This window comes from Zeus faber (assembly GCF_960531495.2).
Source record: "Zeus faber genome assembly, chromosome: 6".
Lineage (NCBI taxonomy): Eukaryota > Metazoa > Chordata > Actinopteri > Zeiformes > Zeidae > Zeus > Zeus faber.
Genome location: NC_137201.1, coordinates 14,128,284 through 14,200,372, shown reverse-complemented (window position 1 = coordinate 14,200,372; position 72,089 = coordinate 14,128,284). Strand labels below are relative to the sequence as shown.

The 72,089-nt window shown below is 45.2% G+C and overlaps 3 protein-coding genes across 3 annotated transcripts in view; 1 reads left to right on the top strand and 2 right to left on the bottom strand.

Moving 5' to 3' along the window:
• Positions 1-6,123, bottom strand: part of mrpl23 (mitochondrial ribosomal protein L23) — a gene marked incomplete at its 3' end in the record, with an annotated part of 67,170 nt that extends 61,047 nt beyond the window's left edge. Inside the window, exons 1-2 of the mRNA XM_080002798.1 lie at positions 6,042-6,123; positions 4,131-4,253 (exon numbers count right to left, since the gene is read on the bottom strand). Coding sequence (XP_079858924.1) covers positions 4,131-4,253; positions 6,042-6,061 — 143 coding nt within the window. The 5' untranslated portion in view covers positions 6,062-6,123. The remainder of the gene's footprint in view (positions 1-4,130; positions 4,254-6,041) is intronic.
• Positions 6,124-14,228: 8,105 nt separating this feature from the next.
• LOC307231788 (SITS-binding protein) lies at positions 14,229-36,679 on the top strand (the record flags this gene model as incomplete). The annotated part of the gene is made up of 10 exons (XM_080002627.1): positions 14,229-14,702; positions 17,498-17,669; positions 28,827-29,034; positions 29,163-29,313; positions 31,638-31,835; positions 31,977-32,245; positions 32,751-32,887; positions 33,407-33,528; positions 35,741-35,920; positions 36,506-36,679. 10 exons carry the CDS (start codon positions 14,229-14,231, stop codon positions 36,677-36,679), a joined length of 2,085 nt encoding a protein of 694 aa, XP_079858753.1.
• A 6,272-nt stretch (positions 36,680-42,951) lies between these two features.
• cpt1ab (carnitine palmitoyltransferase 1Ab (liver)) lies at positions 42,952-71,242 on the bottom strand. Its single transcript, XM_080001759.1, has 19 exons — positions 71,135-71,242; positions 67,404-67,568; positions 66,258-66,400; positions 63,732-63,903; positions 63,529-63,630; positions 61,188-61,325; positions 60,986-61,063; positions 55,172-55,279; positions 52,758-52,842; positions 50,773-50,968; positions 49,644-49,832; positions 49,395-49,500; positions 49,109-49,222; positions 48,390-48,554; positions 48,161-48,292; positions 46,320-46,472; positions 44,809-44,922; positions 43,468-43,560; positions 42,952-43,325 (listed from the first exon to the last, which is right to left on the bottom strand). The coding sequence occupies exons 2-19, from the start codon at positions 67,542-67,544 to the stop codon at positions 43,239-43,241; spliced, it is 2,316 nt and encodes a 771-aa protein (XP_079857885.1). The 5' UTR covers positions 67,545-67,568; positions 71,135-71,242; the 3' UTR covers positions 42,952-43,238.
• Positions 71,243-72,089: the final 847 nt, after the last annotated feature.

Here is a 72,089-nt window from a genome sequence, read left to right as displayed (position 1 = left end):
ATTATTTTGAGGGGGGGGTCGCAGGATGGTTGTAAAAAAATAAAAATACATTTTTTTGGTAAATATCTTTTGACAATGATATTTCCATTAAATATTCCATACCAATGATGCGAATTTAGCAGATGTGAGTGAGTGAGTGAGTGAGTGAGGGACGGTTTCCTTGCTGCTTGGAGTCAACTACAGGTGGGCTCGAGTCAAACTGACGATAAGTGTTTGTAGTAGAGAAATCTGTACATTTATTTATACACCATTATTACAAAAAAATATCCATTGCATGTTTTTCCTATTTAATAGTCGAAACCACAAACAACTGATAACAGAAAGAATTATCAGAAAACACTTTATTACGGAAACAGCTCAATAAATACACATATACAGTATACATTTTGAAAATCGACTTCAATCCTTCTCCGGTTAATGGGATGAAGCCACCGCTGCCGCCCCCGCCTTCTCCTTCGGACCCACGGAGAAGAACCAGCGCCGCATTCCGCCTGTTAATAGCGACAATGTGTTGATATGGACTACTCATTCCAGCAATAAAATACGTTGTATTCAAGGCAGAAGCTGCTGTGTGAAATATAAACAATGAATGACAAACTCACAAACTAATCCAACTACATTAATAAACAAACAGGCTTCAAATGCCAATGAAAGGAAAAGCAAAGGTTTGAAAACAAAACCAGAGATTCACTTACCCATTCAAGGTTTTAGCTTCAGCGATAGACAGTCAGGAGAGTGCTGGTTTCCGTAGCGCGTATACCCAATGAAGACGGACCCAGTGTGACTAACTGTTACAAGATCTGTGAATGAACTGAGAATGTGAGCCTGCTCGGACTAAAAGGAATTTGCACTGTGCTGAAAGACGTTTTGCCGGCCCAGCTACCTTGATAATATGAGAATTTATTTGGCCCTACTTTTTTGCCTTTTGCCATTATTCAGCTTGTAAAGCAGTCGTGTCACCTCCTTCAGAATGAAGGTGGAGGTACACTTAAAAAGAAGAATAACTTTTTGAACAAAAATACATGTTCAGAACAAGATAAGAACAAATTGTCGTGGTGATCTGATTTCTTGCTGAATGAATAGAGATAGATAGATAGATAGATAGATAGATAGATAGATAGATAGATAGATAGATAGATAGATAGATAGATAGATAGATAGATAGATAGATAGATAGATAGATAGATAGATAGATAGATAGATAGATATGATGATCCTCACAAATAAAGACTGGTAAACAAGGCTGAATCTGAGTCAGAGTGTGTGTTTTTTCTCCTCCTCCAGCGCTGGACCGTGCACCGAGCGCACTGTGCACACCGCACTTCCTGTGGTGGTTGTACTGTTCATATTTTAGATCCATTGTTTTGGTCAGTTTCTACTTGTGTGACACAAATATTTTAAACCGAGGGACGTTCTGCCTTGGATCAGAACAGTGGATTGTGTTAATGGATGGAGAGAGAGAGAGAGAGAGAGAGAGAGAGAGAAAGAGAGAGAGAGAGAGAGAGAGAGAGAGAGAGAGAGAGAGAGAGAGAGAGAGAGAGCGAGAGCGATCCCTGGTCCACTCTGCGTCCAGTTTTAGAACAAAGTTACACAAAAAAATAAAAAATAAATCTAAAATAAACATTTATTTTAGATTTTTTTTTTTTATTGAGGAGGAGCAGGGCACCCAGACGGCAGTCGAGGTCAATAGAATCCCGGTCAGTGTTGGAGGAAATATGGGTACTGTCGACAAATGACATTGTGTTTGATGTCACTATTTTTTTATTTTATTTTTTTCATCTTTATGTAAAGCAAAACCACTCCCACCTCCTCTCGCTGTTGAGTTTGTGCTTCTTTCACCGCAAAGTGAAACAGCAAATAGGCTAAATACGCAGCGTCCTCCGTGCCATGTGTGCCTGTGTACCCAGCAGTGCCAGCAGGGCAGAGGGTGCTGAAGTGAAGCAGGTCACGGCAGAGTGTTTTAAGGGTGAGGGGGTCGCAACCTGGATTTTTGTGTGTGTGTGTGTGTGTGTGTGTGTGTGTGTGTGTGTGTGTGTGTGGGGGGGGGGGGGGGGGGTGTCACGGTACAAACATTTTGAGAACCGCTATTCTAAAATATCCAAATAAAAGTGGAGGTCCTCTTTCAAGCTTGTTGTTATTTGATGGGACATATTTATTGGAGAACCTACTTAACCCGAGGTCTGGGTTCAACTACCCAGAAGAGAAGGTTTCTGCCCTGTTAAGGTTTCCTTAAACAAGGCATTGACCCCACTGTACCTAACATATGTGTGTGTGTGTGTGTGTGTGTGTGTGTGTGTGTGTGTGTGTGTGTGTGTGTGTGTGTGTGTGTGTGTGTGGGTGTGTGTGTGTGTGTGAGTGTGGGTCAACCTAAGAAATTCACAAAACCCTTTTTAAAGAAAACATGACATGTTGGATAGCGAGGGCCATCCACATTAGGCTATATTATATCTTAGAATATCTTGTTCTGATTATGAGATCATAATTTACACATGGCGCTGTAGCACATACATACACATTTTTCTGACCAATAGTCAATCAAAATGAAATAGTTATTAAGTGTGCAACGGATCACAAAACTTACGGTCTGGATCGTATCACGGTTTTGAGTCAAAGATCGGATCAGCAAAATAATAAAAAATAAATAAAATGGTGACGAATATAATTACTGCTTATACTTACTTATACTGCTTTCCAGTTTTTCTGTAAAACACTTAAAGCAAGGAACTTTTGCCCATGGTCTTAAATGAAAACAACATTCAAGAAGTCCAATGTTTAAATAAAATATTAAAATATATAAAACATTCAATACTCAATAGTTATATTAAAGTGCAACAGGGGGCACTCGTGATACAATCTTCCTTTAAACATGGTAGTGAATGAAAAAATACGATTATATCCGCCCCCCGTAACTAAATTAAATTCCAGTAACAGAAACCAGTGTCATGTTCAATTTCTCACGTTTATAACAAACAAAATTTCATGAAAATCGGTTCAGAATTAAGCGAGGTACAGTCGTTGTTGAAGAGAAGTCTGTATCTCTCAATACACGATTTGATTTAAACATATGTATTTTTTTCAGCACTAACCCTATCGAGTCTTGATTTGTAAAGAAGACACTTGTTTTTCAATAAGTAACTGAGTCCAGTCACATTATTATCACATCATTATAAATAGTCATTTTTTGTGGTGGAATAAATATAAACAAAATATTTCATACAAGCTCATAGATAAAATAAATGCTTGGGGGCCGTATGAGACAAACTTTTCAACACTACTGCAAGTGCGTCTCTTCTCCTCATCCCACTGCGTCCATGCCCACTCTGTACGACCTTCTCTAATCAGACCTTTTTCCATAATTCTACTCATCATATCACAGCATCATGTTCCGTTTAACATTATTATCTTATCTTTGATATCACAATCCAAATCATACCCATAACGTTAACTACTCTTATAGAGCGCGTACCGGTGCCTATGGGCACTTCTCACAAGCTGCCGGTCTCTGTTCTGCCCTCTTAAGTGGACAAACCAACTGGACATATTGTAAAATATCATAATTTATTAAATCGGAGCACCCCTTTTCTTTAAATTATTAGAATGCGCTCTCTGGCTCCTGTGGCTCGGGCTTTGGTTGCCCCTCCCCAAAAGCTCTGCTGCAGCGATACAGTACAGAGTTTATTTTCAGATAACGTTAAATTAGAGATGACATTCACGTCGGACAATATTACCCACAAAATTACGGGGAGAATCTCGAACCCAATTGTGATTTCGAGGTTCGAAATCGAACGCTCATTCAGATCGATTCATGGAATCGTGACACTCCTATGAACCAATCGTTGCGCTTCAGAGAAAAACACAGCACGCTTTCTTGTCCAGATTCTTTTCACAACAACTCTGCGTCGAGATTTATGAATTATTACTTTAAAAAGTAACAGCGCCAGTAAAGCTATACTTCACCATGATGGTTAAATTGAACCATTAACCAAAAATCGTACATATGTACTATGAACAGATGGCCGCAAGTCAGCGTTGAGGTGACCCTATACACACTATACTGTATATCTGTACAAATAAACACTTGTATATATGTAATTACAACAGAAAAAGAGAGAAGGCATTCCAAGACTTACGCCATGGGAATACGAAACTGGACGGTGTCTGGCGGCTGCTCTCGCCCAGGTCGGACCAACGTCAAAGCCCAGTCGGGTCTGAACAGCCTGAGCTGTGGGTTTCCATGTTGGTAGATGGGATACCTGAGAGGGAAACAAGGGGAAGGCAGCGCCGTTGATTTCATCTTCATACAGCGCTCAAAGAAATGTATAACACCGAAAGCATGTCATCCTGGAAAGGCAAGGAGAAACACTATCCAGGTGCTGGTTTGTATTTCTATTTTTATTAGATATTGGGGTTGTTGCAAGGCACCCAAGCGGCACAATAAAGGGTTTGGGGATGGGGCAGGGTTTTTCCTGCATAACTAAAATGACATGTAAATTAGAATTGGAATAATTTGAATTGCTCCAAAACAGACTTGTTGCTTGAAATGAAAATTGAAATTGCATCAGCTAAATTAAACTTCCATATTATTCTTCCAAGAGTTGGAAACGAATACGCAACTTAGAATTTAGCTTTTAATTTCCCAATTCGAATTAACATTTGAATAAAGTGACTATGCCTATATACTGTGATTTTTATTGCTAACGTTAGCTAATGTCCTTGAAAGTCGATTTACCTCACCACAAATCCTTAGTTTAGGTTAGGGTTAGGAGTCAGTGAATAATAGGGAAGAGTTAACGTCAGTTTTAGGTGAATATTTGCAGATTTCCCAACAACAACAACAACAACAACAACAACAACAACAACAACAACAATTGACCTGTATTAAGAAGAAGAATCACTTTATTGATCCTCCGTGGGGAAATGGACCCTCTGCATTTTACCTATCCTAATTATTTAGGCACAGTGGGCGCCTGAGTTACCAGTGCTCTATTTAAGTCCAGCAGTTAAAGGCCCAATCAGTGCTTAACCGTAAATATGTGTGGACCACAAAACGGTATGTGTATCCACGCACAAATGATGTGTGACAATGTTTGAGTGTGTCCACAGAGAGACAGAGCAACGTGGAGAACCTATTGAGAGGTACCTACACATTTGTCAGTGTACTTTGATAAAGATAATAACGATGATAAAATAATGAAAAGCAAAAGCCTGGTGCGGGCTTCATATCAAGGACCCCTCGGTCCGCAACGAGAGAAGACCTTCATTGTTAGATATGATTTCGTCCAATCTTCCAGATCCCAATAATAATAATAACACTGTAATAAGTGAGTGCTAAGCCATCTGTGATTAGCCGTGACCGTCTGCGTATACATATTAGTCATGAAATACAGAAACATCCAACTTTATTCATATTTATAGCCAGTATATAAAAAAAAATACCCACTAATTACACCCATCGTTTCTGCCACTTGGCGATGTCAAATCCTTTTTGAAATTCGGTGTGTGTGTGTGTGTATATATATATATATATATGTATAAACACTTATTAATTGTTAAGCATTATTTTACGCTACTCGTATGTCTATAGTACAATGCACCAACCCTTATACAGAAAAAAAAATAAAATAAAATTGCACTGTACATGACAACGTACAAGGCCCAATAAACAGATTCGGATTCCGTCTGTACTATAGTAAGAAAACAGTTAAGCTACGACCAAAACAGTCATTATTGTACACTCCCTTAAAATGTACCTATGGGCCCCCCGGGGAGGGGGGGGGGGGGGGGGTACCCGGACCTCAGCTTGAGACCCACCAGGGCTCCAGGTTATAGGGCGACAGGCCCTGAGACGGGGTCGGGAGGACACCTTCCTCCACCCAAGGCAGCGTCGGAGAAACAATAACAAACACGAGACGCGCGTTCGTATATGAACCTCGCGCGGAATTCGAGCGGGTTTCCAAGACAGTCTCCGCCGCACGACGCGGCCGGAGGGGAACCGGGGAAACGGACGAGGGCGCGACGCGTGACGGGGGGCGCCCACTCACATCAGCCTCCGCGCCGCCATGGCTCCAGCTGGACCGCAGCGCCGACCCGCTCTCAAGGACTCGCCGTCGCGACACGCGCCTGGAAACGCTTCCGGGTTCAAACCCTCCGCGCCTGCGCACTTCGGGCGAAGGCGCGGCGCCCCGGAAGTCACGCCGCCTTCCCGCGGACGGCGCGACTCGTTCGTTCTGCCCCTGTGGGCCCCTGCTCCCAGCACCAGTTTCGTTAAGCAAAGCATGGCTTGGTTTTGGAAAACAAAAAAAATAATCATGGGTGCCCGCGATGAATGTGTGTTGGTTTGGAAAATCTTGTACATTTTGATAGCGAGAAAACGTATGATGACATCACATAAATGACTCCAGAGTGGTTTAGATCACGGCTAGGTGTGTCTCCAAATATAAAAAGCCATACTCAGGGACCTTCTCAAGTGCACGCTGGCTACCGCCATGTTTCCGGCACGTTACCTCAGCAGACCCTGGCCACAACGATCCATCCCGAATTCCCGACTCGGAATTCCGACTTAAATGACCGTTCTTGGGAACTTTGCCTCCTACAACGTCGGATTTTGCCGACTTCCGACGTCGTTGGAACGCGGCACAAAGCAATGCGCCCTACCGACCGAATCTGCATATCTGCCATTATCAGACGATGAACTCCCAAACGCCCCCATGTTTTTTTAGCAGAGAGTGCGGAGTTCCTTTACCTTCGATCGATCTAGCATTGCGTTCTTAATTTACCTTACGTATACACCTCCCACTTCTCTCTTTACTCAGTTGTCTACGCACACGAAAAATGCGTGCCGTTGTCTATGCTTTCATTCTTTTCGTTTGTTGTGCCGCTTTTCTTGGACGCGGGGTCCGTGTTTTTGCAGGCGATACTACCGGTGACCAGCAGATAGAGCCCTTGACTTGCCCTTCCTCCAGCCTCCCCCTTGTGCCCCAGCACCTGACCTCACGGTCACTATAACGTGCCCCCTCAATGGTGGATCGGGCTGATTGAGGGGCCCCCGAATGGAACATGAGTCCCTTGCTCAGCTGGTTCAGATCTGGCAGGGCCGGAATAGTTTACAGCCCACGCTGACAGCCCACACCATGCCAGGAAGGGAAGTTTCCATCGGTTAAGATACCATGGTGTGTGTTTGTGTGCGTGCGTGTGTGTCCGTGTCCGTGCGTACGTGTGTGTGCCTGTATGTGTGTGTGTGTGTGTGTGTGTGTGTGTGTGTGTGTGTGCGTAGGTGAGTGTGTGTGCATTTCTGAAAATATATGTGTGTGAGTGTGTTGTGCGTGTTAAAGAGTACTTTAATGATATTGCAGTGACAATATCAACCGTTTGTGCATTGTGTGAACATATTAGGACAGTTGATCTTTAGAGCGCTTGCAATATATCAAACATGCCCCCCCCCCCCCCCCCCCCCGCTATAGTCTCTGCAGACCCTGATGTTTGATCACATTGTTCTCTGTTACTATTTGCATGGTGGAATCAAGAGAGCACTAGGTGAAAGGGTGCTACTAAAGTTTATATCAAACCCTAAGTACAGAGTATGATATTTGACCATTCACCACCATGGTGTAATTTATTTTGCCCTATTACAGTGGGTCGCAGTCCACATACATGGACAACATGTGATAATGCTTATACCCTTTTTTATTACTTTTTTTTTTTTTTTTTTAACTAAAATAAGTAACTGGTGGCACATCCTGATAACCGACAGAATTTGGTTTTCCAATACAAGCTTGAGCGTTTTTTATTTGCATGCAGAAATAGATTTGAGGTTTCGAGAAGTAGGCGTGTTGCTTGCACACACAGGTGCATACACACTGCGTCTTCACGTGTGGGCATATTTCTGGTTCAGGAGTAAATAAATAAAAATATTGAATATCAATGGTTATTTGTCAGAATATGTGCAATACACTTAGTACTCTGATTCCTATTTATGGTGTTTTTTTCTATATAATTTATATTGTTTATGGTGCTTACCCTGATATGCTCTCTATTTTTCTGCTGTCACTTAGTGCCTCCGTAACAATGTAAATTCCCCATTGTGGGACTAATAAAGGTTTATCTTATCTTATCTTATCTTATCTTATCTTATTTTACTCAGTAAAAAAATGGTATGAAAATGATACGTCGACCAAAAGAACAACGTGTGTGTGTGTGTGTGAGTGTGTGCTCGGTATCTGTTGGTGTGCGAGCGACGTCGTCTTAATTTCCCTATTCCAATCACGTCCCGTTCCTCTGCCGTGTGCGTCCTGAGACTCCACAGTAGCAGCAGTGGCTCCCATGATTACCTTGGCCGGAGCGCAAGTGTTTGGTGAAGACTCAATGGTGGCTGACAAAGCCAGGTCTGGGGCTGGAAGAGGCGGGGAGGGGGGTGGGGGCGCAACATGAACCAGCTCAACCCTCGGCCAAAGGTTCGGTCTCACACTGTTGTCCAACTCTGCCATTTATAGACGCGGTGAAGGCCGCTTCGTTATTCTTCGCAGTTGGTGATCTTTGACGGAAAATTAAAAGTGTATTAATACGCGCTATTACTTTCCTGTTTGTCACACCGGTTATATTGGGGAAAAACAAACCTGATGAGCGAGCGTAAGTGCCCTTCATTGACTGAGAGAGATTTCGACCGCTCCCGTTTCTTCATTTGGCCCCATTTACATATCATCGAGTTACATTTAAAGTCTTTGCTTTGGTTTCATGCTTTCCCCGAACAGAGACGCGCGCACACACGCGCGCACACACACACACACACACACATGCACATGCTCGCACATACACACACGCTTGCATGCAAGTATGTGCACTCCAATGTTAAATGTTGTAAGAGCCTCAGTGCCCACCACAGGTGCACAGAGGTCAATTAATGGGACGGAAAATTTCTATATCTTAATAAATTCTGGGCTCCGCCTCATTAACAAAACCCTCACTGTTCTGAGCTCAATGTCTAGAGGTTTTACCTACACCAGTGTGTGTGTGTGTGTGTGCGTGCACGCGCGTGTGCGTATGTGTGTGTGTGTGTGTGTGTGTGTGTGTGCGTGCGTGCGTGTGTGTGTGTGTGAGAGAGAGAGGGAGATGGAATGAGAGGTCAGGCCTAGGGTAGTGGAAAGCGTGTGTTGGTGTGACAATACCGAATGAAAGAAAGTAAGGGGAAAGGAAAGAGGGAGAGATGGAGGGAGAGAGAGAGCGAGAGCGAGAGAGAGAGGGAGAGAGAAGGCGGAGGGGGCTCTAATGGGAGAGGGTTGGATAGATGGAAACACTTCAGTCTACAGCGGGATTGTCCCGCCAAGATTGGGCTTCTGGGGCCGCATGGAAACTCCCCCCCCCCCCCCCCCCATACCCCTCACCCCCCCCCCAACCCCACCCCACCCCACCCCCACCCCGACTTGCAGGCAGCCGGCGAGGGGCTGTCGGTATTGAATGTCCACGAGACGGAGAGAAAGGGGAAATGGTAAATTGAAGATCCAGACGGAAAGACGGAAAAGTTTGTCAGCTGAAGTGAATAGTTTTGCCCCTGAAGGGAGCCCAGTCTTTCAGGCCACTTCATCCTTCCACTGGAGAGAGGGGGCCCACCATTTGCTTTTGCGCCGTTCCCCCCCAGTGTTGTTGTTGGGATGGGTCGTGGGGTTCCACAGAACAGTAAATGCACTGTGCATGTCCACGCACGGAGTCGAGGAGTCCCAAAAAACGAAGAGGGGAGATTGTCGATAGAAAAGGGAGGAACCGGCCGGGGCCGTTCCAGGGTCAGGACGGCCGCTCGTCAGCGGACAGCCCCAGAGGTGGAGGAGATCGGGGGGGGGGGGGGTGGGGGTAGTGGGGCGGGGCGGTGTTATGCCCTCTACACCGCACGGCGCCCGAGATGAGGCTCCGTGGCTCCGTGTTGGCTTTCAAGGTTCACAGGGACAAGATCCAAATCTTTGTCTTTAAATTGTAGCGAGCGAGTCATGAATGGAAGGGAACTGGTGCTCCCTCTGTGCTGCTGGTTGTTATATTCCATTGTACTCCATTGTAGCCCATCTGTTGTGAGTATTCGTGGGAGATTCATAGCGATAAACAGTCCTGTTCCTTTTATACTTGTAACAGGGTGATACTTAAATGTACCAGCCAATGTCTGAGGGGATTTATATTTACATTTTGGGGGGCCAATTTTTATCATATTAATCATATTTATTTTTCTTTTTTGGATTATTTATTTTATTATTTTATGATAATCATTTTGTTGTTATTTTATTTTAATTATTTTATAATGTTTTTTTTTTTTTGTTTATTTTTGTTTTTTGTTTTTAACAATTTCATTGTTTTCCGATTATATATCATTTATTCTTATTTTCCTTGCCTTCCTTTTAAAAGTATTCCCTTTTTTAATGAGTCCCTTCTTATGTCGGGCTGAACCCTTGGCCCCCGTGCACCAGCCCTGGGTTCAGGTCAGATTCCTCTGTTTTCCACAGTCCGGGGGGGGGTACCGGGCTGCCGTCCTATTTATAGCACGGAGGGGGGATGAAAGCGAGCGGGTGGGGGATCTGGATGGCATGTCAAGTTCTGACCCCCCCCCCCCCCCACCCTCCGGATGTTCTGTGGATGTCATTAGACCGACCCCTGACCCCAGGAGCCGGACAGATAAGGCCGGTTGTCAACATTAATCTTCAGGGTTTTACTCTCACATGAGTAGATTATGTTTATTTATTTATTTGTTAATTGTTAATTTTTTTAGTGACCTCCTTATCTCAACTTAACCTGGAGCATTATCATTTATTTTTTAATATAATATATGTACCAATTGAGATATAACTGTTTTATACCAGTCTCTGCATTGCGGGCAAGCGCGGGGCACCCGGGCGTTAGACGGGGGGATGCTTTGCGGGGGAAGCCAGCTCACACTCACACCAAGTGATAGAAAATGGATGGAAATATACTTTTAACACAATTCATACACTAAATATATACTTTCAGTCGGGAAAAAATATACCATAAATACTTTTCAGTTGGAACCCATGCCCCAACCCCCACACACTGTACTGTACATATTGATTTCCAGAGATCTCTAAAGTGTCGGGGTTGCAGTGAGGGTTTGATCGGCTGCAGTGTTCCTACAGGCTGATCTAGTGACTCCCTCGCTGCCAGAGTTATGTGGTGCACCATGGAGTCCTGACGTGCACAAACAGGGGCCCGGGGACTGATCTTCAGGGTATGTCGGACAACACTGGCTGAATATCTTGTGCATGTCACAGACGCTAACCTGCACTCAGGCCAACATTGTTCAAGTCCCACTGAAACGCACCTCCTATATTTACTGTCATAGTTGGGATTGAACTTACTAAAAAACTACTCTGGTGAAAGTGAAAGTAACTCATTGGAATACTACTTGAATAAAAGTCGTAACGTAGCTGATATTAAAGGTACTTAGGTATCAAAAGTAATTACATGGTATTAAACACCCGGATGGATGGAGACGGATGGAGACCAATACCGGGTCCCGGGGTGTTGGCCTCCAGACGAACAGGTGCAGGTGCAGGGGCAGGTGTAGGTGCAGGTGCAGGTGCAGGTGCAGGTGCAGGTGCAGGTGTAGGTGCAGGTGCAGGTGCAGGTGCATGTGCATGTGCAGGTGCAGGCGGGACAGCATCACCGCTGGAGGAGGCTGTGGTCGTCGCTCTCCAACACTTTGCTCTGGTTGTGGCTCTCTGGGACACACCCTTGCTAGTTCAGTAACAATTCTTTAAAAAACTAAACTGAACACGGCGGTGTTGCCAGGTCTCCATGGCAAACCCAGCCCCCCGCCCCCCAACCCGTGGACAAAAAAAACAACCTGCTTCGACACTTAAAAAGTGGCCCAATTCTGCGGGAAAACCGCAGACCTGGCAACTCTGGACACAGGCTTGAGAGTGACCCTTCGCTGACATTAACGTTGTGATAACTGGCCTCACTAACACCATTGGCCCCCAGTTTTCCTCCGATTTCATTTTGCAGCGGGTAGCAAAGTTGTTCAGGGGAAATGCATTGGAGTAAAAGCAAACTTTTTGGGGGCTCAATGCAGCCGAGTAAAAATAAAAGTCGACAGTACAGACGCTCCCGAAAAAATACGTAAGTACAGTCACAAAATATTTTTACTTCGTTACATTACACCACTGCCTATAGTGACTTGACAATCCCAGACACAATGGCTGTTGGAAGATCAAACCCTTTGCAAATGCCACCTTGCAGCGGTCGCACAGCCACCCTCACCCCTTGAAGCGGCTCATAAACAACATTCCTGCGCCCAGACGTTTCTCCTCCTGACCCCCACCGACCACGCAGCAACTTAAGCCTTATACACATGGGTTTTTATCACGGAATCTGCCTTTCATTTATTAGTTGCATTATTATTTTTTTTTGTTTGCACGCTCAAAGTGATCATCTGTGAGATTATTTTGTTTAAAACAAATATCCTGTATTTATCCAAGGCACTGTCTGAGAAATCGGCCATTGATGCATGCGCTCCTCTTTATGCCGGTACCGATTGTTTGACCGTGGCGGGGTCCGCCAGTATTCGCAACAAAGAACTGCGGTTGGAAATGAGGGGGGGGGGGGGGGGGGGGGGGGGGGGGGGGATAGCCCCACCGCCTCAAGTGACCAAGAAAAAAGAAAAAAAAAAAATAAATCAGTCGTTCAAAACGACAGGACTGGACTCTTGTGGATTTTTACTTCAGTTTTCTTTCACACCCTTTTACGCACAGGTCTGAGCAAAAGATATTTCTGGAAACGCGTGAGGATCTCGCCTCTAAAGTGACTTCAATACGTTCAAGACCTTTGGGTAATGTAGACAAAACCCTTTTTCGCGCACAGGAGTCATGCGTAACCAAGGCATCTACGCATCATCACAGGAATTACCCAGCACCTCTCTGCTTCACCACCACGTGGGTTGCTTATTATTGAATTGCAAATAATACTTCAAAGCCCACGAGACTATGCTACCCAAGGGAAAAAAAGGAATCTGGAATTATACTTAAAATATTTAGTGTGTGTGTTAAAGTTGTGTCAAAATGAAATCACTTCAATTGTAAGTAGTGCGTTAGAAGTTGTACTTAAGATGTGGTTTAAATATATCTAAAATATATAAATCGATTGTATTCATTGTAGGTGTAAATTTTAAGTGCACATACACTACACTTGCAACATATACGTGACTGGTTTACGAACGTTGTACTTTAAAATACATAAAATGAACACATTTCAACACAACATTCATATATGGACTTTACAGCACGGAAAATGTGCAAATGTGTAAACACACTTAATGTACTAAAAAAAGACTTTCAGAATGGAAAAAATCAACTTTTGTTTTCACTGTCATTTCCCACCCCCCCCCCCCCCCCCCCCTTTTGTGAACGCAATACGCCTCCGTGGGGTAAACCCACCACAATTAAAAGATGACAGCGCGCCTGCACGCCGTGCGCGCCGAGCGTGCGTCACTCCCACTCCGCGCTCCTCGGCCCGGGAAGCGGCTCCCACAGCGCGCACCCACTGCCTCAAAGTCCAACCGAACCACGCTCATCTCTCCCTCTCTCTCTCCCTCTCTCTCTCTCCCTCTCTCCCCCTCTCTCTCACTCTCTCTCTCTCCCTCTCTCCACATTTTCTTGAAGGAGTCTGGCTTGCTACGTCAGTCAGACACACGGACAGAAAGTGCACGGCAAGCAAAGTCTGCCTTCTCAGGATCTATTCGTGGGCACTTCTGCCAAACCGGCTCCGGGCTGCCATGCAATCTGACAAAAGCAACACTTTGGAGACACTAGCATGTGGTGAGTTCACCATCATCATCATCATCATCAACATCCATTGATGCTTGGGATTTTTTTTTTTTTTTTTTTTGGACACTTTTCTTCACATGACAGGTCTGTGTTGTAAAACAACTGGTCCAGTTGGACTATAAAATATTCTACCCAATCTACCCCTGTTTATTATTCCTTTCACATGGAAAAACTGTATATTTTTCCATACGGAAAGTATATTTTCAGTATGGAAACACAGCTTTAGTACACTGATTGTGCATAGACAAAAGGTATACTAAATATACTTAGTATACCTTCAGATAACACACTAAAATATACTTTTTTTTCCCCACTTGGGTAGCCGTACTCCAAACACCATGACATGATGAAGCATCCTGGATTTTTAGACCACAGAGATTTTTTCAGACTTTTTCGTATTTGATTCACAACACAACCATGCCTCACGGTCGGAATAGGAACCCCAGCCCCATCCCAGAGGTAACATGGGACACGGGGATGAAGGAGATGAACGAGACTTGGAAAGGAGCGGTGGCCTGCCTTGGGGTGGCTGTCTTCTTCGTCATGACTATCGGGATCATTTACTGGCAAGTGGTGGACCAGCCCAACAAGAACTGGATCCTAAGGGGGGCTTTCAGCGGACTGGTTTGGGAGAGGAGGACACACTCCCTGGTCCTGCAGACACTGACCGAGGACAAGACCTATGTGGAGATAGACGTGGGGAACGTGGGGGGGAACCAAGATGTTGAGGTTCCCTTTGTGAGGAACATGTGCTGGCTGAACAAGACAGAGTTCTGCTACACCTGGGACTCGGTGGCCGAGGTGAAGATCTCACTGGAGGTGGACGAGGAGACGGCGACCGAGTGCTACAGCATGAGCTGGACACCGGTGCACTGCCATGTGGAGCTGAAGGTAGGGTGTACTGTTATGTGGAGCTGAAGGTAGGGTGTACTGTCATGTGAAGCTGAAGGTAGGGTGTACTGTCATGTGATTCTGAAGGTAGAGTGTACTGTCATGTGAAGCTGAAGGTAGGGTGCACTGCCATGTGATTCTGAAGGTAGGGTGTACTGTTATGTGAAGCCGAAGGTAGGGTGTACTGTCATGTGATTCTGAAGGTAGAGTGTACTGTCATGTGAAGCTGAAGGTAGGGTGTACTGTCATGTGATTCTGAAGGTAGGGTGTACTGTTATGTGGAGCTGAAGGTAGGGTGTACTGTCATGTGATTCTGAAGGTAGGGTGTACTGTTATGTGGAGCTGAAGGTAGGGTGTACTGTCATGTGAAGCTGAAGGTAGGGTGTACTGTCATGTGATTCTGAAGGTAGAGTGTACTGTCATGTGAAGCTGAAGGTAGGGTGTACTGTCATGTGAAGCTGAAGGTAGGGTGTACTGTCATGTGATTCTGAAGGTAGGGTGTACTGTTATGTGGAGCTGAAGGTAGGGTGTACTGTCATGTGAAGCTGAAGGTAGGGTGTACTGTCATGTGATTCTGAAGGTAGAGTGTACTGTCATGTGAAGCTGAAGGTAGGGTGTACTGTTATGTGGAGCTGAAGGTAGGGTGTACTGTCATGTGAAGCTGAAGGTAGGGTGTACTGTCATGTGATTCTGAAGGTAGAGTGTACTGTCATGTGAAGCTGAAGGTAGGGTGCACTGCCATGTGGAGCTGAAGGTAGGGTGTACTGTTATGTGGAGCTGAAGGTAGGGTGTACTGTCATGTGATTCTGAAGGTAGAGTGTACTGTCATGTGAAGCTGAAGGTAGGGTGTACTGTCATGTGATTCTGAAGGTAGGGTGTACTGTTATGTGGAGCTGAAGGTAGGGTGTACTGTCATGTGAAGCTGAAGGTAGGGTGTACTGTCATGTGATTCTGAAGGTAGAGTGTACTGTCATGTGGGGCTGAAGGTAGGGTGTACTGTTATGTGGAGCTGAAGGTAGGGTGTACCGTCATGTGATTCTGAAGGTAGGGTGTACTGTCATGTGATTCTGAAGGTAGAGTGTACTGTCATGTGGGGCTGAAGGTAGGGTGTACTGTCATGTGATTCTGAAGGTAGGGTGTACTGTCATGTGATTCTGAAGGTAGAGTGTACTGTCATGTGGGGCTGAAGGTAGGGTGTACTGTCATGTGATTCTGAAGGTAGGGTGTACTGTCATGTGAAGCTGAAGGTAGGGTGCACTGTCATGTGATTCTGAAGGTAGGGTGCACTGTCATGTGATTCTGAAGGTAGGGTGCACTGTCATGTGGAGCTGAAGGTAGGGTGCGCTGTCATGTGGAGCTGAAGGTAGGGTGTACTGTCATGTGATTCTGAAGGTAGGGTGTACTGTCATGTGATTCTGAAGGTAGGGTGCACTGTCATGTGATTCTGAAGGTAGGGTGCACTGTCATGTGGAGCTGAAGGTAGGGTGTACTGTCATGTGGAGCTGAAGGTAGGGTGCACTGTCATGTGGAGCTGAAGGTAGGGTGCACTGTCATGTGGAGCTGAAGGTAGGGTGTACTGTCATGTGATTCTGAAGGTAGGGTGCACTGTCATGTGGGGCTGAAGGGAGGTTGTACTGTCATGTGATTCTGAAGGTAGGGTGTACTGTCATGTGAAGCTAAGGTAGGGTGTACTGTCATGTGAAGCTAAGGTAGGGTGTACTGTCATGTGGAGCTGAAGGTAGGGTGTACTGTCATGTGATTCTGAAGGTAGGGTGCACTGTCATGTGATTCTGAAGGTAGGGTGTATTGTCATGTGGAGCTGATGGTAGGGTGAAGATAGGGTGCACTGTCATGTGGAGCTGATGGTCGGGTGAAGGTAGGGTGTACTGCCGTGTGGAGCTGAAGGTAGGGTACACTATCCTATGGAGCTGTAGGTAGGGTACACTGTCCTATGGAGCTGTAGGTAGGGTACACTGTCCTATGGAGCTGAAGGTAGGGTGCACTGCCATGTGGAGCTGAAGGTACAGGTTGTAATCAATAACTAGACCTATTTTCAATAAACTTTGTAGAAATGTTGCAAAATATAACCGCTATGGCACATTTCAAAGGAGGTGTTTGTTTGGAGGTTTCGTTGATTATTGTTGGTAGTGTTGCAATTTTTCTGACAAATAGTAGTTCTTTAGAGTGTGAATTTAAACCAATTCTAAATCACTAATGCACTTTGTTTCGATAATTTTGCCGCTGAATTGCCGTTCACCAATGTGCACATACTTACACACGTTCAAAACCTGCTTGCTCACCTGTTTCAAACTGTGTTTTGAACGTCCACAGTATTGTATTGTATGATCCCACTTTAATCATCAGCGGTGTTTGTTTAACTGTTGGGGTGTTTAGAAAGGTTAATCCGTCCCCATTGGAACATTCCTCCGTAAACTTCCCCTCACGTGGCGCGCCTTGTCCAAGGAAATCTGTCTTTACCCAAAGTTGCATTTCTAAATCCTTAAATCCAGCTGCCAGCGCTGCTCAGGTGACCGCCTGGCACCTGCTCCAAAACCCCAGCCCTCTGCAAACTCCCGTGGACAGCTTGTCTGGAGACCACAGGGATGTGGTACTTTAGCATTCAAGTGTATATCAACCCTTTGATGAATGCATTACTTATAGAATTAGGTGTTAAAAAATAGAGAGATAGCAATTCAAATGGTTTTCCTTGCTCTCCGGACTGTGCGTCTCTCTCAAGTTCCCTGGCCTCTCTTCTCCTTTATTTCATTCGTCTGTGTGCTTGTGTGTGTTGTCAGGACTGCTTTTCAATGAGCAACATGTCATGGTACGGCGGCGCCAGCGTGCGGGGCCAGAGCTGGCCCATCAACGATGAGGACGCCGCCATGCAGCCCTTCAGAGTCAGCGATCCGCGGCTCAACCCGTCCGGCTTCGGCTCGGCTCTGGAGCGCTACTTCCTGGGCTCGTCCGGTGAGTCTTCACCCCCAGTTGCAGAGCCCGAATGTTGAAAGAAACAATATGAAACGATCCGTTCATCGCGTTACCCGGTGTCGATATGTATTCTTCACTGGGTCGAATGGAGAGTGCAGCTTTTTATGGATCATCACAATGGCAAAAACTTGAAATCATCATCAAAAAAAAAAAAAAAAAAACGTCCCCTAGTGGCGTACGCTGAGCACTGCACCTGGAAGGACATACTCTACGACGCGCGGAGTGACTCCCCGGGGCAGGAGGGAAGTCCCGTGGGCGTTTTTTTTTTTTTTGTTGTTTGTTTTGCATCGGCTCCTCCGCCCCGTGCGCGTGTTTGTTTGCATTTGTGGGGAGAAAAGCCTCTACCAAGCAGTGCCGCCACGGGCCGCGCTGCAGCCCCCCACAAATAGACGCAACCCGACACGGCCCGCGGTCTCCCGCCGCATTAATTGGCAGATTAGACTACAAAGGGAGGCAAACCACCTTTAGCAACTTAAATTAACTCTTTGGGATAGCGGGGTAATTGCCTTTTTGTTTCTATTAGGAGGCCGGGTTAGAAGCGGCCGGCGCTGCGGTGAGTCTAAAAACTCACCAGGTTATTTTTGGGGCAGTTGGATTTTATCCTGGAGGGGGGGGGGGGTGAATGACAACTGGCGGATGTAAATGGTTAATGTGACGGGTAGAGTATGTGTGGACCGTGTGTGTGAGCGTGTTTGTTTATCCCTGCCTCCCTGTATGGCCGTGGACATTGTTTTAACCCTTTAGTTGAGGTTGTACGTCGTCTCTGTCGCCCGTCAATGTGTGAAGGAATCACACCTTCAATGTGCAATGACACGTGAGTGTGTGTGTGAGTGTGTGTGTGAGTGTGTGTGTGCGTGCGTGCATGCGTGCGTGAGTCGAGCAGCTTAAAGGTTAAAGCGGTAGCCCGCGCCGCGGGCAGCTGTGGAGTGTGAACCAAAGCGGAGGGCACGGCGTCGGCTAAAAGAACGTCATTATAACAATGACAAACACCGTTTTGTGATTTCACTTTCTGTCACTTGTTGACCTCTGTTGCACACACGCACACACACACACACACACACACACACACACACACACACACACACGGGCTGGTGTCTTATGTAACACGGTGGCAGGGCTTTACCGGAGGAGTCGCATGACTTAAATCCCTTTTCCACGTTGTGAGAGGGCAGCAGTAATTATCAGGACCCCGGAACCCTTTGCTTCTCCGTCTAGCTGGGCGGGGAAGGGAGAGGGCAGAAAAAACACACACACACACACACACACACACACACACACACACACACACACAGCGCGCAAAAAAACCCCAAAAAAACAATGAGATGTGATCCCCAATGAGAACAACTGTTTGAATGTTGCCAAGTAACCACTCACTCACACGCACGGACATGCACACAGACACGTACACACACACACACACACAAGCACACGTACACACACACACGCACTGTGCTTAAGCCAAACACAGCAAGCTGATGCCTAACAATGAAAACCATCCCCAGAGCCCGTCGCATCTTGACGGACAAATCCCACCTGCCATGTTGGCGTTCAGGGATGCTTCCTGGTCGGTTCTGGGATCAGTGGGTTTGGGTTTGATTCACGCCGTTCACCTGACTCTGCCGCTGGCTGGCAGTGGGCGCGTGCAACACCGAAATGAAACGGCTGTTACGTTCACACTGCGCAGGTGGAACAGTTTGTATTTTGCTAATTAAAAAGGAGATTAAGAGTTGTGCTGGACAGTGTGAAGTCATTAAAGGAACTCATCCATTTCTCTCTGCACCGTAGAGTGCAATTGCTGGAAGCAAGATAATAATTAGATTTTTACCGCAATCCACCGGCAGCTAAATATAACGTTGATATAGTAACATTATATAGTAGCTCCACTTGCTACTCGTGCTATCATTGCATAATCTGTCCCTGTTAACATGTTTTTATACTGTATGTGTACATATATATTATTCATCAGATGTGTCTGAACATTATTATTGTTAGGATTTTTGGTATTTTCCTTGGCACTTTTCGGGGCTAAGTAGTGTCTGGAGCAGGACGACTGCTGCAGCTACGGACACGGTTGTGGCGTCGTTAGAACCGGGGACGTGGCCGACATCTCGCGGTTCGAGTTTCATCCAAATCGATCCACATTCTGAGAAGGAATTAGGGAAAACCCGACCGAATTTGTCCGGAAGGAGCCGAGCGTTCGTGCGTCACCGACGCGGCAGCGTTCGAAAACTTCCGGCCGGGCGGTGGAGCGAGATGAGTTTGTGGAGTAAGACGCTTTGTGATGTCATCCTCCAATTTGCTATAAATGTGCAGGTTGTGGTTACGAACGCTACGTAGGGTGGACTCCATCGCTCTGTAGTGGACAGTGGTTGTAACAGAGTCAGAAGACATATTCTGTGTGTGATGAAATGTCTCTGAGGGACGTGCAGTGTTTAATCCATTTGAATGGAACAGTGTTGTTGGGAACTTCCACACGGAGGCAGGACTCTGTGGACTTCAGGTAGTAGACAGCCACCTTCTGATTTTTAGGATAAAGTCAAAACACAGATAGACACAGATAAAGTCAAAACACAGTGTATCCTCTCTATTAGTAATTCTGCATGTCGCCAGGACTCGGCAAACTGGAGTCACCACGTCATTACCTGAGTCGATGCTGCGTTCGATGGAAACTCGGGATATTGAATTACTTTTAGACGTAATGCTGATGTAAAGAGGAGCGACAGCACCAACTGATGCTACGTTCCACGGGAACTCGAAAATTTGTAATTGGTGTCTAAAATTGACCCTGTGCATTGCTGCCTGCAGCTATAGTTATTATTATTATTATTATTATTATTATTATTATTATTATTATTACGGACTCAGCCCAAAGGGCAGGAACCCTATTGCTTTTGCTCTGATTAATATTTTTTAGCCATTTTTGGCGCTCAGAAACCGTCGAACATGCGGACACGAGTGAATGAGATTAGTATTTGGGGCTGGTCACACGTGCTGTGGTCCAAGTTTGATCCACATCGCACCATATCTATTGGAGGAGTTCGTAAAAACACGTTTTTCCGGCGCCAACGTACCGGAAGTAGCCGAGCGAAGGGATTTTGTGGAGCAGGGAGCTTTGTGACATCATCATCCAATTTGGTATATATGTGCAGGGCTCTGGCTCTGGGGGGGGCTTTTGCAGGGTTTTTTCCGCTGCGCTCTAGACTCCATTTGTGTGTGTGTTGTTTGCTCCGGCCAGGATCTGCACCCACCTCCGTGCAGGATCTGCACCGATCTGCACGGAGGAAAGGAAAGTCTGGCCTGGTCACACACCCGTTAACGTGCAAATTCCCTGTGTTGTGTTCGGTGTCCGCGTTGCAAAAGAGAGATTCCCACCACCGCGCAGCAGTGAGATGACGAGTTGCGACCTAAACTCTTAAAGGGACGGCTTTTCTCAGTATAGATTATTTAAACACAAATTTATGATTTCATATATTTCTATTTTGTTTAAATTTCGAACAAAATAAGCAGTGAAGCTGTGAAATGTTGGCAAGAGTTTGAAGTGAGCATATTATTTGTGGTTAATGGGAGTTTCCAGTTTACGTTGTGTATCGTTTGTTTCCGTTTGCCTTGTTTTCACATGCATTGCTGCCTGCAGCTATATATATAATAATAATAATAATAATAATAATAATAATAATAATAATAATAGTAATAATTAAAGTATATCATATTATTTCATGTATATTTTTATATATGTATATATTAGATTATATATTTATTATATATATTTATTATTATACATTTTATTTTATTTTTTATCTCTTTTTGAGTTGCACTGCTCTGTAAACTGCTGTTGATGTAACACCTGAATTTCCCCCTGGGGATTAATAGTCTTATCATATCTCACCCTATCACTTACATGTTGGTTTAAAAACAATTCCTCTCACACGGTTAAAAATTCAGATGCTTGATGGTTCATCAATCGTGTGGTGAGCTACAAACTATAGAGAAGGAGAGAAAAATAGGGAAATAGTGAGAAGTAGAGAGAGAGAGAGAGAGAGAGCGATAGCGAGTGGCGGAACAGGAAGCTAAACATGGAGCAGAGCCGCCCTGCAAGAGTACAGTAGAGTGACATTTGAGATTGTTGCCAACTGGTGGAGCTCACACCTGTCTTCAGGCACACAAAAACAACCCACGGACGGCCACAGACAGATTTGATATCACTGCAATTACCACCCACATGGAAACTAATAATAATAATAATAATAATAATAATAGTAATAATAATAACAACAACAATAATAATAATAATAATAATAACAATAATAATCAAAAATAGTTGCATGAGTTGTATAATTTTAGAAAACGTAAATTGTAGATCATTGCGCGTTGACCCAAAATCACTAAAATAAAATCAAAATCTTTGCAAAATATTACTTATGTGTATTTTTACTCAGTAGCACATGCATGTCAATGGTTAATGTTATGGTTTTGTCCATGTTGAGTACAGCAATTGATATTTATGTATATTTACCTGAATAATAGGGTAAATATATGTAGTATAAATGTCACCAAAATGTCCCCCCGGGGGTTATTACGTGTTATGTTATTTATCTTAAGTCCAGCCACTGATTAAAAAAAAGAAAAAGAAAAGAAGGGCTCTAAAGAGTTATAAAAAAACGTTTTTTTTAATAAACTATTAAAAATAAAAATAAACGATTCTCATCTCCAATCTTTTACTCTCAAATTATATTAATATCTCTAATCCCACATATGATTTGTAGCTCTCTGAGCTAGTTCTGTCAGACAACTTGACGGTGCCACATGCTTTTCCACGCCCTTATGGGCGGGGCTATTTAAGCAGCCAATCCCTCCTGCCCTACCAGCTGTACTCTTCCATCCAATGGGGGATTCGAGCTCATCACTCCTATATTTCTATTCCTATATCTCACCTCGGCAGGAGTGATGAGCAGTAGAACCCAGACACCCAAACAATGCAAAATTAATAAAAATCATTTTAAAGTAGATCTATAGCTGCTTTCACACATGCACTGCAACCCTGAAATTATCTAGGCATTACCCGAATGAGCTGTATGTGTGAACGCAAATGTCCCAATAATTTGGACCGGACAATACCAGGACTTTACCCAGGCAGCACCCTCGTAAAAAGTCTGTGTAATGTCCGATTGAGCGATATGTGTGAAACAGTGCAGGTGATTGTCCGGATCATTCACAGTGAGTGAGTGGGCATGTCGCGTGTTGATGACGTCTCTATCATGCACCGGTTTTTTACCTTTGTGCGGATGTTCGTGCACGGAGCATAGCTACTTTGTACTCCTTTCTGCTTTCCTTTATATTAATTTACACATAATACGTCCAAATACATGCAGTGTGAACGCCAAAACAAAGCCCAACTACTGATAAGTCTGTAGCCTCGTCCGCCATCTTGGGTGTGCTCAGAGCTTAATTTGTGCGGGATCCTGTCGGAACATGTTCCGGGACCTCCTAGATTAGGACCGGCTACTATTTGATTGGATCCACCACCTCCACACAAGCTGCGGAGCTGCAGCTCGAGCTGCGAGCTCCGCGTTCCCCGTTTCTCCGAACAAAATAGAAAAATAGAAAATTGAAATAGTGTTTTTTTAGATGATTAATTTTAAGGTCTGTACCCGACTCACAATTAAGTCAGTCAAATCGGATTTGCACCTGTCTCCCTCTCGGACGGTGCAGACGATGCGTGAGCCAGTGATGGAGTTCTGCGCGGCAGAACAGTGTTTTTTATTTTAGATGGAGGTTATTTCATTTTACTAGAAACAGAAAGAAGAAACAGTCTTTATTTGTCATGCAACACACCACACTACAACACATGCTTGCACACACACACACACACACACATGCTTTTGATGGTGGCCGGTGAAATGGTTCCTCTGCATTTGACCCATCCTGGCTTGTCCTTCCTCCGGGGGCACAGCTAGGAGCAGTGGGCAGCATACGTGGACGCGCCCGGGGACCTGGTGATGAGTGTCGGTCGCTGGTCAGACGATGATGGGTGCATGTTTCTGGTGGGGGTCCTTACTGACGTGAGGTGGAGGAAACCCCAGGAGAACATGCAAACTCCACACAGAAAGGCTCCTGTTTGGGAGATAACCCGCCAGAGCACGGTGCCAACAGCGCCCCAGGCTATTTCATCTCTTTATGAAACAAAACATGTGTGTATGGAACAGTATGGAATGAAACCGTGCGTAATGGAGACACTTTCTCTGTGACTCTCTCCTCGATCACCCCCTCTCCATGCGTAATGCGCAGAAAATAATCGGAAGGAGTCTTGCCCTGTTCATCTGTGCCCCGTCCCCACAATGTTTTTAGTTGTTTTATTTGGAGGAAGTTTTATTTTCTGCTCTCAGGCGATCGGGGCACACGGAGAGCAGTGTTCGGTTGACACATATAAATGTATTTATGACTCCTCTTATTTGTAATTCCTCATTGAAATGCTATCCCTGTGCACTATCCCTGTTTAATCCTGTTCGCGTGACTCATGGCAGCTTAAGCCCTCCCCCCCATTTGCGCGTTCCGTGCTTACGTTCCGTGACTTTTTTTCTCGCCCCGACCCGCCGGATCGACAACCTCTCTGTGTTCCGGCACCTCCTGATTTACAAATTAAGCACTGGGTGCGCTGTGGAACTCCGCAGCGTCATTGCGTCAGGTCCTGCGTCCTTCAACGCTCTACCCAGGCTCCGCCCCTCGTCTAAACCAAACTGAGTATTTCCAGGTAGTGTACACGCGTCCGACACGGACAATCTCCGTTTTATGGCTGCATGTGTGAAAGGGAAACTCTGGACAATGTCCAGATAGTCATGTCCGGACATTGTCCGGAGTACATGTGCGAAAGGGCAACTCCGGACAATGACCGGATAGTCATGTCAGGACATTGTCTGGAGTACATGTGTGAAAGCAGCTTAGGAGTAGTCTGTCAGAAATTTTATGAATTATCTTGTAACAAAAGCAAGAGGTCTTAGTTGTTGCACATACTTTATGAATCCTCATAAAAACGCACATACTCATTCCATCTCATTTTCTCTGCATAGTCGTAATCATTAACTGCAGTGTTTCTCTCTCTCTCTTTTATATCTTCCCGTTTATACTTTTCTTCTCATCACTTTCCATTCCAAGCGGCCAAAGTAGAAAAACCGCCTCTCCTCCTCCTCTGCTGCTCATTTGATGTTGGTTCTGGTCGCTCGCTGTACCTGCCAAGCACAACAGGCAGATAAGGATGAGAGGTATTCAGCTGTCAGGGCTTCCATTCTCTGATATTTTCTCTCTCACAAAAAAATGTTTTACATCAGAGAACGTTTTGTTTAAGGGTGATTTCATTATCCAGCGCAGAGCGTGACGTCCTCCTATCTCCTCTATTGACGGTCAGACAGACATCACTTTACACTTATGGTGCTGTGATGTAGAGCATAGTATCAAGCGCTGCTTGGATATCCACACTTAATAAGTATTTCTGATTGACGGGTCTGATGAGAGGAATAAAGCTAAAGTGCGCTGAAAAGTTCCTCCGCTATTTTTAGTATTTTTTCAATATGACGGATTGGAAATTTACTACGATGGCATGATCCCAGTGTATGTGGCCATCAATTTCTTGAGGTTGGGCACGAAAACCAAGTTTCCATTGTTAAGAAAATTCATGCCTGAGCAAACCTGCATGTGCACGCGTGAACACATTTACACACACACACACACACACACACACACACACACACATACACATACACATACACACAAGCACACATTCAGTATTTGCCGGCACATTTTTATAACCGGGGTCAAAGCATTAAATGTGTGCAGGTGTCATAAATAACATTCTGAATATGACGGGTAGAGAGTGTGGCCCATCTGGTTCACAGCAGCAGGGAGGCAAACTGCAGTGGGTTCTCGGCCACTCTGACCAATCAACAGGGGTGTAGCAACCGAAATAGAGACTATTTGACCCCTTGGAGGGAGCGTGGGGTCACGGCTGCCACCAGTTCTGACAGACAGAAGTCCAGAGCATTTACGGTCCAATAAGTCCAGCTTTGTTTTGCTTGGATTTATATGATACCCCATTAAAAGTGTGTGTGAGTGTGTGCGTGCGTGCGTGCGTGCGTGCGTGCGTGCGTGCGTGCGTGCGTGCGTGCGTGCGTGCGTGCGTGCGGCAGCCCAAGGTGGATTTGTGTGAAAGACGCATAGATGCCAATGTGTGTCCCATATCATTCATGGCTGCCATGTGAACGGTTTTTCACCTCGACAGATTTGCCGCTTTGATGGTTTGCAGATACGGTCTGTCAGCCTTTTTCATTTTTTCATGAGCTTTTAAGAGCTGGTGGAAATATTTCAGTGAAGCTTGGAGTATTTGGGGAATTGTTCTAAAAATAAGGGCCCCTTTGTTTCCCCTTGTATTCCCTAAATACCCCCACCTATGCCCACAACTCAAGACCTGAAAGTCTCTTCACATATGATAAAGCCCCTTTCCCACGTGGAATCCGTAACATTGCTGGATAAAAAGTATCCGACAAAGGCAGTAGGTATTCATTCTCACATCCCGCCTCCTTTATGGAAAAGTTCCGTTTGGAGTCTGTTCCCACATAGATGACTGTTACGGATACATTACGTAATGCACGAGAGGAGTCTAATATCACACGAGACGAGGCAACAGAATCGGTTCTCAGACGAGCGCTTCGCTTCCCCGTCTCCCTGCCCCACAAACTATTCCCTCCGCTGACGGAGCCGGGACAGAGCCCTCGTCCCCGGACGCAATAACCCTAAACCCAATGTTACTACATCAGTGTGATCATTTTCAACTTTCAACCTCCACCCGTTCCACCTCTCCCTGTCCGCTCGCTCCCTCCGCCTCTGCGCTCTGGTGCAGCCGGTGGGCAAGCCAAGCGCTTGTGCCGATGTCCCCGCACCGCACCCCTAACACCTCTGTGGTCTGAGTGGCATATTTTAGAAGAAAAATAGTTAAAAATTTAAGAATAAAAACAACTGTCTCCGTAGAGACTGGACGTGTTTCAGTTTCTCATCTTTGCAGCCGAACTTTACGATTTTTACATATTTGTAAAAACTCACTATTTGTGCTTTATTTGGATTTGGCTCCACCTCTACTTTACGAAAATGTTACTGCTTCCATTCCCACATACTTCCATTCACAGCCATTCCAGCAATTTGCCCGAAATTATACTACTTTGAGAGTGGCCAAATTTACGGTATGACTTTTACAGAACATCGACACCAGCTCCCATTCGCACATGAGGCCAATACGGAACATTGCCAGTAGATTTACAGTGCAAGTGGGAAAGGGGCTTAAGTAACCGTTAATGATTCCTCCATCCTGCGTGGATCTACATGCAGCTAAGTCGCGCCTCTGAGTCAAAAATGTCAATATGAAAATGTACAAGCTGTAAGGTGTATTATGTATCATTAACTCGATTTTCATTCAAAAGCCCCCCCCCCCAATGAAATAGTACTTGTGGCCCACTGTATCTGCACATCACGACTCTGGTATCTACAGTGGGGTACAGTATCTATGGTATCTAGGCTACCGTGATCCTCTTCACATACCTACCCTCCCTTCTTTCCATAAAAAACATTTCCACGCTTTTCTAGTTATAGTTCACTGTACACGCATTGCATTGTAAAGAGTGGTCCTACAGTACCTACTGTGTACATTACCCCTCATTCACTTATTTCTGTTCCTGCCATTCATGGTAAGAGGGGTCCTTTCATTGCTGCTTATATATTTTGTAATAAAATGTGAGGTGGTGACTTTATACCTTGGGAATGGCGACTGTCATTAGTATCTCTTTGACATTATCCATTGCAAGCACATGGTGGTGGAAGGCTCCCCGCTTGGTTTTACACCGGGTCCTCATAAGGGTTCTCTGAATCTATTCATCTGACCACCAATTGGGGCATCGCCATTGCTACTGCTTTTGTCCTAATCTTTGGCTCCGTAAGAAGAGTAAGTCCACTGAAATAAAATGAGAGATTGAAGCGGTTCGAAGCTCTCAGCCCAGACCCTCAACCTGTCTGCCTGCCATACCTTGTACCAGATCCCTGTTTGACATTTCTTCTCCTTCTTTGGCCAATTTGAACGGATTATACCAAAGGCCAATGCCAGGCCTGCAACTGGGTCAAACACTCATTTTGTTAGGGGCTCAGACAGCCTGCTTTAGCCTGGCATGAAATGGCACCAACCCCGGCAAAGCAAAGCGTTAGAGAAAGGTAGTCGACATTGAGCAGGGAGGTTGGGGAAGGTGGGAGTCGTTAGGGGTGAGAAGTGATGAGGGTGGAGGGAGGGGGGTAACATGAGCGGCAGGAGGCATTCCTCGCAGGGCAGCTACATCTGTGAACACAATTATCTGCTTCACATAATCTCATCATTTCACATGGTCTCAGGGAGGAAGGCCATGCATAAATAAATGCAGGAGCTACCAAAGAATGGGTGTAGTAGTGTGAGTCCCTTTCTCGATGGTATTAGGATTAAGAAAGTGTTGAAGTTAAAAGGTATTGGACTCTCCACACCTCCAAGTGCTGTCTAGTCTTTTCCCAGAAAACAGAGTACAGGAGACAATTTGATTTGATCTGAAACGGGTTAAAAATGAGGTCTCCGATGCGGGACTAAAATGAGTCGTCACAATATGTCACATCAGTATCTCACGGGTACTAGGTATACATACCCTCAGCTACCCACAGTAAACCCATCCAACCACGTACTTCTATATGTCATTCTAGGGATGCTTTTCTCACTTCTGAGTCAAGCAATATCATCTGACGCAGCCTACACTCTACCTCGCCAAGCACTCAATCTCTCACAGCCATCCCCAGTCTCAATAACACTCTCACACTATGTCATATCAGTGGAATCTGCAACGGACGATCTCGTACGAGGGATGGTGACCCCCATGGTTTCTTTCTTTTTTTTTTTTTTTTTTTCTCAATTGGGGCCTCCGTTATAAACCATTCTAAGACCCAGAATAACAGTCAATTTTAAGGTTGTTTGAGATTTGGTCAGCTAATTTGTTTTTCCTTTTTGACTGCTGTGTTTGACTTAAGGGTTTATAATTTCAGTGCGAACACATGAGTGCCCCCTTCTCACTCATATTTCTTTCGCCGTAGGTGTTGCGGTGCTGGTATCCCCAGATATTCCACTGCAGCTCAGCTTGGAGAGCAGACAGCAGTTCTGTCTGCAGTCACTACCCAGTATGGAGCGTATTCCCCTGCAGTACACTGTGTGTGTGGCCAGCAATGTCAAATCTGCCCATCAGGAAGCAACGCGACAGCTCTCCCAGCACAGCAGGGAACTGCCCAGCATGAAAACGCTCTGGTTAGTTTTGCTGTTTGGTGAGATAAGATGTACCCACCAAGAAATAAATGTGTAAAGCATGATAGTTGGTGTTGAGGAAACCCAAGAGCAGCCGGTCCTATCTCATCCTTGCCTTGGGTGTGTTCTAGGCTGCCTTTCTGGAACTTTCTGGCCAATGAGGACTCGGGGCCGAAGGTAGAGAGGGAGCTGAGGACCTTCTCCAACCGCCTTAGGAGACACCAATTGGGGGAGGGGGTCATCAGCCTCAGTGAACATTCCACCACCCTCCTCTCTGACATGGTAGGTGCCACATACTCAATTGTCTTTTGTCCATTTCTGACTCTTCCCCAAAGCCCAAACCTCAATGACAGCCTCATTAAGCACAGCGGCACATTGTACGTGCTTCTTTTACCCTTTTTGCCGCAAGTTTTTTCAACTTTCTTTGGTTGTCATTATCATCTCGGCATGAACCTTCTGGCTGGTAAAACTCTGCCCCTGTCACCATCCGGGCTGTAAAGCTGGTGATGGTTCATTGGTCAGGAGCTTAGCACTGGTCAGGGACAGAGATGAAAGGGTCCGCTTAAGTGGATCTCCAGAACACCGGAGGAGGGTGGAGTAGGAGGGAAGGATTACAGGTTCACCGAAATGTCAGCAAGTAGAGAAAGTTCGGCTTTTAGGGTTGTGCCACTGTGCCAAAAGAATGTTTGAGAGACCTCAGGTATCAGGTACTACATAGGTACAGATAAAGCCTCACATCTTTGGCTGTATCCCTAAAAAGCCTATGTTCTGCATACAGTTTATCAGAAGGACAAGAAAAATATTTTGATTTGAACAAAGACAAATTTTAACACGACATAAGCTCAAACCTCCATTTAACTACTAGATGCATGCACCTGGAGTTTTACCAAAAGGTATCAAGCACAAGGGACATTCTATCCATTTCGATGAAGTCACTTTCTATTACTGGTCTACAGTTAACCTTATGTAATCACCTTCCTTGAACATAACTTGGCCGTCTCAGGAAACACGACCTGTCATTCAATACCACTAGTTTGCTTTCAAATGAATAAACGTTTACACCGTGATACTGCCTTCAAAAACAAACACGGTGAGAAAAGCAAAAGCAGACACTGTTTCCCAACAGATCTCATGGTGGCCATTACTCAACCTGCGCTGGGATCTCAGCAGCGTTCAGCCCAGACAAACCAGTAGTGATCTATATGTCTTCATACACAGTACAGGAGATAGGGCGTACCATCCATACAGTTAACCTCCATAGTTTCTCAGAGAATTGGACTAAAGGTGTTTGCATCCACCTTCACCTTTCCACGACGATGATGATGATAAAAGAGGTAAAGAGCTAAAAAGAAGAATCATGTCATTTCAAATGTTGCTCTCACAGTAAATCAGAGGTATCTAACATCAGCTCAGCTGGGTCTGACTCACTTTGTCCCCCATAAGTGAGGCGTACTGTTCCGCACGGAAACTTATGGCAGTTTTGGCCATTAAGCGTACTGCAGAAGAAGTGTGAACGGCAACAAAGATTTTCTTCTCTCTCTTTCTCTCTCTCCCTCTCCCCCCCCCCTCTCTCTCGCTCGCTCTCTCCCTCTCTCTCATTTCGGTTTTACGAGTATTCTTAAAGGATCAGTCGGGCTGTGAAAGTTCCTATTCTAGTTTCCATATTAGTATTCAGCAATAACAATATGTCATGTGAGATGGGGTTATAAGTTTTTTCAACATCTCGGTCACACAATTAAAGGGAAACTGGTGTTCATCGGTACCAACCCGAGTGATGCACCAAGCTTTTAGACATAGTACAATTGGGCAATTACTACGTATACTACATATGCATATCAATTAAAAATATTCCGATGCCAATCACTCAAAAATAAGGTTCAGCTTAAAAAACATACCGGCGGTTTCCTTGAGAACACGTCATAGACAAAAAATAAACCCAAAAAACAAAAATGACGTAAAAATAGCCTTGCTTCCAGAATGCGTCTGTGAGTTCTCTACATTGTGATGGCACGTGTGTGTACACATGTGCAACATGCACACTCATTTGCTTGAGCCGAAGCAAGATCTTTCGAACAGAAAGGGAACAATGAAACAGGCACAAGGTGTCATAAACGTTAAGAATCCTGCAGAGTTTTAAGTCATTGCGTAACATAATAATAACATGTCCCGGTCTCACCCCCCCCCCACCCTTACCACACCACAGCCATTGCCACCCCCACTGGGGTTTTGTTCCCTTGTTATGTAATACAAAGTCTTTGTTCACTCTGAACACTTAAGTACCTGTGGATTAGAATATATTTTAAACGGTCTTGACAGAGGTCGTCTTGTAGGAGGTCAAGCTTACACGTTATGTACGGTGTAGGAAAGTAGCCAAGTCTATCTCAGTTTGGTCGGACATGTTTATCAGTAGATCATTTCCATCAGTGCACGTGCTGTCGAAAAAACGAATTTAGTACTGTACATTCAATTTCTCCTCCACTTATTCTACGATTTACCTTGCAGGATTTGCATTTATATGGGGTATCAGGCTGTGTCTACACTAGAAAGAATATTACAGCTTCTGCTTCTGTGCTCAGGGATCCCTCACTTGTCGTTTCTGTGTGCAGGACCATGACTACCTCAACAGCAGGAAAAGGGGGATGTCCAAAAGACAGACCAGGGACCTCTCGCTTGTCAAGCTTCTGAACATTTCCGTCACCTTGTCCCCTTTCCTAAGCGTGCAAACCACGCAGTTCCAGAGCTCCCTCACGGATGGCACGGAATCCTACTGGCTCAGCCTGCCCTCGGGCCCGCAGGGACATCTGGTGAGGGGCGTTCTCTCTGGCCAACTCTATCCGGCCAGAGACTTACTGTGTCACATGGTGGAGAATGACTGGATTATGGTCATGCAGTTCAAAAATATCTCAACAAACAAACTCTCCAAACTTAACTTACTCCTCACCCAGAGTCCCTTGCTGAGTCAGTGGCGAGGGAGGTTCTGCGTCAAGCTGAATCTCACCAACCCGGACGCGGTCAGCTGGTTCCTGGATAGAGTGGCATCCCTGCAGGTCCACCTGGGCATGGAGTTCATACTGCTGGAGGGGGGCGAGGGGAACCTGTTGGAAGAGCAGGCCCTGCAGCCGCTGCATGCCCTCAGTGGAGACCAGTACGTCGGCCGGCTGGCGGACCTGGCCGCCAGGATGGGGGAATCGGCCATCATGACCGCAGGGACACGGTGAGAATCATCACTATCTAGCGGAGGGGGACCGTCCTCCGTGCCGCGTCCCCGTTCCTCCAAATAAAACAACTAAAAATATACTGTCTTTAGTTGTTTTATTTTGAGGCAGCATTAATCCATCCATTTGGGGCATGGCTATCCGCCGTCGGGGTGCAAGGGAAGCCGTGTTCGTGTCCGATCCTGGACGATTCACACGTAAAAAGAAATATATATATATATATTTTTTTATAATTTATTATTATTTATAATTCATTGAAATGTTATCTCTGTGCAGTTTGTCAGCTTCTATCTGTTTTATTCTGTTATTGTAATGCGCACTGACTGACAAAAAAAGAGAAACGAAAAAAAGAAACGTCGGTAAACCGCAATTCCACAGTGATACATTGCTTTTCACCGCGGTAAGAAAAAATTCACACTGTCACTGCCCTAGTTGTACGCGCGTCTGCTTTGTTTGGAGTGGAACTCAGCAGCAAACCGATTGTCCGTCCTTGTGCCCGAGCAGGTCGAGCCACAAGCCCGTGTTTGTGCGGATGACCCCTCTGCAGTCGGACTGGAGCCCCATGGGCCTGAAGGGCATTATTCCCTCCCTGCTGCACCACACTCTGCTGGGATACAACTTCCTCATTCCAGATGCAGTAGGTAATATCACAGCCTGTAAATCGCTCCATTCGATGCTCATAATTGTTTGTGAACGGGTTCAAACGTAATTTTTAACTTTGTCTTACATACTCTAATATTTAGCACATTGTTATGATGGCTTTGGACATTCTCCAACAGGTTAAATACACGCTTTCCACTAAAAACATAGCATTTCGCAGGTTCTTCATTAATTATCCATCTTGTGCACAATATGAAATGTGTTCTTGTAATGTTCCAAATCACTGTTTCACTGAAATTGGAAGTGGAAAAAAGAGAGCGCTGACCGATTATCAAACACATAGTCTCTTATATTTGACTATTATGGCACATTGATGACCAATGTATTCATAGCCATATCCCATATCCATTAGCTGATCAATTGTTAGACATGGGCTTAAAAGGGTATTCCTATCGCTTGAAGCCAAAATGATGTGCTTGCCAGGAATCACCTGTTTTATGCCTCTTCTAGCTACCTAGATGCTGCTTTAATGCTTCGACATTATCTATTTCCCACTGAAGGAGGCACTCTCTCTGGAGACATGGTAACGGATGAAGAACTGTTCATCCGATGGCTGGAGATTGCAGCTTTTTTACCCGTGATCAGCTTCCACACGCCGCCCTGGTTCCACGGAGAAGACCTGGTACAGTACACCACATACCAGCATTCAGTGCCTCACAGCAGCTCCGAAAATCCCACGTAACAGATATGCAAACGAACAATTCTTCGCCATTCTTTCCATTCTTTAGTCGAGGTGCATTGCCTTTTGGAGCTTCACGAAACAAGCCGAAGACAAACTTTTCACCAAAATGTGCTCGCACGGATACAGCGCATTCTGTCTGGGTCAAATACAAAGAAAATAAATAATTTGATATTTGACAACAAAAAGCCCATCTGCTTTTAAAAGGACTTTATGGAAAAGCCAAGATTCTCCTGACACCTGTGTAGAGAGACGGGTGCGTAGGAAAAAAACTCTGCACTTGCACTTTGCACAAACAAACACATTTTAAATGCAAGAAGTACTTTATCAAAGAACCAGAACGTCAATTTCTGAGTGAAAGCTTCCCATTAGAGCAATTACAAGCTTGCTTATGGTTATTGCGGTGTTATAACAGGGTTATTAGAGGAATAGTTCCTAACATAGATCTAGGGCAGGTTCCATTTATGTTTGTCAGTGCAACAGTATAGGTAATACTCGTCAAAACGTCACTGCTTTGTCTATAAGGTTCCCAAATGTAACACACCCAGTATTAACATGACGAGCCAAACCTGCCATGACACCCCCGCGAGAAGCTTTCACACAGAGAACGGAGGGCCGAGGCGGCAGGCGTGTTTTTGCAGTTTGTGGGTTTGCGGTTCCTCGGCGTTTTGAACCCAATCCTCCGGCCCCGAATCCCTCTCAGTGGGGGTGCGGGAGCTTCTCCCCTTCTACTTTCGCCACGGGGCATCGGGAATGCGGCGCTCACCGGGAAAGGCAGGAAAACAAAAGGCTACGCTCTCAGATACCGATTACGTTTCACGCGGCGAGAGCCAGACCCTCGGCAGAACGCGCGCTTGATGAGGCGCGGTTGATGGCGAGGGCAACGGTTCTGTTTACTCCCCCCTCGTCCTTCCCTTCTCCCTCACATCACCTGTGGTTAGGAGTCCATCTGGTCCGAATTACCTTCCGTCCATCAGATTTATGCTTCGCTCCCGACTCGGCTACAGCTACAAGTTCCCTTCATTCTGCAGGAACGATAATGAATTTTTGGGTGACAAGTTTGGAAGGAGACTTTATTACGACAATTAAAATTTCCATTCGTATTTGACAAGTTTGACCGGGGTTAAGGGCGGGAGAACACCGGGGCCAGCGGGTTATATAGTAGCATGACACATAAAAAAATTCTGCAGTTCTGGTCGGCTGCTCCTGTTTGACGGCAAAGTTTTCCACTTTTGGTCGCTCGCTTTGAAATAAACAACGGCGAGATTGCGCGATCGCCGCCGGAGAGAACAGACCGTCGAGAGGATTTCACGAGCAAACGACGAGGATTCAAGTCGCCCGTAGACCGATCACAACAAAGACCACATTGGAACCGAACAGCAATAAAACCCCAAAACCACACAAATGCCTGGCTTCTCAATTAGAGCGAGATCCAGTCATACTCTGGTCGTGATCTCAAACTCATTCCTGCGAATGTTCTCAATTTACACTCAAAAAATACATTTATTACAGATGCGGTCAAGTTTTGTTTTTTTGGCTCGGGACAATGGAGAGGATGTGACCGGTCCAGGAATGCCGGCGTAGTTTGGCAAAGCGGCGTACAGGAGAAGGGCTTGGAAAGCGTTAAACCACTAAGTCAACACTGAGCTGCTCTTTAGGTCTGTCTGTCTGGGAGATGGCATTGTAAATCTCCGCTAAGAGTCGACCGCCTTTATTATTCTTGTCACAGAAATTCTTGCGGCCGGTGATTCAGTGAAAGAGAGGCCGTTTTTTTTGGTGGATTTTGAGCGACCGCCGTGTTCCTATTTCCTTAAATGTGTATCGGGAGAGGTTTCGATCGAGACCCCGTTGGAGATCATCGCTCAGGAACACACCGTCGCAAGGCGGAAGAGACGTTCGAGGTGGATATTTTGGAGGAAAAAAAGATGCAGTTTGTTTCTTCTGATAGGACGCAAACCAAAGCTGAACTTGATTGCTACGGACGGGATTGCTTAGACGTGCGGAATGCTTTGTGGAAGATATTGAGGGTTATGTGGAAAACATAAAGAATCAAATTCGCAGTCATTTCGTGACCTCGTGTGCGCCGCTACTTCATCCACGCATGTCGCCATCGACCAGATCTTCACTGTGCTTTTGTGGTCTTTCTGCCGTGCAGGTGCTAAACCTGACGCGGGCCTACGTCGCCCTCCACCAGGACTTCGTGGTCCCCCTGATCGAGAAGTACGCCGAGGAGTGGCGCGTGGCGGGACACCCCGTGTACCGGCCGATGTGGTGGCTCAGCCCGGACGACCCCGCGACCTTCACCGTCGACGATCAGTTCCTGATCGGAGACGAGGTGACTTCAACCGCTCTCCCGTTGGACACACTTCAGCCCCTTATGTCGGCGCGGGCTGTGCGCTTGGTGTCTGACATCAAGAATCGACGCATGACTTAAGGTCTCGTCGATCGAGCGCCTCGCGTCCGAAACTTGCTATGTAAAGGACAACGTGCAGCCAGACAGTCATTGATGCGCCGGCGGGGTGATGAGGATGAGGACTCGCTGTGATGGGTGTTATTTTTGAGATAATGAGCGACTGGCTGCACATTATTCTGCTTATGACACGGCTACTTACTAAACGGATGAATAGATTGAGGCAGAATATTGATTTCAAAGGATTTTATAACTTGTATGCCTGACTTAAGAGCGACCGCTCAGGAAAATAGTCCACAACAATGTAGCAAATGATTCCCCCCAACACATGACCTATTAACCATCAGTGACATGAGAGATTGGACATATCCCCATTCATCTCTTCAAGTCTTCCATTGTAGTTTTGATGCAGCGTCAGAAATAACCTAACCCTCCCATCGCCGCCATTGACCAATCAGGATCGAGCACTCCCTCAGAGAGTTAACGCGAGCGCTGCCTGTCTGCTTCCAGGTGCTGGTGGCGCCGGTGGTGGAGCGGGGCGCGGTGCGGCGGGACGTGTATCTACCTGACGGAGGTTTCCAGTGGCAGGACCGCCGCAGCGCCGAGGTGTTCGACGGCGGAACGCTCCTCGAGGATTATCCTGTGGCTTTGGGGGAGGCGGCCATTTTCTTACGGAAGAGCTGAGTCACATGACTCGTCCCGACACCGCGTTGAATCTTATTCTTTTTCTTATAACCGTGCTCTTTTCAACTTGCACTTTTCCACAAAGAGACCATTGGCCGCGTCTCAAGAGCCCGGCTTTTGAGATTCGACGTAGGCAGAGGTATTTTTTATACTTGCACTTTACAGTACAACAAAAAAAAAAAAAAAGAAAAAAAAAACTTTTGTATTTTTTCCTCGTGAATCATTTTCCTCTTACTTTTTTAAGAAAGTTGCAAAAATCGTTAATCAGTTTTACCTCTCGATTGATTTGTTTTTTCCACACTTTTTTTTTTTTTTTTTGTATGTAGGTTGCAGAGAAATCTGTGTGTTTACATACTGACGCGTCTCAACAGTCTTTAAAGTTCTAGCTGCTGCCGGCGCTCTTGATCAAGAGGAACAAAATAAAAAACGATTAAAAAAAAAGGCAAACAAACCCCCGGTATCTACGGTATCTGCGCATCCATCAAGACGACCAAATGAAGGAGCACGGGGCGAGGAATTTGGGGACGTGCTGCTCGGAAGGACGTGCTGACGATCAGAAGGCGGCGCGCGAAGGGGACGGACCGGCCTTTCGGACGACGCGTCCTCGCCCGATCGCCGGCGAGCGGCATTTACTTGAACTTATCAGGTCGACGTGCTAATGTATGATGAATGTACCTCAAGTTGACTTTGTCACTGCTTCACCATTTACTCATCACCTTCACAAGACGGATCCATCAACCCCAACCCCCCCGGACGCCGTGACGCTTTCACCGCAACATGTAATGTAACTCTCGGCGCATCGAACATGTCGAACTCGCGCCGGCCTCTTCGACGGCGGCTCATCTGTTCGAGCCGCTCCCGGGCGCACGCCGTGCTGATGTGCTCTTTTACGATTGCCAAAGGAAAGTCGCTAAATAAAGCCGAGCCCACGACACCGCCGGGGGGGGGGGGGGGGGGGATCGGAACGACTTATCCACCAGACCACGACGCCGAATATCTCGAAAATTCCCGACTCGGCCCCCCCGAGGTTTCACGATGGCGGCGCACGCTCGATCCCGCCGGACGAGCTCGCTCGCGCCATTTCGCGCGCTTCGTTGTACGCGACTCGCCTTTTACACTCATGCAACGATCTTATTTGATTTTTCCGGACGATTTGTTGTTATGGATTTGTACTTCAGAAAAGTGCTTGATTAGCCGTAACAGTTTTTGATGTCACGTGTCATTTCGGGACCCCCTCCTTCCCTCCATCACTTAATGAATGAATGTCCCCCTTTGATTTACTTTGCCACTGATTGTATAACGTTGAACATAACGAGTTTACTGTATCGCCGAAACACTCAGGTCTACTGAAAGCTTCTCAAATCACCAAATGTCTTAGTGAAATGCAGCGTGTTGCAAACACCTCGTCTTAATCTCTCCTCAAGCTCCGTGCACAATGGACAAACTGTGATTTCCCAACAGAGCGTTTAGTGTAGAAGAGCTTTTTTTTTTTTTTTTATCCGAGGCAGCGCCATGTTAAACCGCAAACTTAGATTTGATATTATTCCTTCTTTGGACGAATGACAAAACATGACGCTGGGTTCTTTTTTTTTTTTTTTTTTTTTAACCCCCCCACCCCCCACCCCTGCTGCCGCTCTTCTTAAGAAAAAAAAAAAATCGCTGAATAATTGCAGTGTCACCGATGTACATATTACAATGACTGTGCCATTACAAGTGTCTTTCTCTTCTGGAAATCGGAGAGCTTAGGATTGACAAAAAAAAAAAAAAAAAAAAGTTGCAATAAAGTTTACATTTTCTTACCACACGCCCACACTCTAGAATGACCTCATGGACACTTTGATGATCTTATAAGATGTTGCCAGTGATCAGAAGGAGGGTGGCCCGGTGGAGAGGAAGATGGCTCCTCATCTGGAGAGCAGAGGTTCTTTCCGGAGCGCATGCACTCATAAGGTGTCTTGGATTTTTACATTCCTCCCAAGAGGTGCAATGGAAAAGGGAACTTTTCTTTAGTTATTTGTGATATTATACACTTTTCACTTGAAATATTTCGTGCTTGGCGTTGCTCCTTGGCCGCGCTTTCATATATATCACAGCTTCCCGTAGGACTGTACTGTATTTCCAACTATGCTGACGACTCCCCCGTCTCCACTAATTCCCCTTAAACCTAATAAATGTTATTTATAGCGCCGGCGGGGGAGATTCTCAGAGGAATCACATTCAGGACACCCTCCTCTTCGCTCTCCATCCACCCGCTCTCTCCTTCCTTACCTTGCTGCCCCTTGGCTCGGGTCCACCCTGGGGCCCCGGACCCCCCGAGCTGCTCCTTTGGTGCAACTGGACACTGCGCCTCCGCGCCAGACGCCCCGCTCACCCCTCTCCCTTTTCACCACCACCTTATCCATCTCGATGCACACGGCACAATCTCCCCATTTTTTTTTTTCCCCCTCCTTTTCTTTTCTTTTCTTTTCTAAACCTGCATGTCGTTCGGACGGATTAAAAAAAAAAAAAACCCAGGAGATATTGTAGTGCGGCGACGGGATTTGTGAGGTGACGGGAGCTGAGATGTCTGCGGCTCAGCGGGCTTCGGCGTGCTGGAAAATCTAGAGCAGAGGTGATCGGGTCGGAGCTGCTGGAAAAAGAACCTGAACCACGCACGGCGCTTTTTAATACAACTAAATGAGAAACTGGGAGCGCGATCACAATCCACCGCGGTATTACAGCGTTTTTGCGTCTTTCGCGCCGCAGTCGATGTCTCCCTGGTACCTCAAACTGCATTGCGCGTCTTCCAGTTAAATGTTAATATCTCGGAACGATAACACGAGCGCTTCCAGAATCACTGTGGTGAAAGGAATCCACACTGAGACTAACATGTTGCAGCGGGGCGCAGAGGTCCAGTTACTTTGTTCATTTTCCACTGAAGCGATGAAGGTGGGAGCATCGCAGAGCCTTGAAATAAGTGTTCGACGTGCCAGGAGAACAGGCGTGGATCGGCAAATTGCTGATCAAGAATTCCAAAAACATTGTGATTTCGACTTGGACTCAACCTAGGGCTCATCTATTGGGAACAATGTGGGGATGAAGCTCGTTCCTCTCGTTTCGGTACCATAACACCAGTCGATAATTGCCTTGGGTCAAATTTTGAGCCGTCCTGACTCTGCCTGCAGGGCCAAGGAACGGCTTTACAAAAACAGGACATTGTCAACATTGGCTCCCCACTTTCTTAAGGAGCAAGTGGCACAAAATGAATTAAACTAGCGACGAAATGGAGACTAGACTTCTCCCGGAGTCTACTTTTAGAAAGTGCAAGTCAAGGTTTAAAGTTTCAACGTCTGCTCTTCAGTGAATGGGTTTTCCAGCTTGCCAATTAGATGTGCAATTCAAAAAGCTCGTTGTCCAGGGGCCAAGCGGTTGGAAATCTGTTCTGTGCTGAATGGACTTTGCATAAGTTTATTTTTAACTTCAGAATAGAGTTAGGCCGGCTAATGCCGTTTCCGATTGGAGGACTATTTCGATCGTCCCCAATGTGCAGAAATGACAGAGGACACTCTTTTTGATAGAGAAAAAATAAAAATCTGATATAGCGGGGGGCCGTCTTTGAAAGCGATCCTTTCCCTGTCGAGCAGGTTCCCAGAGTTGACGATGAGCAAGTAGATCCCAGGAATGCTGCCCTGAAACGTTAGCCTGCCAGCGGAAGCTTAGGGAAAGGGTGACATCGGGGGGCCGCTCGGTCCCAAGCCGCCGCATGTAATCACTTCCTGCCGCTCCCCGTTTGGGGAAATCTGTCACCTCGCAGCACCTTTAAACGTCTTCTGTTTAATTTGGGATGCGTTGCAGAATGCCCCCTGGAGCGGCCCTGGCTTGGCTTATTAAAACGGCCGCGATCGGAACTGGCCCCTCGGCGCGATGCACTTGAGCCGGGACACCTGGCGAGGTAGGGGGCCGTTTTCCCACCTGACTCAGTTCAGCAGGCTTTACAATTGAACAGAGCGAAACACGGGCGAGCAACGGTTTCCTGAAGAGGGTTGCGCGATGTGAGCGTTGGTTATGCGTTCCATCCGACAAAATAAAAAACGCCGTTCTTGTGCCAACGAATGTATGGGACTCTACAAGGCTCGAAAACAGGATCAACGTGATATTGTCGGACATCTGCGTGCTCAGTGAAGTTTCCCTTGGTTTTAAATATCAATGTTAACCATTTTTTTTTTTGTATTTGTATTTGTGTTGTGCGCGTGCTCCTCTGTATGCCGTTTCTATTGTCGGTGACGGGGGTTCGCCTTTCCTGGTGAATTTACCGGTCAGTGAACCGTCGCCACGGATGAACAAATACATTCACGAGAAGAAAGTGTTGAGAGAAAAAAAAAAGAAGAAGCACTACACTTGTTTACATTCACTTTTATTGTGTTAAACCTGTTTTGGTATATCAGCTGCACATCTTTTTACACAACTTTTAATTTAAAGGCCAACGTACAGCTTTGTCTTGAATACCATGCAGCAGCTTAAAAACAAGGTCTATTGATGGGATGAGGTCAAACTCCTACAACGTGGTGTCAAAAGTAAGCAGACGACAAAACTAAACGTCATGTTAAAAAGGAATCACAACATACTTTTGTCCGTTTCACGACTTCAAATCAACAAAAACATTGAGTGCTAGATAGTACCAAGCGCGGCCAGAAGGGTTCGATGAGCGGATAAAAGACTTAACGACACGGAAAACAAATAAAAATAAATAATATGCTGACAGAGAAGAGCTCAAACGTGAAACATGGGTCCATTGCCAAGCATGAGATCCCTACTTTAAAATCTCCATGGAGCCTTAGTTCCAAGACTCAAGTACGGGTCAGCAGAGCCCCCATTGCAGACCGTGCTATGTCATGTTGTGAGGTTGTTCTAACAGGAAGAGAGATGCAGCGGAAGACCTCCACCTCGTGCTGGAGGCGAACGGTGACAGGGGCTTACGAACGCCCGGGCGTCTCGACGGATTAGGCAATAGTGACTGCATCGCCACGATACTTTAAAAAACAAAACAAAAAAAAAAAACCTTGGCAGCCCACCCATGCAAGTGTACAAGTCCCTTTTCACCAATTCTACAATCCAAGAGCGTTTTCTGGTCAAATCGGGGTGATCTGAAAAAGATATTTAGCAGCTGAAGTGCTTGTCATGGAGTGAACAGCCTTGTCACCCACTAGAGACCCTCCCATCCCGTGGACCACACCGTCAGCCAATCTGTAAAAGCCGAATTCAAACGTGCGCAAAACGAGAGTGCACCCAGACACACCGACCTGTCGGGCCAATTTCCTTGAAACAAAAAGGAAGCAGAGCCTCGACCCCTCTCAGTCATAGGAAAACGTATTTGGTCTCTCACAAATGTACGTCTTCCCCGCCACCTTTTCTTTTTCCAGATTATTAGGCCAAGTTAATAAAACCTGAGTATGAAAAATGACCAAATAGAAAATCCCACAAGAATACAATCTGCCTTCACCACTACAGTACATCATAAAAACATTGCAAAAAAAAAAAAAAAGAAAGAAAAATAAGAAGAAGAATCAGAACCGGGTAGTTTTTCCACAACGGAGACACGTGAACCTTGGTCTTCCGGATTAGTATCGGACAAGCTCCCAAGATGAAAAAAAAAAAAAAAAGAAAAGAAAAAGGAAACAACAAAAATGTTGACAACCACCCTTCATTGTCGCCTCCATAATGAAACCGATTCTAAATCTCACACACATTTCCTGGATACGGAATTTTTCGCCTAAACCTGGACAATTGGAGTAGGTAAAGATTCATCATCTCAACAGGAACGGTATGAAATAGAGGGAGAAGACAACCAAAAATTCGGAGAAAAACTTCAATGCCATGGTTTCCATGGTCGCCAACACTATCAGCACATCCTAATTCAGAGAAATAGCGGGTGAAATTTGATTGAAATAATGAACAATGCAACACACACACACACACACAGACACACACACACACACACACATTAAAATCCCATCAGCCCTTGAACCAAAAACGTGAATTATTTGTTCCCCCTCACCAGCACTCACGCTGTGGACAAGATGCCAGATTTTGCGGAGGACTTAAAAAGCTCTCTCTCTCTCTCTCTCTCTGCCCCTTTTCCATGAGTGGGTCACTAAGGCACCAGTGCAAACAGTCCTGCAGATAAATATTTGTTCTGTGCACTAGCCGTAACCACTTCCACATCGTGGAACATGTACTCACCACCCCCCCCCCCCCCCAAAAAAAACAAAACATGAAAGAAATGTTCTCACACCCAACCTCCTCTGAATTACCATAGTACATTATTTGTTTAGTTTTTTCCTTTAACATCAATTAACTTAGAAATAAAACCCAATGATACTTTTTTCTTTCTTTCTTTTTTTTTTTTCTTGCTCTGTACAAGCTTCATGAAGGATATGCATATACATTCATTAAATACGCATAAGTTTCAAAGAATCAGCAATTTGTTAAAAAACATTTCTCATCTCCAAAAAAAAAAAACAAACAAAAAAAACAAAACAAAAAAAAAAAAAAAAAAAAAAAACTGTTTCTCCGAGGGCGATCACTTAATGGCTTTCTTGTCGAGCTGGAAGAGACCCAGCAGGTCCAGCATGGCCTGTCTGATGTTGCCGCCAAAACGGTGGGAGTCCTGGAATCGGAATTAAAAAAAAAAAAAAAGTAAAAAGAAAATAAATATAAAACGTTCACACAGGCACGTGAGGTGAGACACTTTCTGAGGGGGGGGGGGGAACTGCGCACGAGGGCGGAAGGGAATTAGTAAAATAACTGACTGTTTCCGGGCTGGAGTGCTTGCTGGAGATGTGGAAGTTGATGAGGTTCTCGCCCAAGATGATGTAGGACACGCCGTAGCCATCGTCAGCCACCTGGTGGACGCACGGAGCAAGTGTTGAGTAATACGTCCGTTTATGGGATGTGAGGAGACGAGGCCGCCGAGTGCTTCAGAGACCCATCAAGACTAACACGATGAGATTTACACAAGATATACTGTGTAGTGGATAGAGTACGAATTAAAGGGACACTCCAGTTCTCCTCCAGATCCTGAAGAGACGGCTGGTACCAAGAGAAAAATGGCGACCCCGTCACCGCAATACGAGGCCGCAGACGGGATCGGATAACCTCTTGCTCAAGCAATATTTCGGCGAAAAAAAACCTTTGTGCCTCTATGACGAGTACAAACATAAAAACGAGATGTTAGTCGTTATAAACGCAGCTAGATGTGCATAACCGCTTTTCCTTCTGCAGTAATCAGCCGGTAAAGCATCACTTCCAAGTCAGTTTTTTCGGGGGTTGCCGGTTATGGCTCGCAGTGACTCGCACCGGGACGTCACCTTCAGCAAAACGCAGCTCGCTGAACTGGCAACCCTACACCGCCAGCACACAGCTATTCGTCAACCAAAGGGTTTTAATTATTGTCGTGTGCTGTCGGGCTCCATCTGGGTGAAGTTTTACCGCGTGCAGCGGCACATGACGATTCATTACCGAGGGCCATAAAGAGCTGGTTTCAGCCAAGCATCGCCCTCCAGTTAATCTCTTAGGAGTGGGGCATTATTAGGTTATTTAGTTATTGACACATCAGTTCACAGAACTCTATTGTGTTGTGGTGCAATCAGCAGCAGGATAATGTGTAGAAATGCCAAGATGGCCAGGAATTGCCAATTCTTTTGTCCCTCCCCGTCGTGTCAACAGAACGAGTACTTTTGAGCAAAGCAGCTGGAATGTCCTGATGGTTCCCCGTCACGGGAGAACAGAAAGCAGGATTTTCTTAAAATTAGCGATGGAATTGTTGATTTGTCGGGAAAAAAAAAAAATTGGGAGACACGATGGCGTGACATGCGATTGGGAGGTCTAAAACATGGAAGTGTAAACGCTGTTCAGACAGCTACACAGAGATGAAGAGTCAGGGAGTGCCAAGAGGTTGATTTGGGAACCACTTCAAAAAGCTGTCTGGTCAAAACTAGACTTAAAGGAGAAAAATCACAGTCAGAACGTTTGGCTGAAGACTTAGTAGTAACAGACTGTAAATACCTTTTCGCTTGCTCTCTAGTATTGAAGTTGCAGTAAGAAAAATAAAAAAATAAAAAGAAACATATTAACATAAAATCAGAACTCACCGGCCCAAAGCCACCTCCAGAAGACACGTATTCGGGGTTTCTGACCAGGTCGAACAGCTCTACCTGCTGCAGGGGCGTCTGGCTGGTGGACAGCCTCCACGGCTCAGACAGAACCTGGAGGCAGACGGAGTATGGCTCAATAACCAGAGGAGTCTGACTCCATTAAAGAGGCACGCAACAGCCATAATAACACTATTAGCATCAGAAACAGGAAAACATTGAGATTAAAATCAGGCCAAACCAATGAAAGTGTTGTGACTTTGACTTTACGGATCCTTCCAGGCTTGGAAACACTCCGTTTTGATGTTTCTTTTTTATTTTTCGAGAGCCCCTTTCACACATAGTTCCCGGTAAATTACCGGGATAACCTTTCTGGCACCGCCAGTGATTTTCACTATTCACACATGCAGCTACATTCAGGAACATTTCCCTCTCGCGCCTCTTCACACATGCCATGACACGATGGGATGGATGGGGCAAGCGATGGTCCCTGTCCCTTCCCTCAGAGTAGATTCATTTCATTATAATTATTATTTGGAATGTTTGTTTAAATTATAGTTAACCTCATTTGTTAACTTGTTACACACAATACAGAAGCGCATGGCTGATCATTATGCAGAATGACGTCACCTGACCTTCCCGTGCAATGGGACTCACCCCGAATCCTAAAAGACACTTCCAGGGTCTGAGTGGCATCTTTAAGAAGTAAAAGAATAAAATGTAAGAATATCTGTCTCCGTCGAGACCGGACGTGTTTCAGTTTGTCGTCTCCGCAGCCGAGCGCCACGGTTCGGTCTCACCATTTATTTGAATGTTTGTTTTTTTCCCCCATCCCAAAAACAAATAATTTTTTTAAATATTTGGACGAAATAAACATTTGTGCAAACCCACTCTCTGTGCTTTGCCGATAGCGTATTCGGCTCCACCCTTACTTTACGCGCTTGTCCCGGCAACGCTGCCGCTTCCATTCACAACACAGCCGTCTCGATCCATAAACTCTCAAGTGTAAAGGTCAACCCTTTGAGGCGGTGGCCACGCCCTGCATCGCGCTCCGAGCTTACGCTGTTGCCCTCTGGACTCCTCGTGATAAAAGGACGGATTTCCCTGCGTTGGAGCGTTCCATGGGTCGATTCGTGGAAAAACACCACAACCCGTGGTCCCCAATGAGCTGAAACTGAATATCCGATACTTAAATAATATCATTTTGAGCTCGTCAATGGAAATGAGAGCATGGAAAATAGCACCTTGAATCTGTTTTAATTCGCCAATATGGCAATACAATAATGTTTTAGGAGCAATTGGCACTAAAAAACATATGAAGCAAAATGACTTAACAGCCCTTTATCGAGGTATTGATCTGTAATTCAATGACGCAATCAATAGTATTGAAAGTCGACAAAATAGCTTTGGCACTGAAATCGTTCAAACTGAGCTCACTGTTAGAATTTAACAATGCGTGTGTGATTGTGAGAAGGTTTGCGGGGGAATATTGGAGAACTGGTGTCTGGTACCTCCTTGAGGAAGGCAGAGTCTTCCCCCAGGTACTTGGAGACCACGTAGAGGCAGAAGAGGTGGCGGTCGATGCCCTTGCCCGTCATGGCCAGACGGTACATGTTCTGGTGCTTCTCTGCCGCCACCTTCAGCAGACGCAGACGCTCCTCGGTCTGGAGCCACAACATCAAATCAATTAAAAAACAAAACAAAAAAAAAAAAAAACGAAATGAACAGAGACACATTAAAAGTCGAGGAAAGAGAGAGGGAGGAGGGAAAGGGAATTAATGATGGACTCAATAGTGATGAGGAAGAAGTGATAGGCAACCGGGAAAGCCATTCTAATGCCAAGAGCAACGCTATTAGAGCTTCAATTCTGAAAATTCTATTTGGCGATTAATGGTCAGAAAAATAATTGCGATTAACAATTTAATTGTCTATTATGTTAATTTCATGCCAATATCATGGTACAAGTAATAATAGCAATAATAGTGATAGTAATAATAATATTATATGTGATGCGTACTTTAGGGTAATATTAAAAAAATTGACGTTTTTGTTTTTTCAGACAATATGAACGTGTACAACCAGAGCTTCAAACAAACAATATTTGCTCATTCCCACAACTTGTGGGAATGAGCAAATATTTAGGAAACTATGGCTTATCTAAGATGAAGGTTTTGAAAAAAACAGAAGTTCTGAGAAATCAGCCTTTAAAGTTTTAGAAGCATTTCCAGAGTTTGCGGCACAAAACCTTGAGAAAGACAATCGCTGCTTTAAATGGTTACATCTGGATGGTGCTGTACCCCTTCAGTGGGATAACCTTGAACGTGTTCTTCTGAAATAATATCTGAATCATTCACTTATATAAAATACTGGAAAAGGCACAATTCTAGTTAATCCCTTAATTTTAAGTTTGTTATTTGTTTCTTTCTAAGTTCATGCTCACTGTAGCAGCATGACCCCTCTTTTATTCCGCAACTTGTAAACATTCCCATTTACTGCCGTTATTGTCTTATAACAATGATTTTTAAGAAAATGACCCATTTCAGATTGCACACATGAAAACCTAGATCCAGTGGACGACAATTCCCAGAGTTCCATTGGCGAGGTCCTCCCAGCCTATTGCATTCTGGGAATTGCTGTTTCCTAGAAGCGGCGACATTGGGAGATTTGGCCGATATAATTGACAGCATATGAGATGACGTTTTCCCGGAGAACTTACGTTTCTGGCTTCTGGTGTTTATTTGTTGTTGTATCTTTAAAACATTGTTGAGGGTCATTGTTGTCCTCTGAGGCTTTATAACCTTGTTTTACCAAAACAGTTTCACATTCTGACGTCACATTGCTGGGAAGGACGGAAGGATGATCTTGATCTGCATGTTTGCATTAAAGGGAACCGTGCCATCGCCGTTTGTCCAACAACTTGTTGGTGAGCAACTCTGACGCAACGCTGACGGAGCACGTCGCCTCCGCTTTTGAATATTTTTCTAATGTTTTGAAATCAAACTCCGTTTTGAAAATACGTTGAGAGACAGAAAACAACTAGACGAACAGAAATCTTTATCTATAATAATCCAATTTCTGACCTAGAGAGGAATTTCCGATGTTTTTCCACGCACAGCCAACAGTACAGCGCTGAGAAATGCGGCGGGTTAGGACGCGACTGGTCACAAATATAAATTTGCCTGAAAACTCAAGATAATTCACATCGTCAGTTTTTTTTTTGTTTATTGTTGTTTCTTATTACTTATTTATTACTGCTTTTGGGCGATCACATCAAATCAGCTGACCATGTAATAATTGTGACAGCTAAGTAGTAGTAGTAGTAGGCATAGTATGTTTTGGGAAGGCTTGTTACCGTCTCGTCCCCGATCATCGCGCGGACGAAGGCACAGGTCTCCATGGTGCAGGAGCGCACGGTCTCGGTGCGTCCCTCGCGGAACAGACGGGTCATGGAGGCTTCGTACGTCAGGCAAAACTTCCCCTTGTCCTGGAGGAGGAAAAACACAAAAATTATCATTGATGACTCCTCCCTCAAACTTTTACTGTGCTGTGTAACCCCGTCCGTAAGGTCGCTGGTGCTTCACCCTGTAGTGCGCCAGCTGCAGGCTGATCTGAATGAAGGCGTCCGGGCTGGTGCGACACTTCTTGATGAGCCCCTTCCCAAATTCACTGAAGGGGAAGATGTGCGAGTCCACGTCGTCGGCCAGAGTCCTGGCCAGCGTCAGGGAGCTCTGGATCACCTCATGGCACTGTGAAGGAGAGAGGCCTTCCATGTAAAGACTGACACCATCAGGAAATGACCTGTTATACAAACATATGCGATTAACAATCTAATTTAATTTTTTACATTTTATGTCGCTATCACAGTATAAGCTTATAACAGTGTAATAATAATACAAAATACATTCCATTTATTTGCACATTTCACAACATTGGTCTTATATCTGGACCCTTAAATTTGGACACATATCATATTGGAATCTGAAGATGTTGCCAAAAGACTGCGGCCAGCTCACATAACAGCGATCGGGCAACTATATAATAACTGAATAGCTCTTAACTCCATATGGGATTATTTGTTTTTCAAAAAAAACATGATCGATGAAACAATCATACATTAAAAGACGTGATGCCGTGACGCTATTAATGAAGCTGACGTATCTTTCAAAAGACTCAGAAGCAAAAATATCTCTATATGGACAATGTGCCATGTCACCAGTAGAGGGCAGTCAAGGTCCTGAAATAAAGAAACCAGTTTCAAGTACAGTACCAGACCGGGGGACATGTTCTACCAGCCACTTACCTCAGCAGGAAGGTCCCACTGGAGCCTCTGGGGGCCGGGCAGGTTGGGGTGGGGCTCCCCGCAGCAGTTCCCGACCTCTGTGTATCCCAATTTGTGGTCCATGGAAAGCACGTTCTGTGACAGACAGACAGGTTTTAACATTTAACATCTGAACATATTATAGTCCGAGTTTAACTAGATCCCCATTTGGAGGAAACCAATAAGACTGAGGTATTTGGTCGATCCAATGAGCAAATATGCCGTTTTACCACCAAATTCTGATTAGACAGAAAGTGCGGCGCCTCACCTCCCAGAGATGACCGATGATTGGAGCATCTGCCCAGGAATGCTCCGCGTTCAAACCCATGGTGCCGTTTTTGAAGATGATGAGGTTGAAAGACTTATCGAACCACCTCAAAAATAAAATAAAATAAAACAATTACATTGAGTTTAAAATCCCGATGATAAAAAAACAAAAAACAAACTGTTATTTCAAGTGTCAAAGTGCTGCCGAGCAATCCTCTACGTTTGAGCGAGGAGGAAAATGGAAATGCACCTGTCGTGGCACTTGCCGTGCAGCAGCGATTTGGCGTAGCGGTCCAGGGACCTGACGGGGTCCTTCTGGTCGTAGCGCTGCTCGGTGTCGTCCAGCGTCACAAAGAACGCCGCCTTCTCCACCGCGTCCAGAGAGTGCTTGTTCTTGCCGCGGCCGAAGAAGTTGTCGCGCGCCTTCGCCCACGGTGTCCTGGAAATGTTGAGCAAATCAACATAAATGGATGAAGCACAAGCAATGAAGTTCTCCCACTTCAAAACAGACGTGATGGTAATAACTAAGATTGTTTCATATATATTACAAGTGATTGCAGGTTGCAGTTGTGATTGCGAGTATTAGGAGTAAAATGTAATACTTTACACATAAGTACTATATATACTTGATACAGGGCAGAGGTAAGTATTAGGTAAAAATTTGGTAGGTTATTTGACAGATTGGGCTACTTGTGACAAAGACAATGATAAGACAATAGATAAATCAGACTACACGTTCATGATTCAATTATAATTATTAAAATGTAACACTATATAAAGATATAAGGTTTGATATGTGTAAAACTGAATTCATGACTTTTTTTAAAGGACCTGCAAACACCCTGGGTGAGTGTATATAATATAATGTATATAATGAAACATGTGCAGAAACATTGGTATTACACTGTACGTACTGTAATAAGCTAGTTAGGACATAGTAATAATCACTAATCATCTGTAGAGAAATGCACCAAACCTCACCAGAACAAATTCCTGGTATATGTTGATGTACCTGGCGGAATAAACTTATTCTGATTCAGTATATTATAAATGAATAATCACCTATTTTTTGTTACACAGAACTATACAGTATCTATGATCCATCCATTGCCATCTCTTCAATCTCTTGTCCAATTTTATTTTTAATGCAAACTACCATATGAACCAGTGGAAGCAAAATGGACAAAATCCAAGTCTGTGTTTCAAACAGACATCACTGCTGAGCTGGAATTATGATGCACTTTGCTTCCCCCCCCCCTTCTTTTTCCCCAAATATTGCCTGGGGTGATGAACTACATCCAAAGGAATGTTTTTCCCGGCACGGTGAACTCGGGCCCGGCAACAGTAAATTCCTGGTAACACCCAGCCCCCCATCCCACCTTTCTCCAGCCGTGAGCGCCGCCAGCAGCTCCTCCCCCGGCGCCGGCTCCGACTTGTCGGCGAGGATGCGCTCCATCTGCTGCTCGATCTCCCGCGGCAACAGCAGCCGCCCGTCGTAGAACACCCACACCTTGAAGAAACGGCCCCGGTGGTAGACGGCAATGTGCTTGCTCTCGTTCATGTGCTGCAGCGTGTCTGGGGTGGAGAGTGAAAGTGAGGGGTCGAGGGGGCGGTGGAGTCATTTTCAACTGCACATCTCAATGAAGCCGGGAAACCCAGTGTTAATATCGATTTTGTACAGCGCCGTTAGTGTTAGTGCTGAGAAAGTATAGAAAGGCTTTGATGGGAATAAGGTGTTTCATGACCTACGATGGGCCACAGCAAAGAACACAAAGAGTCCTTTTATGAATTTTGTTAATTATTAATGCATTTTTAACGGTCAAATTGGAATATTATGGATTACACGGTTGAGATTTATATCCAGTTAGATGTGTCTAGATCGCTATTTTGAGATGCATTTCCATTTTCCTAAGCCTTTTAAAATGATATGCGTTAAAATAGGAAAATACTTTATAAAAAAAAAAAAAAATTATAAAAAAAGACTATTTATATGGTAGTAGGTCATCTGAAGCAGCTTGAAATGGCGAGGGTGGGGGGGGGGGGGGGGCGGCGTGGATGGGGATATGAGATGGAAAAGGAACTAGTTTGGGGAACAGGACGGCTTTTTAGCTAAAACGAGGGGGGTGAGGCGAGACGACAGGCGGCCGTTTGAGGAGCGCCACTTGCAACAGGACTCAGTTATTCCCGGTCTTTAGGAAAGGTTGCTGGAGCTCAAAGGTTAAAAAATAAAAAATTACATTTAAAAAAGCATGTGCAGCGGAGAGAAACATCCATGTTAATTTGATGTTAATATTTCCCTCCCCCACCGACACCCGGTTGTATTTGGGCCGACTGTGCGTGGTCTTACTGTGGAGGGCGCCGTCCGCACCGCCTGCCCTTCCAGGTTGGGAAAGAGAAGACTGAACACAAGTTGTTGAAGGAACAGTCAGAAATATATATTTATTTTTTAAATAGAACTGCGATTTTCTCTTGAGGATTATTATCGATTCAACCCTCGAGACTGTTGATGTCATTTACATACTACGCTTTATTTTGACACGTGATAGACGGCCAAAGTCGTTTTTACATGGGCAAATATTTTTGGGATGTCCTCCTGGCGTTCTCCCATCTCACAGGGAAACTAGGCTATTTTTGAGGGGCTGAAACGCAAACTTGGATCGGACCAAAAGTCTGTTTGTCGACTTAAAGCTGGGGAAACGGCCTCAAGGTCAGTTCAGTTCTTTCTTTTTTGTTGTCGGACTTTCACAGAGTAGTGATGAGAGGATAATACGTCCAAATGCTGACATGGATATTTTTCTGATAAAGAGCATTTCAAAGATGTTATGATGTCATGCAGCAGAGGTCCTTTACAGACCGATAGCGCGTGCTGGATTATACGCCTAAAATAAATGAGATTCTCGATTCCCGACCCCTTCTTGTTCCTCAGAGCACCTGTGAAGACCTTCTGGCCTCCTGAAGATCAACCACTACTTCTGACAATAAATAACCCTCCCTGACAAAGGTTGTTCCTGATCAGCCTTGAAACTCCACGCAGGCCGAGCCATGCAGGGCCGTGGCTTCATCCCGTCTAAACATGCCGTTCCCAATTCACCTTCACTTTACTTCAGCGTTTTTAACCCTTTCTGGATCCTACGGCTCATTAAGATTCACACGACAACACGCGAAGATTTGGACTCGCATGCAAATCAGCACTCGCCACATTAGTGGACAAAAGCAAGACCGCATGCATCAGTGATATTATTGTCATTTACAAAAACAGGTCTGATTGGTCTGCGTTGGAGAGGGTGTGCACGGCAACGTGCGAAGGAGAGGTGCAGCAGGAGCCAAAGAGTCGGAGGAGGCAGCAACGTCACTAGGACTCTACCTGTGTCTACACCGGGGACACGACTGGTGTTGAACATGCGCTCGTATTGGGATGAGCACATGGGGATAGTATGTAGGAGCATGAGCTGAAAAGTAAAAGGGGAGAGTCAAAAACAAAAGAGCGATGACAACACAAACACCTCTAGAACCCCGGGAGAGAGAGAGAGTAGCACGCACGCGCGCACACACACACACGCACACGCGCACACAGACAGACTGATGCACCTAAGGAGAGACAGTGGAGAAGGTGAAGAGGAAGCGAGGATGAAGATTGCGTTGATCAGCAGCCCTAGGTGGCAGGAGAGACCTCCACAGGGTAGGAGACATGAGCGGGGGGAGGGGATCCAGAAACCGGTGAACCTACCACCTTCCACGACACCAGCAAAGCCCAAAATGTAGCCAATAGAACATAGGAAATGGAATTTGATTTCAAACTGAAAGCCAAATTTTTGAATTGGATCGCTTGGACATCCCTCCCAGAAAGGGGAGGCGGGATCGATACCTATCAGGGCTGTGCTGGATGACAAAGGGGAGGAGTTTGGAGGGGTCAGGGTTTCCATCGGGAGGGGTCAGGGGTCAGAGGGCAGCGCCTCGGGTTGTGCCCTCCTCTTACCTGTCTCCAAACCGGGGATACGGGTGGTGTTAAACATCCGCTCCCACTGAGCGGAACACAGAGGAACCTTGTTCGCCAGCAAGTAAATCTAACGCAGCGTCCGAGACGGAGGGGGAGGGGGGAACAAAACAGTAGAACAGAGACAGTGTTTATCGAACCAACGCAAGTAGGCACACAAACGCCCGGCCAGTGCTCCGCAAACGCCGGGTCTGGTTGCATGAACTAAAGGTAATACGATCCTGTGGAGGTCCTCCAGTGGGCAGCAGAGGACTCATCGGATCTGGTACGTACAATGAAACCGCCATAGCGAAGGCAATCGCAAACAAACGTGAACTGTTGATCTTCCGAAAAAAATAAATGAATAAAATTGCATTTGTTCCGACACTCGCCAGAGTCCTCAAATTCAACGGCCATGAAGAGCGCAAGTAGGAGGGAGACCTTTTTATTTATTTTAACCCTTGTATTATGTCCGCCAGATTTGATCTGAATTCAGGTGTTTATCATAACTAAAAGGCAGGTACACACACACACACACACACACACACACACACACACACACACACACACACACACACACACACACACACACACACACACACACACACACACACACACACACACACACACACACACACACACACACACGCCTCTTTTATTTGAACTCAATATATTTAATCTTCAAAAAGATTACCAATGCCTCATAATCATAACATGAGAGAGATCTCCATTGCGGGAATTGGCGGGCGCACAGAGAGCCGTGTTTGATGCACACCTATTTATGATCGCCCTTATTTATAAATCCTCATTGAGATGTTATCCCTGTGTATTTAGTAAGCTTCTATCTGTTTTATCCTGTCGTTGTAATGCACACTGACTGATCCTTTCCACGCGCACGTTACGTATACGGCCACGCGCAACTTGCGATCCGTTCTCCGCGATCTGGCTTTAAAGGTTCAGCGTCTCTCTGAAGAAAACAAATTGTGTTTTTATTCTTGATATATTTATTGTAATACTGTGCACTGGGAACACTTTCTCCATCACTTTTGATGCCTCACTCTCCATCCTTTTTTTAAAAGTTCCAACGTCAATGGGTAATCGTGTGAAATAATTGTGATGTCGATATTGACCAAAATAACCGTGATTATGATTTCTGCCATAATCGAGCAGCCCTGACCTATCCTATGTGGACAAAATAAAACTCCTGAAACTGGTCAAGGTTGTTATGTCAGTGACATAAAAAATCACCAATAAATACTGTGTCAGCCAGAAATTAAAACATAATACAAGGGTTAAATATTAGGGATATGAGATATTTTCCAGTCTGCCTGTTGCTGCTTGCCCATAGTGGCAGGGGCGAGGGGGGAGACGACAACAGCTCTTGAAAAACTACCATGGTCTCACTACCCAAGTGATTACAAGCCATTCACATAGCCAACCACAAAGCCACCGATTATGCAACTCATTTAAAAGTCGTAGGAGAAAAGAATGAGTTGTAGATAATGGTGGCATCTACATAATCACTTGCTAGATTATGGATTAAAACAAATGAAAATAGACAGGAGCATGCCGGACATAAAAGGCTGTCATTGTATCATTCTACAATTAATAAGGCCAATGTCAATACTGATAACAGTTGGTATGATAGTCTTAACGGCAATGCACCGCAACCCAAGAAGTTAAACATTTACACAAACTGATACGACTATTCCCGTACAATACGTGTAAGATAACAACAAGCAGTTATAAACCAGACTTCACAACCACTCGAATGAGCTACAGAGAGGGAGAGACTCTGTACTCACTGGTTTGATCTGCGCTCTGTCCAGCTTCCTCCTGTACAGCATGATAGAATGGATGGCGTTACCTGCCCTGGCCGCTTGAACGGATGTGGGGAACACGTACAGGAAGTCCTGCAGGAGTAGAAAATATGATCAAAGAGGCTGAAAACTTAAAATGATATTCTCCCTTTAGACTAAAATGGCGCGCGCGCGCGCACACGCGCACACGCACACACACACACACACACACACACACACACACACACACAAAATGTGGCTCGAGCTGCGCTTTCCCCATTTCTCCACACAAAACAAATAGAAAGCGTTTTTAGAGCAGAGAACCGAGGGTATAGAACAGGGGGTATTGGAGGCCGATGATCCGTTGTGGCGACCCCTCACGGGAGCAGCTGGAAGAGAAATAAGAAGACTATAAACACTATATATACTATATACACTATATATGCACTATATACTCTATATACACTGTATACATCTCATCACCGTTCTCAGTCTTGTTCCCGCAGTCTGTCAGTATTCACTACACTAGTGTTCGCCCTGGCCACGCCCCCTTACCATGAAATAACACGGGTCCTCGCTTATCGACCAATTTGCTTAACGACATGGTCCTAGGAACAGAACTCGTCGTCAAGTGAGGAGTACCTGTACACAGAGTCTACGAGTCGTGCCCTGTCCTCACACGGTTTGTAGTTGTTTTATTTGGAGGAAGGGCGCACGGCTCTCGGTGTTGCTCTCCGCCGATCGGGTTGGAGCCGCGTTGGCGTCCGTGTCTGGACGCGGATGATTTACACATGTAAAAATATATTTACGATTCCCCTTATTTATAATTCCTCATTGAGATGTTATCCCTGTGCATTTTATAAGCTCCTGTTTTAATCCTGTTATTGTAATGCACACTGATTGATTAAAAAAAAATAAAAAATAAAAAATGACTGCCTTGACTATACAAGAATCTCAGTGGAATGACGATTTTCCAACTGATTATTTGACTCCTCGACTTTCAGAGGGCATCCCTACTATTTTTTATTTACGTTTCCTAATTGAACGAAAAACAAAAAAGCCCCGTGCGTCCCGTGCTGCATCAATCATGGCAGCTTAAGCCCTTTTCTCCCCCCGACCCTCCGGCAACCTCTCTGTTCCGGCACCTCCTAATTTACTAATTAAGCACTGGTTGTAACGCGCTGTTCCATTGGCCGCCAAACCAGAGTCTGTCTGACAAACAGCTGTGTCTCTTAAAAACAGTGGCAGTCGGTGAGAATTAAGGCATTACTCTTGACATTTGTTGCAGTAATGGCGGCCAAAAATGGAAAAGAATCTGCAATGTGTAGAATTTCACTCTCAGAGGGAAATCAAGATATTAGGGCTATCTACCAAAAGCATTAGGCTAAAAAAGTGCACTATGACAGTCCAATAAAACTTTCTGTTGCTATTAATCTGAATAATTTAATTCATCAGGCATCAAGTTTAAAGCGTCAATAAAGATAAATAACCATTTATATGGTTCAGCTGATTAATGGTGAAAATAATTGTATAACTTCAATATTTCAAATGGTAATATATTATGAATGTATTCATAATAGGGCCGACATTGGGGTGTCCTGCACTGAGCACACTGGGCTACGTGGCTGAGCGCTCGGGGCTTGTGGCCGGGCGGGGCACCTGGCCGGTAGCGGTATGCCGGGCCTCGCCTTTGAGTAGGGCGTTGGTGGGCACGGGGCCTCGCCGGCTCGCCTGTGGGGCGGGCGGTTTTGGCGGAGTGTCGGCCTGGGACCTGTCTCCAGGCCTGTGGTCCGCGCCTTGCGCCCGCGGCCCAGGTTCTGCGCCTGGGGGTGCGTCTTATGCCTGCATGTGGGGGTGGGTTGTATGTGTGCCTTCGGGGATGCCGGGCCACTCTGCGCTCTCTGGGAGTGGTTGATGCTCCTTAGGGCTGTGCGTGGGGGTTGCTCCGTGGGCTTCTCTGGGGGCTCCTTCTGTGGCTGCAGGGCAGGGTGCTCGGGTCCTTCCTGCGGGCGTGGAGTGTCTATACGGCTGCCGAGCCTATTCTGCTGCTTGGAGGCGCTCCGATATAATTCCGACCTCATACGCCAAAACTAATTGGGACAAGTCCCATGCACTCACCAGTGGACCAACACACAGACACACACACACACACACCTCTCCTTTTCTCCCTTATTTACTGCTATAGCCATCACAGGAAGAGGCCACTGACAGCACAGATGAAAAAATAAAAATAAAAAACTTGAGTGACATGGGGAAATAAACAAATAATAATAATAAAAATCAATAAATAAGAAAAGGGTGGCATTGCAGGTTGAGAAGTACAACTCCACTTGCCGCCTAACTATTCTAGGTGAAATGGCATACAAATACTGTGTACCAAGCATGTTGACAGCAAGTGCCAATAAAGCTGAATAACCATTTATATGGGTCAGCGGATTATAGGTGAAAATGATTGTACTACATGTGTATTTAAAATGGAAATACATTGTGAATATAATTAGGGATGATGGACAAACAAAGAAGCCACACTAAAAACACAAGTGTTGCCTGAAGGCAGTGAAGGCCTGACTCTCAAACTGAAACGAGGATGAAAATAAATAGATAAAAGGGAAACCAACAACAAGCTGAGTGTCTTGTGATGAGCGTGAAAATTCTGGCAGAATAGTTTGGAAGTAAAAGGGAAAGTTATTCATGCGTCTCGCTGCTCCCATTATCCGCAGTCGGTTGGCTTAGTTGAAGCTCAGGAAACAACTAATCCCACAAACATAAGAGTTAAAAAGTAACCCCCAGCTATGAACTACAGTAAATATGCACTCAATCTAATGACGATGACGAGGATGATGATGTAAAACTCATTGTTATTGATAAAGCTTGTTTTCATGCCAATGGGACTGGTAGTAGACTTTTATTAATTAAATTAATTAAAAATAAAACCTTTATTAATAGTGAACCAATCAGACACAAAGTAGTGCAAGGTAAATTAAGAATGAGCCAAGATGTGGTAATTGCAACCAAGAGTATGGTATGAGGAAAATAAAAACCCTCCAGTTCCAGTTTTAGGTTGGTGGTGGGGGGGTGGTGGTTGGCCGGGGGGTGACCGAGTGGGACCCCTGTCGGCTGGGTTCGGGCCCTGCCGGCTTGCCACTGGTGCCAGATGGTTTCTGGCCAGCTACAACACGGTGGGGCTGCGGGGAGTGCCGCCTGGCGCTTCCTGGGGTGGCTGCTTGCCATCGTGGGTGTGGGTTGGGGTGCGGGAGGTGGCTGTCGGCCTTGCTCCCGCTGCGTGGCTTTTCTGTGGCGGGTGCCCGATGCCAAGGGTGGTGGAGGTCCCACATATCTGGCCGTCTGGGGGCGTCGGCGGGGGCTGAAGCCGGGGTGTCCGGCACTGAGCCCACTCTGCTACAGAGGTTGGCACTGGGGCTTGTGACCAAGTGGGGCATCCAGCCGGTAGCGGTAAGGCGGGTCTCGCCTTTGCACGGAGCGGTGGTGGGCATAGGGGTCTCGCCGGCTCATTGTGGATCAGGCAGTTGTGGCAGGGTGTCGGTCTGTCGGTACGGAACCTGACACCGGGCATGTGGTCTGTACCTGGCACCCGCGGCCCAGGTTCTGGCCCTGTGGGTGCGTTTTATGCCTGCACGTGGGGATGGGTTGAATGAGCCTGACACCGGGCCTGTGGTCTGTACCTGGCACCCGCGGCCCGGGTTCTGGCCCTGTGGGTGCGTTTTATGCCTGCACGTGGGGATGGGTTGAATGAGTGCGCTTCGTCGGTGCAGGGTCTCCTTGCGCTCGCAGGGACTGGTTTATGCTCCTCGGGGCCGTGCATGGTTGTTGCTTCATGAGCTCTTGGCTTCTCTGGGGGCTGGGGGGGGTCTTCTGTGGCTGCAGGGCGTACTCGGGACTTTCCTGTGTTCATGGAGTGTCTATCCGGCTGCGGAACTCAGTGGTGGCTGCAGAGCCTTTTCCACTGCTTGAGGCGCTATGATATAATTCTGACCTCATACACCAGAACTAATTGGGACGAGTCCCGTGCACTCACTTGTGACCCACACACACACACACACACACACACACACACACCCACACACACACACACACACACACACACACACACACATACACACACACACACACACACACACACACACACACACACACGATTGGTGGTGGAGTTTTTGATGATTAAAGAATGAATAAAGAGTTGCATTGAAGGCTGAGAAGTTTAAGTCCACTTGCAGACCAACTGTCCTACATGGAATGGCATACAAATACTGTGTACCAAGTATAACCAAGCAAGCATGTTGACAGCACAAGTAAAAAAAATTAAATTAAAAAAAACAAAAAAAAAAAAAACAACACTGTTAACATTACCAACACTATTAATCTGAATAATTTCATTCATAGGGCATCAAGTTTAAAGTGCCAATAAAGCTGAATAATCATTTATATGGTTCAGATGATTATAGGTTAAAATAATCGTATTACTTGTATATTTAAAATGGCAATATATTGTGAATATATTTAGGAATGATGGACGAACAAAGAAGCCACACTAAAAACACAAGAATTGCCTGAAGGCAGTGAAGGCCTGACTCTCAAACTGGAATGAGAATGAAAATAAATAGATAAAAGGGAAACCAGGCTGAGTGTCTTGTGATGAGCGTGAAAATTCTGGCAGAATGGTTTAGTGCGTCTCGCTGCTCCCATTATCCACTGTCGCTTGGCTTAGTTGAAGCTCAGGAAACAACTAATCCCACAAACATAACAGTTAAAAGGTAACCCCCCCCCCCCCCCCCCCAAGTATGAATTACATATATTTACTCAATCCCTTGATGACGATGATGACGATATAGAACTCATTGTTATTGATGAAGCCCATGTTCATGGCAATGGGACTGATATTAGACACACAGAAAAATATTATTAATAGTGAACTAACCAGACACGAAGTAGCACAAGGTAAATGAAGAACGAGCCAAGATGTGATAATCACAACCAAGGTCGTTTCTCAATTCCAAGCACGTGTAAGTCCGAACTTGGTAGATCAGACTTGGCAAGTTCGACTCGGGAGTACAGACTCCTAGGGACCAATACCATTACCGACGCTTGGTACGAAATGCATTCTGGGATACTTGGCGGTCCCAAGTCCACACAAGTCACCACCGATGCATCCTCGATAAAATGGGCGGAGCAAGTCCACATCCGGGCATTTGGGCTGGACTTGGCTTGATGCGGACTTTGAATTGGAACAGTACTTGGGCTGCGACTGATGACGTTTCACAAGTCCACAAGAACACAAGTAGCGACAAGAACGCAGATTGAGAAAGGCCTCAAGAGTATGTTATGAGGAAAAGAAAAACCTCTGTGGTGTGGGGATGGTGTGGTTTGAGCAGCCACACCTGACCTGGGTCGAGGTAATTGGGGCCCAGGATCAGAGTGGCTGCATACACATGTTCATTGGTTTGTCTTGCAACAGGTACAACCCCCATCCCCACACACACTCAGGAGACTCCCGGGCTTATTCCAACTAGCCCACTCTCAACAATAAACCTCTGAAACCTCGTCGTCTGTGTCTCTGCGCTGGAGGTCCCTGAAAATGCCACTTGGAAGGCGTGTGGTCGGCGGCTTCAAGTTCTAGTTTTAAATGGCTGTTGCATGTGGCAAAACAAGGCTAAACTAACCCTACCGACATGAACTACTGTTTTACATGTTCGAAGGCTGTTTACTGGGTCACGCAAAGTATCTGTAATGATTTATTGTTGAACTGGTGATAGTCTCTGTTTCGGTTTAATGACCCCTGGACACTAAGGGTTAATGTCTTACCATGGCGTAATAGTTGCTGTTGACCATTATAGGACCGCGACCTCGGAGGTAGATGTACTCTTCCCACCAGTCGCTGACCTGCGTAGGACACAAAAGACAGGCCCGTGAGTCATGTGGTTAATCTTTATCATATACTTCGTCTTCTTTGCACTCTACTAGAAGACAAAAACAGCAGAGAGCAGAGAGATTTCCCCTGACTCACATAATTGGAGGCCCACCAGGACTTGAGTTTGAGGTACCACTGCAGCCTGGGTCCCAGGCTCTTCTCAAAGTCCTTGGCCAGGCCCTCCATCCGGGCATATTGCTCATCATCCATCAGGGGCCGGGCCGACTCCAGGTACTGCACAGAAAATGCACATATGGTCAGGCTGCCTATGACGCTTGTGTCTCTGTCTGACAGAATCTGTCTCTCTGCCTATGGTACATACATAAGGGCACACAACTGCCAACCCTCCCGTTTTCCCCAGGTATACAGCAAGCTCTAACTGATGTCTGCTGGATTCAGTCTACAAGACTAATGGCACTCATGACTCTTCCCAGAACAAGCCGGAGCCCCATGTGACAGTAGCTTCCTTTATTCCTGTCTTGATTAGTAATAGAAAAATCATGGTAAGTCAGCTAAGATACAGGAATCACTCAACCGATTCAGCAAATTTAAAAAATTCAGCAACTGATCCTCGTCCGCCACAACCTGTCCCAAAAATTGAACACACTAAATCTAGCTTTATTAAACGTTATGTCTTTGGAGGGAAAAGAAATGTAATAAATGATTGTGTTATCACGCACACCCTTGATTTTATGTTTTCAACTGAAACTGGATTAGACCAAGATAACAGTGCAGCTCTTCTTATCGAGTCGACCCCGTCCAGGCTCAGTTTTATGAGTGAAGCTAAGAGTGCATAAGGAAGGAGGTGGCGTTGCAAATTTGTTTAATGATTCCCTCAAAGGAAAGCAGATACAGTATCTAATGGAAATTTGGCTTCTTTTGAATATGTGGCTCTTCAGTTGAATTCCTCCTCTCGGGCTATGTTCCTAAATACCACGCAAACTTTTTTGATGACCTTGCTGAACTGCTGTCTAATATCTGTATTGACTTTGACTGTGTCGTTGTTGTGGGTGATTTTAACATCCATGTTGACAACCCCAAGGACAAAGGGACCAAACAACTGTGTTGTGTTCTTGATAACTATGGCCTGACTCAGCATGTTACGGAGCATACACACAACAAGGGCCACAACCTGGACTTGATCACCTCCAAGGGTCTAAACATTTCTAAGGTGACGGTGACTGATGTTGCTCTCTCTGATCATTCCTGTGCTTTCTTTGAGAGTACTATAGACGTGCGCACAAATGCGGTATTTCACTGAAAACACCAATGAAATATTTATTCAGGCTTTCTCTTCCACACCCGCCCTCTCTTTGGTCGCAGTCAATGAGCTTGTAGATAATTCAAATTCTACAATTACAAATGTTATTCATGCCACTGCACCCACGAAGGTGAAGGTGATCTCTGGTAAGAAAATATCTCCATGGAGAAATACCATGTTGGTAAAAAAAGAGACTGTCGAAAAGCTGAACGCAGGTGGCAAAAAACAAATCTCTGTGTTTATGATGCCATCTATAAGGAGAGACCTCGCATTTATGATTAGGAATTGAGAAATGCAAGGTCCTTCTTCTCTGACATCATTGCCAAAAACAATAATAACGCACGTGCCTTGTGTGCCTAGACTCTGAACTTCCATCCACTAGTCAGGATTTCAACCACACCACAGCACTGAGACAGACGATACACACTTACATAACCATATCACCAGGGCCCCATGGTTCAATACAATCACTGAGCAAGTGCATTCAACAAATCAACGATTGGATGTGCCAGAATTTTCTCCAATGAAACCAAAAACAAAAATTAAGTGATGGTTTTTGGAGCCAAGGGAGAACGACTACAAGTCAGCGCTCAGCTTCAATCGACAACGTTCAAAAGCACAAACCGAGCCAGAAATCCTGGGTGTAGTCATGGAATCTAAATTTCAACAGGCACATTAAAACAATAACAAAGTCAGCCTACTATCACTTTAAGAACACATCAAGGATTAAAGGACGTCTCAGCAGAAAAACTGGAAAATCTTGTCCATGCATTCATCTTTAGTAGACTAGACTAATGTTACGGTGTCTTTCCAGGTCTCCTTCAATTTGCACCAAGTCATCGTTTGCATCGCTTCAGCGCAATATTACTTTTAAAAGGTGCTCCAGGAGCTCTGTAAGTGTTGTGCGATGAGACGGCGTGAAATGATTATTGAAGCCATCATCTTTCCCAATAAAAGCTAATGCATGGTAATACATGTAGCCTCACACTTTGTGCAAATGACTGTACTTAGAATTGCAAGGACATAACAAAACCGGGCGAATGTAATGTCTGCAAATAAACAGAAAAATAAAATGGTAAAAGCCAAAGTAAATAAGAAAATTATGTAGCTACATATTTAAAGTTATGTTAATTTTAAGTGTAATAATGAAAGGAAAAAGGTGACAGGTGGACCTACCCTCGTGCAGGTGTCTCTAACTGTGGGCAAGGGAAGTCGGGGGAGGGAATTCTGGAAGCTGTACAGCATCGGCTTCCTGCCCGAAAACACCTTCACTAGTAACTGGAAGAGAGCAGCGGAGGAGGGAAACACTTTTCAGATCTCGAGCCTTGACGACGTTGAAAAACCTGGCGTCATGTAGCGATGCCATGTCTCTGGCTCACCATCCAGAGCCGCGTGGACCAGGAGACGGAGCCGTGGCGGGCGTGCATCCAGCCGTGCCAAGACAACAGGCTCTTGAGGACGTTCCGCATGATGAAGATGATGGTGACCCACAGGCCTGTGCCCATCAGCACACCACCCACCACCCTCTGGCTGTCCGTGGACATGTAGCGGCTGTGGGACGACGGAGGAGAGGGGTCAAAGACACAGTGGAAGCATTTGACTATTTGCAAGAATTTCATCACTGTGGGGAACACATGTATATAACGTGTATCGCTTTTTATTTTATCTACTTTATTCTTTAAGATAGACCTTCGAGAGGTTAATGATGGTTCATTATCATTGTGAACTGTTCCACTCATAATGGTGAGAGTGATAATGAATCAAAATAGCGCTACGGTTTACTGCATTGTCTCCAGGGTAAATGTGGCAGCATTGGCTTTGATAACCATGTTACACATTGTGGGTTGCAATTTTCCTCATCTCAAAAATATTACAATTAAGATGAAAAAAACATGTTTTTTCCCAGTATTAAAATCCAGCTGAGCACAAGGGACAGCCTGCTATCCAACACATTTCTCAATTATATGGAGTGGATTCCACAAAAAACAAAACGTTGTGGATTTACATTGGAAATAATACATGTTAGTCTATCGTCAATTTTGCACCGAACAGTTCTGAGGACTCCCTGAGGGGAACTAGGAATGGGGGAGGTCTCCAAGAACTAAATACCTTCAAGGGCTTTTATTTTCTGGTTGTGTTCGCACTGCCCTGGAACTCTGCAGTGACGTCATCCAACGGGGTTTCAGCGTGAGTTCTGAGTTCCATGTTGTATTTCAGTGTAACCTTCACTTATTTCACCTTATCAGTCCACTAAAATCTGTTTCTGAAAAAATTTGAGGCGAAAAATGAGCAATCCAGTTTCTGGATCTTCGCTCATATTAGATCTGCAAGGCCTCGTTTAAAAGTTTGTTCCGACTTTCGGAAGGCATGGGCTCACAACGATACACCACACAGGGATTACAGGGCGCACGTTAATTAATTCAATCAACGTCGGAAAATAAGATAAATGAAATAAATACATCTACAATGAAAACAAATATATTTTGTTTTTTTTTATTTTTATTATGGCGGATTATTTATTATGGAGTGTACGTGGGCTGGTCCGCACCAAGAGCGATACGACTCAACCAGGCGGACTCAATCCGAGGGACCGGCGAGGGATCATGGACTGACGTCTGGACCATTAACCATGCACTTAGGTCACTGAAGGTTCCTCTTGTGCCGGTTAGTCCCTGCCCTGAAGTAGGAGCTAAAAAGGTTCCTCCAAACGGAGTTCAAAGAACTATGAACTAGAACTATGTTCCTAGTTCCTGCAGTGTGGACATAAAAAAAAAAAAAAAAAAAAATTAAAAGGGGACGGTTCCTCCAGAAGTTCTTGGAACTATGGAAAGTTTCCTGCGCTGCGAAAATGCCCTATTACAGATTTGCAATGTATAAAACACACGTTGATCGGATAGAATTTCAAATTTTGCCTTTGTCTGACATTCAAATAATAAGCTATAAGCTTTGTCTGTATGTCATAGAAAAAAACGTGAAAAAATACTTCAGACACACTAAAATCTTAACCAATAGCGTTTTGATGGATGGTTTTTAGGGTGCATCTACCACTCAACCCCCGCACTCACAAAACATAACTCATTCCTACCCAACAGGTCTGTGCGGCCCAAACATTTACCACAAAGGACAGAGCCAGGGCACAGCAGGAGTGCCCTGGCTTTTCAGTCAAGATAACACTTATAATCACAATGCTGGACGCCATTACATTTCCACTATCCACTGCAGTATATCAGTTATCATATAGTAATATCTTCTACCTGTTACTTTTTCCATCAAGAGATAGCACAATGATTCCAATTCAAATATAATCTGAAGCTCATCAGGAAATGAAGATCTACAACAGAAGAAGCCTCGATCAGAGACGCCTTGACGACGGACAATTCAAAGTGCCATTTCTAATAGTGCAGAATTTTAGAATTTTACATTTTCATTCATTTTAATCCTTTTCCCTTTCTTCCTTCCTTCCTTCCTGACTGAGACAATGGGCCTCTAATTTCAAGTCGCACTGATTGTCCAAACTGGGTATAAAAGGCTGTGCAATTGCAATGACCAACGTGAGCAATGTGCAGGGACCGCTTTGGCACCATCTGAAGAACCATTTCCAGGCAGAGTTGAGGAGGTGGGGGGAGATTTAAGCTCTGCTGTTTATTTTCCCCACCAATAGGCATCACATTCTTTGGCTTTAACGTTCTTGAATATTCATCAGGGCTGGACCATTCTGGCCTGGTCATTGTGGATGCTAACAGGGTAGTGCTCACTCAAGTGAGCCAAACTCAAAAGGTGATTGGGATTCATAAAGGGGGAAACGGACGTGGAGAAGAGTGGTGAAATAAAAAAAAATGTATTTACCCAGAGTCATTATAAGACACACACATCATGACAGAAAAACACACTTATAGTGCACTTACCTAATAGGTATGTGCTGTCCCAGTTTAGCAACCCATCCCAGAGAAGGGTCCAGCTGATTGTATCTATTGTAGGACATGTAGGACACCACCACCACCATGAAGCCGCCCGGGCTGCCTGGGTACACCCCAGTCATCACCCCATTCTGCAGAGGAGCAACAACACAAATGGAGATTTACAAAATAAGTCACAAGTAACAACATGATAAAGGACCCACCAAACCTGTCCAGGTGACTAAAGATTTTCCTCGTCAATTATTAGTCAGTTCAAGCCATTAGTCCACTAGTCATTGCACGTTTACTGTATTCATTTAATTATTTTAACATTTAAATATATGTTTTTGGGGCATTAGAAAATGGTTTTAGTTCCAGGGCTGAGAAAGAATGTTATAACGCACATTGTTAACACTGTGCTATATTACAGATAAATGCAAACTAATAACCTGCCAGCCTTTAAAATATACATTTAATTTACAAGCGCTGCGCAGCGTGCACTCATGAAGCGAGCCGTCTTTTAATTACACCGGCAAAAGCTGTAATTATTCTTCAGAATGTGTCAGAACAACCAGCCAGGAGAATAAACATTTATTTTTGTTAAAATTTGTTTCAAATTAAAAGCCCTATAGCTTTCATACACAGGTCCAGCCATATACTTTAGGCATTAAAGTTAATTCTGACAAAGTGCAGCTCCCCAATGGAGTTGTTTATTTTTTTATTTTTTTATTTTTTCGCCCGGCGACCAACCGACCAATTAAAACATTTGTAGACTAAGACTCTTCTCATCGACAAACGTTTGATCGACTATTTGGGAGCAGCCCTATTGATTTGCTTCAACAGATAAGTAGGTCAAAGGCCAGACCGCAAAAAAAGGACTGGAAAGTTACCTTCATTTGTCTTTTTAGTGCGTGTGTGTGCGTCATGTGAGGGTTCAATAAATGGCCGAGCGTCCTTTGTGTGGAGAGTTAGTGGAATTCCTAACCTTTTCCAAAATGTTGCAGAACAGGCAAATCTGTCCATTGTACAACAACGGAAGATTAGATCAAGGCTCTCTGTGTTTCAAGACAAACAAAGTCTTCACGAACATCCAGGACATTTTTCGTTTGCTCTTTTCCGGGAGAAGGCCTTAAGGGGGGAAAGGCCGCGTCTCACCTTGAAGCGAATGAACCTCTTCTTCCAGGAGTGGAGGCCGGAGAGGTAGACTTGGCGCAGGGCCTCGTGACAGAGCTGGAGGTCAATGCCATCGGGGGTGACGGTGAACTGGAACGCCACCGCCTGGTGAGCTTCTGCCATGGTGGCTGCTGGGGCAGGGGGTCACTGGGGGAAAGGACAAGAGATTACAGATCGACGTTTCTCTGTGTTCTTGGAACGTGAGCGCTCAGGGATAGGTAGAAAATAGGTCAATAAATAAATAAGGTTTAAGAGGTTTATTTGTCACATACATATACATACTTCCATACATGTATGCAGTGAAATGTCATCTACGTCATCTAACTATAAATAAATAAATCCTTTCCTATAGCCTGTCAGTCAAACTTAATGAGGGGAGGAATATAGTCGTTTGATTAGGGAGAAGATTTCCAAAATCCACAAGTCACAATTTGGAATATTTCTATACTATGAAATGCCTTCTCCATCAAATTTATTTGCCTTCATCCAATTTCCCTTGCCTTAAAAGATTGCGAGTTTTTTCCAGTTAGTATGCAAATTGAAACTTGTGATTTTGGGGATATATCATTAGCAATGAGATTCAACGTGGATCAGAAGAAGTTTCCACACTGATCCCTCGCCACTTAATGTATGCTACAACACTATGATATAAGCTCTAGTTTATCCAACTATTAAACCCTTTGCGCTAATTTTTAACAACTAATTAAATGGCTGAGTACTTAATCCTGTTTTGGAAATCTGTTAGCCTGTGTCAAAATCTGGAAAGGTCACGTTAAATGGTCTTTCTTTGTGTTTTAATACTCTGAAGACTCCAATGCAAGTTGGGAAGGTGAACATGGGTCATAAAGTTGGAATTTTCGACAGTGAAGGCACATTAAAGTGCACTGAGCGTGTTTTTTTCCCTATTATGCTTTGTATGTACAAACAGTAGCTAATACCAACATGAGTATTACTTTTGTGTGTTTGTATAGAAAAAGACAAATATTTAGTATATATACAGTGCAGATATGGTATTAGCCAAAAATAAGTCTGCACTTGCATTAAAAGTGATGCAGGTTCACCTAAATAAAACATGTACAGGTCAGTTCACTAAACTCCGATATTCAAGACAAGTCAGCCGGGTGTATGTTCAGCAAAATCAAGAAAATCATTTGAATTTAGTTACTATAACAACCGAAATGGTTCCTGGCACATGACACTCAGTTAAGAGAAAGTTGATACACCAGGTGTCTCTGGTAGATCAGGTATATCAGGTGTCCTTGATCACCTCTGTTACGAGCGTGACTGTGCTTGAACTGGTCAGGTCAGTACAGCAAGGTGGAACTTGACACCGAGTGGGCTGTTGGTGGTGACCGTCTTGGGTCAAGGTAAGGACTTAAAACCGGCAGTGGTGTCATGTACCCTTTTGCACTAAATGACCTTCACGTAGAATGAAGGTAAAGAAGGTGCAGCTGGGATCCAGAACCTTTCAATATGTGGCTCAAATGTCACACATCACAGCACATCACATCATGCCGTTCCGCTAACAAAGTGTTGCTTCTACTTATGGTTCTGATCTGAATGTCATTTTAACATATCAGTGCAATGTCGTGATAGATGGAAACATGTCCGAGGGTAGGCATTGGATATAGTAACAATTCAGGCCCTTTTATAGTGCAAATAATTATATTTCCTTTGAAGATATTTCACTACACATTTATACCTCTCTACCATGCACCTGGTCATATCCACAACAATAAACAAGGGCTCTGCAGCTAACAGTCAAATCTAATGTTTTTCTTATGGCAATCCTTAAACAAAAAGTAAGACTCAATAAGGTCTTGCAGGTAAGTACTATAGGTTTAGTACTGGGCAGAGTTAAGGAAGGCTATGAACTAGATGACTCTATGACCTGTTATTATAACACTTTCATTGTGGTGAAATGAGAAATTCAGACAGGTAAGTACAAGCATTCCTTAGATTTCTCTCTACAGGGGAGTATGACAGGTGGAGTCGGGTTCATATAGAATAGTATTAGGTTCAGCGGTGATCGCAGGGTTCCGTTTTGCCCCAAAAACTAAAGACTAATGAACTACGATTGCACGATTTTTTTTTTTTAAGCACTGACACTAAAAACGGCTTCAATGCATTATGAAAACCCCTGCCGCTGCAGCTGTTTGGCCTGGGCCAGTGGGCCACAAACACATCACATCGTCATTAAAAAAATATATATATATAACATTTAAAAAAAAGTGTGTGCGTGTAGGATGACGTCACTTATACAGCCAGACCGTAATGTGCGTGAACAGGGGTTGTGATGGCAAAAAGAAAGCTGGTTTACGGAGTTTCTATTGCGACGCAGCTCCTCTCCCCTCCCCCGTGTGGCTTGCGGTCACATGACCCAGCAGCCTGCGAGAAACTGGGGGAAAGGTCGCGGAGCCGAGTCCTACAATACAGGCTGTAATAACCCGCTAAATTACACACAAACAGCCCCGGTCACAGCCCGTGACTGTTCGTGGGTCGGTTATAACCGAACGCGGCTGCGTGGAGATGACGTCCGAGGCGTTTTCTCCTCGCATCTGATGTAGAAAAACGAGACACCGGCTGCAGGACGAGGTCAAAAAAAATAAATAATAATCCATCGGAATTACTAGTCAATACCGGTTGTTTATTATTGTTGTAATTATAATTATTAAAAGTGTGCATTGTATTCCATATAGAGAAAACGGGTGGAAACACAAAGCCGATCGACACGTTGGGATTCGACTCCTCGTATTTTTGAGTCTCTGCTCCACGTGGTTTTGGGAGAACAGGGTCGAGCGGCAAAAGGCAACATTACATCGCATGACGTTACATTCCAACGCGACTTTTCTCGTCAACCTACCACACCGTTCAGTTGTCAACAAACGAGGCTAATCGACCATGTTTTAAAGATCGATGACGGAGATCACCGGAGCAATGGGGGCTTTGATGACCTTCAATGGATTTTTGTTTTCTTTTCTTTTTTTGAGCCAGTTGAAAACACCGAATAACGCCCCCCCACCACCACCACCACCAAAAACAAAAACTGGCACCGTAGCGGTGACGTCAAGTCCAGAAAACACCAGTATTCGGTGATTGTGGCGTTTCCAACACAATGACCTTTACCGGATCTGACAGTCAGCTGCTACCTGGGTGCCTGGGGCGTTGGGGGTTTAAAAAAAATGAGAAATTGTTTATGCGAGTTTGAGTTAAAAAAAAAAAAAAGTCCAACATGTTAAATTACATGTATGGTACTAATTATTAAAAAAACACGGTCAACCAGACATGATGACGGACAAGGTGATGATACTTGTCTTCTGATACTGATCGGAATATACGACACACCCACAAATAATAAAGGAAAATGGCAATATAATTAATGCCAATATACACGTTAAATATGTTGAATTGTATGATATTACTATGTATGTCTGGAATGATATAAATAATAATAATAATTATTATTATTAACTTGAGGTTAACTTTAAGTTTCATTTCAGCCCGAAAATATGGACATCACAGCGCATTCCTTCCTGCTGTCAGACGTCAGCTCGGCAGCTCTCGCTCACACTTGCCCGGGTTTTCTTCCGAGGCTCGCGGCCATATTTTACGATGCGACCCCGGAACAACCGCCCACAGAGACACACGCAGGCCCACCCACCCACCCACCCCCGCCCCCGCGAGAGCGCTGACACCGTGTGGACGTTACTCACCGGCCCTTCCCGTGGGGTGGTAGGCCTGCAGGTGGAAGTGTACACCCGGGGTTCGCGGCGTTCACTGCGCTGCGTGCGGCGGCCGGACTCTGCTGCGCGCACTGCGCGAATTGAAACCAAGAGCCGGTCAGGCCCCGCCCTCCCTACGTCACCTGTCTACCCTCCGTGTGCTGCCTTCCGCTCGAGCTCGGAAATCGGCGACTGCCGCTCGGGCGGCTCCGCACCTCCCGGCCGACGGCAGGTCCCATCCGCCCCCCTCCACGGGAGAACACGGACACTGGCAGCAGGCGTGCGCGTCTGTTTGGCGAGCGCCTAAGACTAGACGGGGAGGTTCGGATAGAGGCCAAGGAAGAGGAGCAGAGGCAGGAGGAGGAAATGGAAGTTCGAGGGGTTTGCCCAATCTAAAGCCGGGCAAACGGTGCGTGTCGCTGGGTTGTTGTGACGTCAGCCGCTATCTTCGGGCCCGAGCGATCAGCCCCCCGGAATTTCGGCATATATAATTAATTAATATTATTTTATATTAATACAAAACAAACTATATATATATATATAATTATCAAATAATAATCATGTATATATTTCTATGCCGCTTCCTTTGCACTTTTCCAAATAGGAGGTCGGATTTGTTCCGAGTTCAGACCTCATTGGAACGCAGCAGTAGCCCGTTGTTCGACCGCAAACAGAAAAGCGTCCAAACTAGAGACAGACTGCGTCCCGCCCAGTGTAAGCGCTGTCTCACCGGACTACAGCTAGATATATTAAAACAGTGCTACACACACTACATAAACTACACCACACACTGTATTGAGACACATTTTTGCTATACCAGCATATTTACTAGTGCCACGATTGCATATTATTGTTATTAGAAAGAAACAGAAACAGTCTTTATTAGTCACGCAACACACCACACTACAACACATGCTTGCGCACACACACACACACACATGCACAT

Bases quoted from the DNA above. Each gene is read 5' to 3' on its own strand.
- cpt1ab (XM_080001759.1), bottom strand. From the start codon at position 67,544: ATGGCAGAAGCTCACCAGGCGGTGGCGTTCCAGTTCACCGTCACCCCC. The intron at 46,473-48,160 runs GTAACAAGCCTT...TTGTGGCTCCAG, and splicing joins CGATGATCGGGGACGAGACG to ACCGAGGAGCGTCTGCGTCT. The intron at 43,326-43,467 runs GTCAGTTATTTT...TTCCGATTCCAG, and splicing joins AGCACTCCAGCCCGGAAACA to GACTCCCACCGTTTTGGCGG.